The sequence below is a fragment of the Euwallacea fornicatus genome, chromosome 5 (assembly GCF_040115645.1).
Source record: "Euwallacea fornicatus isolate EFF26 chromosome 5, ASM4011564v1, whole genome shotgun sequence".
NCBI classification, from domain to species: Eukaryota; Metazoa; Arthropoda; class Insecta; order Coleoptera; family Curculionidae; genus Euwallacea; species Euwallacea fornicatus.
This window is the reverse complement of record NC_089545.1, coordinates 2,471,321-2,529,397: the sequence shown is the minus strand read 5'-3', so window position 1 is coordinate 2,529,397 and position 58,077 is coordinate 2,471,321. Positions and strand designations below refer to the sequence as shown.

At 36.5% G+C, this 58,077-nt stretch overlaps 3 protein-coding genes and 1 long non-coding RNA gene across 18 annotated transcripts; 3 read left to right on the top strand and 1 right to left on the bottom strand.

Annotated features, from left to right (window-relative positions):
* Window positions 1-613: 613 nt before the first annotated feature.
* cib (thymosin beta cib) lies at window positions 614-10,727 on the top strand. Of its 6 annotated transcripts, none has more exons than XM_066281977.1 (6): window positions 614-820; window positions 7,698-7,854; window positions 8,196-8,309; window positions 9,624-9,737; window positions 9,972-10,085; window positions 10,180-10,727. In XM_066281977.1, exons 1-6 carry the CDS (start codon window positions 629-631, stop codon window positions 10,317-10,319), a joined length of 831 nt encoding a protein of 276 aa, XP_066138074.1. In that variant the 5' UTR covers window positions 614-628; the 3' UTR covers window positions 10,320-10,727. The 6 variants fall into 6 exon arrangements, with proteins under 6 accessions (XP_066138074.1, XP_066138075.1, XP_066138076.1 ...); XM_066281982.1 differs by having other exon boundaries at window positions 643-791; XM_066281978.1 differs by lacking the exon at window positions 8,196-8,309.
* Window positions 10,728-11,093: 366 nt separating this feature from the next.
* LOC136339037 (angiotensin-converting enzyme-like) lies at window positions 11,094-17,398 on the bottom strand. Of its 3 annotated transcripts, none has more exons than XM_066281968.1 (12): window positions 17,129-17,398; window positions 14,310-14,550; window positions 13,514-13,781; window positions 13,351-13,454; window positions 13,065-13,293; window positions 12,851-12,948; window positions 12,611-12,780; window positions 12,270-12,519; window positions 11,997-12,214; window positions 11,797-11,937; window positions 11,567-11,742; window positions 11,094-11,250 (listed from the first exon to the last, which is right to left on the bottom strand). In XM_066281968.1, exons 2-12 carry the CDS (start codon window positions 14,526-14,528, stop codon window positions 11,162-11,164), a joined length of 1,962 nt encoding a protein of 653 aa, XP_066138065.1. In that variant the 5' UTR covers window positions 14,529-14,550; window positions 17,129-17,398; the 3' UTR covers window positions 11,094-11,161. The 3 variants fall into 3 exon arrangements, with proteins under 3 accessions (XP_066138065.1, XP_066138063.1, XP_066138064.1); XM_066281966.1 differs by lacking the exon at window positions 17,129-17,398 and adding an exon at window positions 16,830-16,882; XM_066281967.1 differs by lacking the exon at window positions 17,129-17,398 and adding an exon at window positions 16,703-16,830.
* Window positions 17,399-19,286: 1,888 nt separating this feature from the next.
* Window positions 19,287-57,029, top strand: CenG1A (Centaurin-gamma-1A). 8 transcript variants are annotated; one of them, XM_066281960.1, is made up of 16 exons: window positions 19,287-19,465; window positions 20,636-20,832; window positions 48,290-48,522; window positions 51,261-51,402; window positions 51,471-51,605; window positions 53,080-53,273; window positions 53,329-53,547; window positions 53,598-53,961; window positions 54,096-54,185; window positions 54,242-54,463; window positions 54,518-54,754; window positions 54,809-54,926; window positions 54,986-55,100; window positions 55,160-55,402; window positions 55,583-55,759; window positions 55,819-57,029. In XM_066281960.1, exons 2-16 carry the CDS (start codon window positions 20,655-20,657, stop codon window positions 55,906-55,908), a joined length of 2,757 nt encoding a protein of 918 aa, XP_066138057.1. In that variant the 5' UTR covers window positions 19,287-19,465; window positions 20,636-20,654; the 3' UTR covers window positions 55,909-57,029. The 8 variants fall into 8 exon arrangements, with proteins under 8 accessions (XP_066138057.1, XP_066138056.1, XP_066138054.1 ...); XM_066281959.1 differs by having other exon boundaries at window positions 20,604-20,832; XM_066281957.1 differs by having other exon boundaries at window positions 20,561-20,832.
* Window positions 42,516-45,530, top strand: LOC136339044 (uncharacterized). Its single transcript, XR_010732061.1, has 3 exons — window positions 42,516-42,655; window positions 42,765-43,048; window positions 44,013-45,530. It is a non-coding gene; the product is annotated as an uncharacterized lncRNA (long non-coding RNA).
* Window positions 57,030-58,077: the final 1,048 nt, after the last annotated feature.

Here is a 58,077-nt window from a genome sequence, read left to right as displayed (position 1 = left end):
CGCACTACTCTTAATTGCAACATTTTACTGTTAACTCGAAGTACTGTTCTATTTGAATGGTAATTTTTACTGCAAATGCAATTAGGTATGTTAAAGGGTCTCGTTCATCGGAGCATATATTTATTTTTTGAGAGGTTAATTATGTACTATACGAAGTAAATACATCGTCGGCTAATACTTTTTTAACGAGTAGCACTATAGGATTTAACGGTTCGTTAAATCAATCAAACTGGTAGTGTAATTGAATGTGAATAATAATTTTAATGAATAATTGTTTATTAATTCAGTTATTTTTAGTCACCCATATGCAATATTATTGCTAAACATTACGTTTGTAATATGTCACAACATTGTTATAAACTATAATGTCTATTAAAGGTCTGGAACAAATCTTAAGGATGTTGTGGAACTAGAAAATGTCAAGTTCGACCCATTAGGTGGGGATCTCTCCATTAAGATTGACAGTTTCACGGTATTTTTGACGTTTTTTGTTTTAACACTATGTTTGTGAAATCCGACAAAATATGTGATGGTGTCATTGATAGCCATTCATCTTATTTTTGTTCTTTCACAACCAACTGTGCTTGATTATTGTTCTTCGATTTCAATCTTGGTAAAATGTCACAGCATGCGCATTGCCCACTCCCCCATTTCGTCCCAATCAAACGCGTCACTGCCAAAGTGCCGTTCGGGTGCGCAAGCCGTCGATTCTAGTCGACCAAGTGCAAGTCAGCTGTTAGCCGGTTTTACAGAGAGATCCATCCTCGTAGTTTTTATATCCGTTTTTTACCGTAAGTTCTTCCTAAATAACATATCTAAGGTAAGAAAATATGTTTTTGTGAGTTTATATATTTAAGTTATTTTACCATGATGGGTAGATCGAGTTAGTCGTCTGGCAATGCATCGATAAAGACCGGTTCATATTAACCGTTTAAGGTACCCAGATAGGGTGGGGTTTCCAATATTAATTAATAATATCCTTAAGTAGGCTTTTAAGTTTTCTGAAAGCTTGAGAAATATATAAAAGAAAAATTCTGTAGGTGTTTATAATTAATTTTCTGCTATTTGGAGGCGGTTTTTGTGAATTTATATCAATATTTTTCGGCCCTCATAGTTTTTTAGGAATTTTCGTTTCGAGTCCTACAAATTCTGGCTCTAAAATTTCTGTTTTAGGTATGTTCGACTTTTATTAATATAAGTAAACATTATTTCGTGTTTGTTTCATACGTTTATCTACATCGATATGTGTAGGTAAGTACTAAAAATTTAAGCTAAAGGATGTAAATATTTCAGAAAGTTCCTTACTAATAGGGAAAAAACTAAATTCGTTAAAATTTGCAAATATTTAATTCCGCCAGACAGATCGATGAAATATATGTGCCCTCTGTCTTTGATGAGTCATCAGGGTCATGTGGTCAGCTTGGCATTTAGTCATAACGCTTTGGGTGTACACCATAAATAAAAGAGTTACAACCTCCTCGCTCACTTATTGTTTTTAAAATTTTGAAAACGAATTTTGGAAATAAGTACGTAAATAAAACGCTAGATTTAATGTCTTATAAATTATAAAAATGTAGGCATGTATGTAGAATTTATCCTAAATTACTTGCAACTCAAAGAAATTATGTGAGTTGGCATACGTGGCGCATTTTATAAACAGTGCAAACTTTTAGTGTTTTTAATGGAAACTGTTTACTTTTTTAAAATATGTAGTAACAGGAAAAATGTCTCCATCGCATTGTCAAACCGTTTTCATTTTCCAACTTAATCCTCTATCAATTTTCACATACTTAGGTACCTCAATCCGTTGATTAGGTATCAAAAATTGCATACAATCGAAAAACAACTAATCTAAAGAATAATTAAGCGAAACCGTGACCGATAGGCACAGGCACCGGAAAGTACTTATCAAAGTCGTTCAAACACGCAGCAAAACAATGCTATAAAACTTCAAGATTTGAAAATATATATTTTCTTTTAGAGAAAGCAGAAGCTATGAATAAGTGGAGAACTTTTTAAAACAATAATATATCAGTTTTGTATTCAATGTAACTCCGTGTCACATAAAAATAATGACGATGGACAAAATTATTGTTCATGTTTCGGCTTACAACGAATACTCACTCGTAGTAAACTTGTTCACATGTATAATGTTTCTTTGTTGTATTCGCAATAGCAACACTAGTAATGTTTTGATAAGAGTGCAATACCTTAATGTTTATTTCACACTTATCTTGCAAGCCAGTATGAAAATCCACTTTGTAATTTGTTCTCATGTTCTTACAAATAACATTATCTTTGTTTTGTTTACCGAAACCTATTTTAAGAAATTATTAAGTCATTTATTGTTGCCCACTGATGATATACCGATGATCCTCTTAGTATAGATTTAATTAGAAATTACTAATTACGTGAACCTAGAGTTTGAACTCATTGGTTTAACCCATTAGGAATTATCTCTGACTAACTTAAAATTGGGCGAAAAATTATGAGTATTTGTGGATGCTTCCATACATGTAGGTACGACATAAACTGAGGTATTTCGGCACTTTAAAAGTATTTTGAGAAACGTTATCGGCTTCAGGTATTTGTAAACATCCGAATAATGGCTGTTTATTATCAAGGAAAGTACACGCTCTAGCAAGGGAATTTTCCGGTGCACTGTGATGCTGAAGTACCGTCGAACTGTGCAGTGAATCATTTTCCTGCTAAATACTAAAATTTGTAGATAGACACCTATCCCTTTTACGAATTAAAAATGAAAGTGTCCTTAATCTACTTAAATGCAGAAATTCTCGGTCTTCTATACACTCATCTTATATTTATGAGAACCATTTGTGTCTTTGTCTTGCCATCTGTGGGAGGAGTGTGTGGGTTTTGCATCTACCGAAACTAATCCACTAATAAATTAAAGAGAACAAACAAGTGCTTTTCCCTTTTTTCACTGACAATTAATCCGTTTAAACCGTCATGTAAATATTATCTGACGATAAGAATCCAGACAAAAACTGTTATAAAAGTGAACATATCGACTTGGAACACATAGCAGGAATAAATTATTAATTCGCGCCATATAAGGCTCTGCCAGGTTGCAAATTAACCTACATTTTTACTTTTTCTGCCTCGTGAGCAACCTTGTGTCGCAAACTTGCGGTTCATGCTAAGATCATACACCAAGTACCATCACTCCATTACTCTTTAGCTGCAGCTGTTCTTTATATTACAAAGAAATTTGGCCAACAAGTTTTACCATATGCATGGCGTATCGTGTAACAAAAAGACAAGAGGATGTAAGAATTTTTGTATCGCCGGAAGTCGATAACGTATAGTTGTGCCGTGTTCAGGCTTTGAGGAGACGACTACTTTTGCATTATTCACAAGAAGTTGATTAGCCTCTTTAGTAGATGTCAAATACATAAGTATTACTGTGACTTGTTGCAGGCAATAATTTGCCAACGTTCTGGAGAAATCGTCTCTAATAGTCGCATTGATAGTTTTAGTTATACAGGGCGTTTTATAGTACTATGTCAAAAATTCAGACGTGCGCGCTGCTAAATGTGCGCGGATGATTTTAAGGAAAAAAAGTTCATGTGAAAATCGGTCAGTTGTTGCGTATTCTCGGAAATACACGACGTGATAAAAAAAAATTGCTGCGGGAACGGACTCATTAAGAAAAAAAAAAAATTTCTTGTAACCTGAATTTAGGAGAGGAACCAGAAACGGATCTGCGTTCATATAAACTTTTTTCTTCTATTTATCCGCAAATTCCCAACTAGAATTTTTGACATATCGTAATGAAACATCCTGTATAATGGGAATAAACCAACGAATTCATCAACTAAAACCATTCAAGAATAATTTGGAAAAAAACTTGCAATTATTTAGGAATCTAAGTACCCTGAAAACCATGAAATATAGGCTCTTTTTGACGTAACGCAGTGCGAAACTCCCCAGTAACCATCGTATTTAATTAGGTCGTGCACGTCCGATATCGTTGTGGTTGATAAGTTACAAAGTTTATATTATTCATTATTTAAAGTATAAATACCTACGCTATAAATCATTCAGCACATTTTTGCAGTTTAATGGATTGTTAATCTTCACGCATTTCCCACACTTTCTTTTCTAATTTATAGTACCATCCTCTCACAAAATTGGCAAATACAAACAACATGTTAATTTCTCACATTTCGACAATGTTATCAAAATGACTAAGTTCTCATTTAAATTAAGTGAAATTAGTAATTCTTTGTGGTAGTAGTATAGCACGCAATTAAAGGTAGTTGGTACAAAAGAGGTTTGCAGAGGATAACGGTTTTGGTTTTATTTGCCGTATCGCTGGGTTTATGAAATTGGGTCAGCGGAAAAAAAATTGATGTGTAGGTATTCGAGTTATTTGATAAACAGAGAATGTCATTGAGTGCAATTTCAATGACATGTTATTCATTAAGTACTGCGTATTACTAGGTGTTCAGATGAACGCAGTAATTTTTGTTGGGTTCAAATTAAAAAGTTTCTACGATGTCTCTTCATTACACACACATCCAAACTAGCCCCTCGGAAAGAATTAGTTTTTCATCAGTAAAAAGTATTGCTTAATATATGGTAAAATTGCGCCAGTTGTTGTTCTGCAAAAGTTGAAATTATTATATAAAAATTTGAATTATTTCCGGTTTCCAAAGCTCGAAAAGTCGTTATCGAGTTCAATTTTTAGGGTCGACGTAGTACAAAATTGCTTTTATCCGATTTCTCCTTTATTTAAAAATATATATTTTGAAGTTTCAGTCTTCTGGATAACTCTTTGGACACTAGTCTTAACGTTATGTTCAATAAAATTCATTTTCAAAACAAAAAATCACTGCTTGCAGCAAAAATAATTCAACTTTTTTTTTGCTAATATACTGAAATTATTGAAAAATTATGCAAAAACTAAAAGGGGAAACAAGTCTTCACATAAAATTTTCAAACTGCATTATCTCGAAACGACGAAACAAAATAAACTATTTTGTATTTTAATCACAATTAAAGTTTGCCAGAAATGAGCCCAGAACTCTTCTTGTAGACAACAGGCTATGATTTTGAAAAATTATATCATGCAAAATTAATTTAATATATTACCATTTTTCTTCATAATTTGCATTACGCATGAACCCTATCCTGAGCTTTTGATCAATTGGGAGGTTTTTTTGGTATTCATGGGCTTAGGAGAGGCGCCAGTTAAATATTAAAAAAAAATTACCAATAAAATCTTTATGACAACCATATAGTATATTTATATTCAGTATAATATAGTATAGTATACAAATCGATCTGTTTTTTGCCACCCTGTATATCGAAAATGATTCGTTTTTGACCAGGGATCTATAAGCATTTCTTCATAATTTTGCAGAGTACTGTCACTTCCTGAAAATCGCCATTATACTGGGTGGTCCCTATGGGTGTTCCGATATTTAAGGAACTGGTACTTTAAGTGTATGTTTTAAAATGGAGGGAACGCCACTGGTAGTTTTCAAATTGGGTAAATTATAACATGTGTTGAAAATGGCCACCATTTGCTATAATAAGTGCGTCTATCCTTTTTCCGATGGACTCTCGAACACGGTCAAAAATACCAAGAACACTGCGAATTTCCTCACACGACTTCACTATTCGATGTTTTACTATAGATGATCCATGGTATTGACTGGCGGAGAGTAAACTAACGTTTCTAAATACCCCCATAGAAAATAATCTGAAGGATTCAATTCCGGGGATCTGGGTGGCCACAAATGTTTTTGTTCTACTCTTTCCCGACCTATTCACTAAGCTGCATATTCACGATGTAGGTTTTCAACGAGGCATATATATTTTCCCAAAAAGGGCTTATTGTCTCAAAAAACGTAAGAGACATTTTTGTGTATTTTGAATCGGTTATTTAAAGAAAATTATCCAATTGGGAAAATACCACTGGCGTTCTCCCCATTCCCTTATAAGAATTAATGTGGTGACCCCTACGCACGTCTGCGGTTATAGCATTTTTCTTTAGATGGAAGAGCAATGTGATGTTTGGACTACCGTGTATAGGTACGCCGAGATTCAATAAAATATCTTGTACCATTTCGAAAATACGAAAAAAAATATCTTATTTTTCTGAATATTTAACACCCCGGAAAGGACTCATTTTAGAGTATAAGTTTATATAACCCTTTCGTCTTATGATAATCCAGAGAATTAGTTCCTTAAATATCGGAAGGCTTTAGGGACCACCTTGTATGTTATACCCTGTATATACATTAAATTTTGTCTTATTTTTCTTAATGTTGAATTATTTTTCTAACTAATTTGTCATGTAGACTATTTTTAAAGTGGTTTCTAGGGGGTTGCATCATACGGAAAAAATATTGTGCAATATTTTCGTCAGGGAAACATTAATTTTTATCGACAGTTACTGTGAATAATCGTCTTAACTTTAATATGAAATTTGTACGGTGAAAAAATGTGTTGTAAATACGACATCGTTAATAATGGTGCATAAATGAGTCAAGCTAACATATCGCACAAGGCCATAATCCTCTTATTAAAGAAAGGACTTTCCTCGATTATATTCATGTCAATAATGTTTTAGTGTCAGTCCATTTTTGGTCTAAACAGTGGTTTGAGGTCAGACTTCTATTCGTCATTCCCACTAAGGAGTCCCACTTTGAAATACTGCGCAGTGGCGTGTTATCTTACAGGCAAATTTTCAAGTTTAATATATTAGAATGTGGATGCATAACCACTGTATAAGAATTGAAAATATGCGAAAAATTTGCAATAAAACCGTATGTCTGGATTTGGTAACGGGTTTTGTTTACTGGCTTGAAGTTGATTTAAAATTCAAAAAGCCTGTTTGGTTCCCAAAATACAACTTCAGCAATATAATCGAGTTTTTATGGCGTGCAGTGAACCACCGTTGGTGTCCTCGATATTCAATGGCGTTGCATGGTAATTTAACGTCTGCATTGTCTCAGGGATATGGTGTTTTAGGTGGTGAATTTCCGTGAAAAGCATAGACCCTTCAATTTTAATTACTGCTCCCCAAACGTTGCCAGAAATTCATGACACTGAAGAGTTTGTAGTGGAAACGTGACTTTAAATCGAAACATTTCTGCGACCTGTACCTAAAGAAAAGCAATGTTTACCAGGTCAGACATTCCAATATATGAGATTTGCTAACGCTGCGCTGCCACGGCAGAATACCATATGGTTGTCAGACATCAGCAAATATGATAATCTTTTAAGTACGTGGCTTCTTGCAAATAAATGTGAATTCAGTAGCGTACCTCTTAGAACCTCTTAGCGTTAGCTTGAGAGTACCCAATGGATGCACGTTAGAAGTGTTGAATTATTAAAAACTGGAATTAAATAATTGTTCTTTCCTCGGTGTGCCAAAAAATTAAAAATTCAATGTAAATAATGGAGTCTATATTTGCTGAGTATAAGAGTAATTACCTCGCATCAATTATGTGGAGGAACAAACCTATTCAGCCGCTCGACTAAACAGTTTTAACAAGAAGATGGGGCTCATTAAAACTAATTAAAAAGCCTTTCAGAAATCTAATTTAGCTTTTGAAGGTTAAAAACCTTCAAATCGAATGTGTATGTACGATATATGCCTTTTTATTGCCCACCGTATCACGGATATAAAATCACATCTTACGCCAACCTATTTCTTCTAGATGTCTTCTTGCACCGTGCCAGTCGCTCCAGCCCCTCCAGCGCTCAAGGATTTGCCAAAAGTAGCAGGGGATTTGAAGACCGAATTAGAAGGATTCAGCTCTAGCAAACTGAAGAATGCTGAAACTCAGGAAAAAATCATCCTTCCCTCTGCGGAAGGTAATTTCTAATTTTAAACAAGAATTTAGATAAGACCTTAAACCGTCGTCAAGAAGATCCTTCACCTCGCAATGTGATACATCTGCAACGTATTTATCTCGCTTGTCAGATGAGTGTTCCGAGATCGAAATAGCTCCCTGAACAAGGGCGGTTGCAGTTAAATGACGAGAAAAAGAGCAATATGAGATTTGTCTTTCGAGACCGCCACGGCTTAAATAAACGAACAATTTTTTCTTTATTTTTATCAATTTTATTATTTCCGGACGCTCTAAGTTTACGGAATGGTTGAACCGTTAATACGTATAAAAAAAAAAACTAAACATTATCTTATTGGTTCTTAGATGTGGCTCAAGAAAAGACACATAACGCCTTAATAGCAGGAGTAGAAAATTTCAATTGTTCCTTGCTGAAACGAACAGATACCAAAGAGAAGATTGTCCTGCCAAATGCGCAAGGTAAAAGCTTATATCTGGTATGTTCCTATAACATTGGAGATGGAGGTATCCAGGTTTTCAGCAAATGGAGTGGTTTTAATTTAATTTGCTGATGAGCTCAATCATTAATTCAGCGTGTTTTGCTTTTTTTAATGCTTGAAACATACGTATACAGGGCGTTTCAAAAAAAATTGTACCAATCTTGAGGGGGTTATGGAGGATATTGCGGCAGAAAATTTTTGCGCATAAACCCCTAATCGACAACGAGCTGTTTTGCCTCTGGAGCAATTTTTGTCGAAAAATGTAGTGCGCCTGCAAAGCTTTTCCGTCATGCAGGATCACCTAAACCTACAATTTCTTGGGCGATAAATCGGAAGAAAAGGACCTATCAGTTAGCCAGCGCGAAGTGCCGATTTAACTCTGTTGGATTTTTTCTTCTAAAGGTACGTTTTTTAATCTATCAAGCCCATATAGCCACCCACAAGAAACTTAAGGAGAGTGATGGTAACCGCACTTTTCGTGTAGTAAGATTCGCATAAGCAGCAAAGCGTGGGCGATTCCGTAATTTGATGGACCAATTTGTGTAACGAAGTTGAGGGGCGTCATTTTGAACCATTATTATAAATTTAATATTTTTTTGTTGTTTAATAAAAACTACTGAAATATCGTGCCCTTTAGGGTCAACCAAAAAAACGTATTTTTCGAAAAAAAAATGTCCAAAACCTAAACGTGTCATTTTCAACTAGGGGTTTATATGCAAAAATTTTCTACCGCATTCCCCTCTATAACCGGAAATTTGGCACTATATTTTTGAAACATCCTGCATATACATTAACCCCCGTACTAAATACTAATATTACTGTGAGCAGTCTGGCTGTTTATACTTTCTTTGGCAGCTCTAACAAATATTATTATGTATCGTGCGATTCGATCAGTCATCAATGGAGTGTCTTATTTACAGAGATAAGGTGGAAAATTAGGTCTCTATAAAGCGCTCCTTCGCCCCCTGAAAATTATGCTACACAAGTATATGAATTTCGATGTTCCTGAACGCATCATTAGTACCCAGCTCTAGGGCATTTTCTACCTAAAAATAAATAGTTAAGCACTATCTATCCAAACCGTTCTAATATCAAAATACAAGTATCAGAAATTCATGGTTTCAAAAAAAAAACATATTATTTTTCACATTTCACTTAACCCGACACTGTTAGCATTCATTCAATCCAGTAACAATCCTATTACTCATGTTTATATTTGTCCATAATCGTCCTTGTGCATCATTCACCTCCAACTCTCTATTCCGACAATCACACCTTTCTACCAAACTTCCAGATGTAGCCGCAGAGAAGACGGAAAAAGCTTTAATCGAGGGAATCGCCAAATTTGACCAGGCCAAGTTGAAACACACAGAAACTCAAGAAAAAAACCCACTGCCTGACAAAGATGGTAAGAGCCATAACTAAGGCGTTGTTCATTGGAACGTTTTCATAAGAGATAGTTCAGTTTGAGATAAATTTGAGCAAATTTGTTGTGAAATATGGCCTACCTGAGTGAAAACGTACCAACAGATTTGCTTTCCCACCACTGGCTGTTTATTCAATATTGTATTGTTGTAAATAACGCATTTGCATGAACTGTATGTTGATTACCTGACAAAATGCTTTGCATGGTTTGCTACAGTCGTGCAGCAAGAGAAAACTCACCAAAACCTTTTGAGCGGGGTTGAACATTTTGACAAAAGTACCATGAAGCATACTGAAACCTCAGAGAAAGTAATTCTTCCCAACACCGACGGTAGGTATATTTTGCTGCGATGCATATTGCTAGTTCTTTGCGAATAGCTTTGTGACTCAACTTCAAGGGTAAAGAAAATTTTCTATGCTTTCAGTGATCGAGCAAGAAAAAACCCAAAACAATTTGCTCTCTGGTATTGAAAACTTCGACAGTACCAAGCTAAAACATGCCGAAACCCGAGAGAAGAACCCGCTTCCCACCAAGGAAACAATAGAGCAAGAAAAGAGCGCCTAAGAGGCCACTCTTACTCCTCAGGCTCAACTTTACTAAGCCACGACTTTTGTAATTTTTTACTTTTATATATTTGATCATATTTAATGATAACTACTACTTACTATATTTATTATATAGGAATGTCTCTGACGAGTAATATATTTGTGGCCAATTTAGACATTAGAAGCTAAATTTGCGATTCTTGAGTTCTCAATCGAAAAATTCGGGCCGTCTACGTTTAATTCTGAGAAGCTGTGAAAGATCAAGTCCTGCCAAATATTGTGGGTTTTTCTAGGTTGTTTAATGACGATTATCATGCAGATATATCTGTATTAATATTTTTGGCCATTTATTTAGGGTTTATATCTTTAGAAATTACTATTCTTTTTGCGTAAATTTATGGTGCTTAATAAATTTGTTATGAAGTGATTTTGTGATTTGTGCAGGGTCGGCCTTAGCAAGTTGACGCCCTGGACGAAATTTTTAATGATCATCCTCCTACTCCCAAGAAAAATCACTGGTCAGGAAAGTGCGTCGTCCCTCCCCAGGTGGGTATTGGAATTATGATGATAATAAGAAATTCCTTTCGTTTCACATTCAGTGATAATGTGGCGGTACATTACACTTGCAGTAGGTTTGGTCTAGCCAAAGGCTATTGCACTGAAATCATACAGTGCATTAGGTAAATATAAATAATTATACTCTTTAAGTGTTTGATAAAGGAAAGAAACAAAAAAAAAACGCAAATAACGAGAATGGGGGAAGAGAATAATAACCGAATTAAATGTCGTCAGATTACTTGAATTAAAAAAATCTTTTATTCTTGAAAAAATATAAGTACTTATTGTGATCAAAAGCTCAGTTTAAGTTGATTGTTGAGTAGACAGTACTTCTGGCACTGAAGTAGTGGTTGATGAGCTTCCTATTAATTCTTGACGAGTTCTGGCACATACTGAAAAAAAATCCAGATTAAATCAATTTTATTCGGTTGATTACCAACACATCAAAATATTGACAATATTAGCTATAAAAACCAAAAAACTAATGACTCATATGATGCTCTGAATTGTGCTTTTAAGAAATGGTTAAATCCAAAAAAAATTATATGGTCAAATGAAATTCATTGTGTTCTTGGTACGGTAAGTAATTCCAGATTTTTTGTGCCTTTTCCTTGATTTTTTGATACTGAATGCTCAAGTGTTCGTGGCAAGAGTGTGTAGCTTACTTTAGACAAAAAACCTTTATTTCCCTTCATATCACAAACATACCTTTTTTTGAAGGCTCCCAGCCAATTAAAACATTATTTTTCTTATTTTCGTTTTCTAACCACTTCTGCAGAGGCCTGAAAAAGTCCAGAATTCCAGTTGCGTCCATCGTTCGTTGCCCTGTGATCACTTCCAGTGCGTCTGGCCAAGGTCTCGAAGAACCCATCGCCAGCATTTGCCTAAAATTCTCATGCTTTTAACGTTCATAAATTATGAGAAAAATAACATCGTACTTCAACACATTGCCAGCGACCGTATTTTCATAAATGTCGCATTCGTGCAACGGTTTCTCTGCATTATTAGGATCGTACTGCCCGGCTTTCTCACAAAGGGCTCGATGGAACTGATATTGGATTACGAAGCTTATGAAGTACCTTGGAGTCGCATCATATTCGATTAAAACACGTTTTAAAGTATTTAAGAGTTGACTTACCGTAAGTAAGGCACGTCTGCAATAATATGGTACTTCCCCGCAGGGTCGAAGTCCTCTTCACTCCTATCTTCAGGAGGCTCCAGACCTTGGAACTTCTCTCGCAGCTCCCACCATTTACAGTTGTAATCCTCAGGTTTGGTTTTCTCAGAAAATACGTCCCATCTCCAGAGGTCCATCAGGTAACCGAAGGGAAGGAAGGTTATTTTGCTCAGCCCCAGCTGAAAATTTTCGCTGTTAACCTTTATAATCTTGTCGAAATCCTCACGAACGTACCTTGAACAGGTTGTTCAGTACTTGCTTCTGGTCGTCGGGTTCGTCGGGCAACAAACCAATTTTCTTCAAATGCTTGGTGCTCCTAACAGATAAAGCTATCAAATCTCCGATGGCCTCGTGGAAACCATCATTTGCACCTTCCCGGAACTTGAAAGGCTGATCTTTGTACTGCAGGAAGTACTCCACGTGTCCCATTTCATGGTGGGCTACCAGGAATTGCTCATCTGTCACCTCGGTGCACTGTTTGATCCTGTAATATTGGGGTGCGGTTTTTGAGAGTTATCTAGTTGTTATGATATAAAGAGTACTGAAAATCCGAGAATTTAACAGTTGCTACTAACCGAACATCTTTTCCATCGTAGAAGTCCCAGGCAGATGCATGACATATTAGTTCTCGATCCGTGGGTTTTTCCAATATGGACTTTGTCCAGAATGTTTCAGGCATTTCAGTGAGGTTGATGGATTTGAAGAATGCCTCTGATGTCCGGAATATTTTGCTCACTGTGTAGTTCTGCCGAAAGTAAAATCAAAATGAGGAAATTGCGATAACGGAATAGGAGGAACATCCACCGATTTCTAACCTGTAGTTGAAGCTCCGTGGTAAGGTTTTCGTCTTTGGCATCGGGGTATGGCAATATAAACTCAGCGATGTTGTTCCAGCTCTGGCCCCACATGTTGCCTACAATGAGCCTGTTGTTAAATTTCATATGAGTCCCAATTTGATAAATCATGTAACAATTCCTCATGTGAGATACAGAATTTTAGGTGATTGTGTGGTGTGTCACTCATTCTTACCGAGCAAATGAGCCGGTATGGGCCCCCTTTCACTAACAATATCTCCATATTTTTCTCGAAGTTTAAACCTGACATAAGAGTGTATCTGAAGATACAGAGGTTTTAACTGTTCCCATAAACTCTGGACGACGTTTTTGATATTTGGTTCCTCGTAGCCATCGAGCCAATACAGAGAGGTGTCCGAGAAGTTGTTTAGTTTTGCTGCTTCGTTGGACAGATTAACATATTCCTAAAAATATATTTTTTTGTGAAGTAACAGCATGCAACACACAATAATTTCTAATACTTCGTACAATCCCCGACATTTAGGTCCTACCGCATTCCTCCATTCAAGCCACACATGCTTGAGTTCCTCTGGATCTCTGGATGTCGCCAGTATGTTCGTTAATTCTGCAATGGATATGTGTAAATTAAATTATCAGTGTGAGTGAATTAGAAAAAAGTTGTACCGGGCTCAAAACTTAGTGTACACTCCTGAGTATCATCTGGTTTTTTGTCTTTAGGGCAAATTTTAGCCTTCGAATAAATAGCTTCCATATCGCTTACAACTTTATTCAGCCTTTTAAGTTTGTCCTCGGGTAAGGCTGCTACACCTAATATTGAGTACTTTTGGAACTGCCTCTTCAAACTGTAATCTGAGAATCCTTGCCAGTTGAATTGGGTGACCCGCTGCCAGGCTTCTTTCTCATTCTTTGCCACTTCAACTGCCACTGCTAACTACAGAATCGATTATTAGTATGGTTTTTAATGAAAACATTGACCTTCATTCCCATAATAAAAGAGAAGTAGGTTTTTACTTAGGACCTGTATTCTTAGTTAATTTATTGACTGGAAAAAACTGTTTCACGGAGAATATTTGACCATATTCAAAATCTTGACGAACCAGCCCTCAATCTAACTTGGTTCGATTAATGTCTCAAAGACACTAGCATTTTGTGGCGTCCATTCTTAAAGACATTTTTTCTTTTTAATTTAGAGAAAAAATCAGAAAATCCACAAAAACCCTTGACAAATTTTAAAAAATCTGCGTAAATCTCGCACTCAGAAATGTTGAAGAGTCTTGTAACATCGAGAAGCGATCTAGTCCTTCAGAATGGCCCCAATGTGTCCATCTGTGTACGCCGTGAATTTAAAATTTGATTTGTACCAATTTTGATGTGAATTTGATTAGTCCGGTCATTTTATTGGCCAGAATGTTTAATTAGATTTTATTTGGTTACTAGTAAATTTGATAACGTTTCTTACCTGATTTTTTAAATTTTCGTCGGTTAAATTGGAAGCATAAGCCCATTGGGCAAGAGCCATTCTATTAGCATCCCGTTCGCTTTGCCTATTAAGGAGAATCAGAAAGTTTCTAGCCTCATATTCCTCCTCCTCGATACTGGCATCTTTAGCGCATATTTTATCACAGATTATAACCAAAAGACATAGGACAATAGTGGAATGGAGAAAACCTACCGTCATGATTTCATTTAGTTGGTGCTTCCTGGAAAAAAAATTATGTAGGTTCCCGACATCTTCAATTGTCCATACTGTAAATAGTGACATGATCATTGATTACTGAGACATTAACGTCGCATTTGAAAACTCACGTTTACACCTTCAATTAACTACTCACTTAAAAAAATTTGTTAACTTCCAAATTAGAAATTCGTCAAAACAGATTGATAAAAATATGTAGTGTGACAAGCGACCATACCCTCAGTAGATATTGCTAAATAATATGACTTTAATGCACCGTTAATTATACTGCAATGTCATACTATCACCGATTTTACAGTAATGATCTCTTTGAATGTTACATAGAAAGCGATTTTTAAGTAGTTTTTTATGGAATACCTTACCTATCACGTGGGTTAATATTTAAATGCTGGCAAAGAACTTACGATGTGCAAAGTTCAATAAACGTCACGTCAGGTAGAGTACAAAATTTCTAAATAATCGTTATCATACAGAATAGTTCAAATTAGACGTTTTTGTATGTTATGCAACTGCTGAATCACGAGCTACCCTTGAATGCGGCCCAGTAGGAATTATTATAAACAATAAAAACATAATTTTTTAATGGGAGCCTTGCTCGGAATCAAAATTTTTCAGATTTGCTATCTGCTCCCAATTTTCGTGCAACGATGCAAAACAAAATTACGGATCATCTATTTCTTAATTTTTAACCTTAAGCTCAATCACTCGTATTTTTTTTGCTTTATTGCCGACCATTTTAGAGGTCACTGAACGTAAGTCAAATACACTGATTTTAGGAACATACGTTGAAAAATAATCTCAGGAAGAATTAATGGGAGCTAAGAAAGGAACTGAGGGCAATCGTTTATTGGATTCCTGAAATGTGGCTCTGCGCCAAATTTTCCCTTTAATGTTTTTTATTTCAGAATTAGAAAACATATGAAGAAAGTAGTCATTTATATGACCAATTAGGTAGATATCTAGGTAAGTACAAAACAATAAAAAAAAAACAAGATAAGTTAGAATTTATTGCGCTTCGCATCGACATGTGCAAATTAGTTCGGAAACATATCTACAGCGAAATATAAAAAAGCAGCAAGTAACTCAAAATTATTTTCTACTTCTTTATTGAAATTTAGCTGAGTTTAGTGCCTTTTCTCAGTTTTAAAGCTTTGGCCAGCTCGTTCGCCATATCTGGCCCCATTAGATTACCATCTATGAGTAGCTGTGAAATACTTCATTTGTAAGTCTCTACCCAGCGATATTAACGAACTGCGAAAAGAAAACTATCAAAATGTCTTAAATCTAAAAACGGTTTTTCGACGTTTCAGGTTTTTTTTAAGTACATTCGAAAATCATCGTGATTTGTCAATTTTCTAAACTTAAAACGGCATATTCTTAAACTGCAAATTGATCGACTTTGCCCTAATTCACATAAGAAATAAGTTTGAAACACAAATAAGTATAAATGGGATTTTATCGTAGAATTTGAAAAGATAATAAACAGTTTCCATATAGCATTCCGGTGAGTTCGAGTATTTTTTTTATAAGAACAATGCACAAATTGTAATAATTATTTATGCCAACAATTGTAAAATGAATTGTTTTGTCTAACAAGTACGAATTGTACGAATTGTACTTTTTTCTATGATGAAAAGGTCACAAGAAAATGGCATAAGTATTCGAGCTGCGCTTTATAGAACTGCTGCAGCCATTGTTGTTATTGGTCCCATTTACTAAGTTACCAAATGAAGGTGTCTGATTTTGTTCTGTAACTAGTTCCGAAATGAAATCCGTTTTGTGAGCTGTTTCCGTTACGAAAACTGTCGCTTTAGAAAATTTGAAAAACTAATTACGGGGCAGCTGAAAATGAGCAATTTTTGAATTTGATACTGATACCGGAGTAATTTCGTTTCAACTGGTATGACTATCAATAAGCCATTATTTGTTATTTAATTTTTCTAGAAATTTAAGAAAATAATAAATTAGTTCGGTCATCAGGTCACAGTGCTTGGAACAATCTGGTTATACAATAATTATCTATTTTAAAACATGATTCCCTCTTATAGCTAAGAATGAAAAAGATAAAATGGTTTGTTTATATAGGGTGATCGGCAAACGACCTCAAGTAAGCGTTGAAACATCAGGGGCATGTCTTGGATATATTCGTCTCTTACCTATTACCCATTCAGGGGTGTGATGGTAAACAGCAAACGACTTAACGTCCTACTTTTACGGCCCACCGGCTGCTTTTTGTTGATCAACCGTTATAAACAATATTACGTACGTCATGAACGTACTTACATTGAGTGGAAGAAATCCACATTATGAACTCTTTTCATTCCAAACAACATACATGCGCAACATTTTGCGTAAGTATCCGCATTGCAAGGCTATTTGTTGTTACTAGCAATTTTCCATCAACTTACTACAATAATAATTAGTAGCTCAATTAAATTTTCATTTGTGTGTAAGGTGCACATTAAAATAAGAATTGCAGGTGCATAAATAACAATTTCCTGAAACCTCTTCTAGCTTTGGGCATTTGCGTAAAGGAAAATGGTGTCTACCTACTTAAAACACTTAAATGAAATTTATCTTACCAATCTATTATGGGCGTCAAAACAGCGTTGAACAACGCGAACAAATTAATAGTAAATTAAGCAATTGTTTATAAATTACGACAATAATTAGCAGTTTCGCATATAAACGTGTCGTTTCTGCTGTAACATGATTTTGAATGAGGCTAGCCGGACACAGTACTCAAATCAAAGACTAACCGAGTGTTGCCGCGTATACCGAGTGTATCGACCGCAACGGCTTTTAGTTTAATCCTTTTTAATTTATTTTATGTTTTTTAACTGTCGCCGAACGTTTCCACTAACTGCCTCGTCTTTTTATGTCGCTGGTATGTGGTGGACCAAAACAAGCGACTAAAGGCCATTGGTGTTACCATGAGTTTTTTTAATTGTAGTAATAACCTACTTTTAACCGTTTTAAATTAAAATTTGAAGAGTAATTGTTTAATTTTGCATATCGGTAATCTAAGAAAACAGAATATAATATGGGATTGTAACGCAAAGTATCTGAATGTCTAATCGCATTTTTTCATATTACCCTTGTTAGAGATCTCACCACGTTTTAGAATTAGTTGGATAGCGGGTAGGTATACAAGGTGTCTGTTTTTGGGGTTTAAATATAGGAAGGTCGGTAACCATAAAAGATATGAGATCGATTAAATTGGAGAAAACTTGCGCAAATTGAAGTTCTTGTAGACATTGAACTGCAAGACTGAATCTGACCACAAAAAAGGCTGAATTCAAAATGTACCATCCAAGATGTCGCTCGTTAGAAATAATAAAGTTGAAGATGGAAAAGCGAAACATAAAATTTCAGATATAACATCGCTACATCGTAGAAGAACATGGTGGCAATAATGAAGCAATAGTCATTTTGAATTGCCTTAAAAAATAAATTTAAAAAAATAGTAGAATTTAAAAAAATTCTATTTTGTTCAAATACCTTCAAAAGGGATATATTTTTTTATTTTAAAATGGCATATTCCCGAACTATCAATTGCACAACTTTCAACCTATTTGAGAGAATTATTAAGAGAATAGTATGCTCGTTATAAGGGGGACGGGAGGCTGCGATCAAGCCACAAGCGAGGTCAGTAAGCAAAGAAACATGGGCTACTTTTGGCGAACGAACAGACAATAGTTTCGAGTTAAATTGGGTGTCTTAAATTTGATAGTATTGTGGAGTATCTCAGTTATAGTTGAAATTTAAGGCCTAAGGTTTCGCAATTTTGTGCTCAATTTTTATAAAAAGATATTTTACAATAATAAAAAGATCGTCGCTCTCTTTGTTGGTTGTTGAGTCTTTAAGACTAAAGGAGTATTGGAGACAGATTTTTTCATTTTTTTTAAAGATTTTTGCGCGTCAGATAAAAGTAGGGGTTTTTGTTGTTATTTAAGAATTTTTTTTTAACGTTAACAATGCGTCTCACGCATATAAGCTATATTTCCAGAATTTGGTTCCCAACTCTAAAGTTCTAAATTAATGATCAATAAAATAAAACCATAGAATTTCGGACTTAAAACATATTTAATATTCAAGATAAATTATTTGCCGCCCATTCTTAGAAAATTCCCCGTGACAGATCGCGCCCCCTGCTAAAGTCTGAAGAAGGAAAATAGAAGACTGCATGAATTCCAGGGTTTGATGTGTCGAAGCTGAAGGAATCTGTAAGTTGGTAACGGAAGTTCACATTATCTCCGTCAGACACTTCGATGGAATTTGTCGCCACTATCGGAATGTTTGTTCAGGCAAGTATTTTGCAGTGGGTTCATGATAGTTTGACAATTCTTGCAGACTTTTTACGAAATGCATGTGTGGACGATGGCTTCCAAACCGTTGGAATTGAAAATGTTGCAAAAACTTTTATTTTGAACGGAAAATAATTTAGGAACAACTGAAAAATGAAGCAAAGTCACAGACAATAAGGCACGAGCCCAATTACGATAGTTGGAGATACCAGTCATTATAAATATTTAAAGCGCATATTTCCCAAATTGCAAGCAGTTCTCAAATCGCTCTGGCAATCATAAAACTATATACAATTTAACAAATCACTTGCTTAAACAGCGAATCAAATTATAAGGACTAGTACGCGTTTGGGATATTCGCTTGTATGACAAATACGTAATGCGCAGGTTTCTGACCGGCAATCAGCGTTGTCTGTCGTTGCTGAAACATAGGTATTAAATGGAGGATAGTGAGTGGGAGTGTTCGTGCTTATCTCTCCTAACCTATTAATTTCAAATGGTTTTTTTCTTCAAATACGTCGCGTAAAAAACCTTCTTTCCGTCGCGATCGTTTTGCGCGAAAATGACCCGTGGTCAGTGATAGTTTTTTCAACGAAAACCTCAAAGGAACAGGTGCCTCACTAAAGTGCCCTATTTGTTTTTTTTTCTATTATAAACAAACCATCGATTGACAAAACCTACCTACACAGTATCTTGTTTTGTTTTGGGATGGACAACACTTATGTGTATTGTTGTTTGTATTTTATTATGTTCGTTTAAATATTCCGAAACTTGTTTTATTCCCATAAATAAAAGAATCCTACTAATTTGGTCAAGTGACATGGGTTGTGATGTTTTGATGGTTTTGTTTATTCATTTATTTATCACATCCCAAATTACAAGCACCTAGGACAGTCACTTGTGATCTAGTTTTAATTATTAGGTAATTTGTGTGGCATTTGTTTTCAAAATATAGATCTTTTAACTCAAGGCAGATGGGCATATAGGCAGGTAGTTCAATTCTGTCCCCAGGGATCCACTGGCCACTGACATACCTGCTAACTGGTAGTTCCATTCATTTGTGCTAGTGGCATTGTGATATAACCATATATCTTTGGTAAAATGAAATCATGTCACTTAGCAATGGTAATTTGGTGCTGTCCCCAAGGCCTTATTGCCCCCCCCATCTTCTTTTAGCTGTAGGGTTCTCTCTAACTTGAAAACCGTACATTTAAAGCCAGTAAAGGCAAAGGCGTGTATATTACAATTGTTCTCAAGAAGCAATCAACAAACGAACTGAAGAAAAAATGAAAGGATTACAAAAATTGCCTCAATCTCAATCGCTGAGTGATGTAGAAATGGCAAATAGTTGCAAATAAAAGAAGCAAGTTTGAAAAATTGCTAATACCATTCCAAAACGAAACAAGAAATTATTATAAAAATCTAAGCTATACCCCCCTATATATTAAACTGCATAACATGGTACCCTACATTTCAACATAAAGCTCAATATCAAAAAAGGACAAATGACAACTGGGTGTTAAGTTGAACAAAGTTTTAAATGGAATCATCTATATTAAAATTTTGGTCTCACCTGAAAATTTGAGGTTTTACCAAGTTTGAACTTCCTGTTACAAAATTAACTAAATAAAAACAGGAGGCTTTCATTTGCAACCTCCCTGTATATTTTACCAGGGTATGATTTACCTTCAACACAATAACCTCCAGTTGTAGCTATCCCACATTAAATGTCAATATATCCTAATAAAAGTAACCCCAACTCAATCAAAAACTCAATCTAAGTCCCAGTCAGCTTGGAAACATGAACTCAAGAATGCACTTTGCGGGTTCTTATTTGAACAATTCCCTGGCAATCCGACAAGAAATCCAGAGATTTGAAAGTGTCCACCCATCCATTTATGCAATCTACGATTTGATCGACCTGATACCTGATGGAATAATTGCTCAACAAATTAGGGACCATGTTGTGTGCATCGAAGGTGAGTCCATTAAAATATTGTTGCATTTCATTTGAATATTAGATGGTTCAGGTTAGCTGCTGATTGCTTCCTGTATTTAACAATAATTTTAACCTTAGCACCAGCAAAGGCTGGTCTAGTGTCGGATATAGTGAATTGATATGATCAATTCTTATTGCTATTTAATGAATATGAGTGTGATTATCTGGTAAATCACGCCAAATCTGACGGATAAAATTTATCGGCGATTTTTCCTCTTTCGAAGGAGGAAATTGGTCGATTTAGAGCTGAATTGATAGGAATTCGCGCAGGAATTTCACGTCATTGTTTCCATAAAAAAACATCGTCTAAAACATTTTATTGATGCCGAGCTTCTTTTGTAATTCCCCGTCTACTTACGACGGTTATTTTGCTAGTAATTCCGTTACAACTAAATAATTTCGTTGGAAAGAAATTTCTCAATTTACAGTGTCGGAATTTTATCGTCAAGTTATTTAGGGTTAAAGGTTATAAAAATCTATGCAGATTTTTTATGACAAAGCTTGAAGGTCTCGGGATATAACCTATGAGAAATATATGGCGCCTTATTGATATTTCGGAAAAATGCGTTTTGTCACGATTTCGAATGCAAGCATGAACTTGTGATAGTTGATTGTAATGGAGATTTAATTTCTTTCGCATACTGGAAATATGCGAAACCTCCTATTTAAAATAGTGAAGTTGGCGTGAGTTCCGATTAAAAAGGAAGTCACCAACCACAACATATGCCAAAAACCTTAAGAAAATATTTTTTATCGTTTTTAAAATAATGGAAATATAAGGGGAAAACCTTAGGAGAACCGCCGCATTTCAAAAATAGTATTCGTGTGTAAACTCCGAGATGCAATTAAGCCGCTGTAATCGTTCTTGAAATCTGGTAAAAATCTCATAATTTCAGCGATAATCGTTTACTTATCTTCTTGGCATTTTCTTAAATGTTATGATAATATTTAAATTTGTATGTATTACAAGCAAAATATATCACCTCGAATATAAAATACTCTGGTAATGTGGACAGAGCTAAGACCTAAATTCCTGAGCAAATGGCGGTAAATGTCTTTAGCTTTCACTACATTTTTCTTCAAAACACACATACTTATATGTAAGTAGGTACCTCCTAACTATATGCATGAACTTTACCGAGTATTTGCTTTGCCACCAGCCATGTTAGAATGATACTTATTCACCCGAGCTTTTTCCAAATTTTATCAGTACTTAGTTAGAAAAATGTATTTTCGTATTATATACAGGGTGTAATATATCATCATGGAGATGTGTCGTGGTCAAAAACGCACAATTTTCGACGTACCTTGTATATTTATTACCTAAAGTATTTACATGCTGAGGAGCTCAATTTATTTATATTAATCGTAGTTATTTACGCAAGGCAGTGGGACCTGTAGAGGTTTCAACTCAAATCAGTGTTCTTACAATGTTCAATATTGAATATTTTGTAAACTAATTTCAATATCGCGGTGGTGTTTGAATTAACCCATTCCGCATCCTGGTTGGTGGTTCATCGAATATTTCTCGAATAATTCAGACCTGGACACACGAAGGAACTTCTTAAGAGTTATTTTGTAATATTTTCTATTTTTCTATACTTAATAAATTACCTAATAATTGAATATTTGCTACCAAAAGGAAATAATGAAGTTATTCAAAGGAATCTGGAACTGCTTTACAAGAGACATGGCTACTCCCTTTGTACCGTTGATTTTTAAACGTGGGATGTGCATTTTCCTCTATGTATCTCGCTAAACACGCAAGTTCTAATTTAAGCATCTAGTGAAAGTCATTGGTTTTTCACACTTTTTTTTTATTGTCTACTTGGTCATCTTTGACTGCCATTTTCTGTATATTTTCTCATGGGTTTTATTCGTGCCGTGTTGTCATGTCGGAAACGAGGTTACACATCGAATGCTCTTATTTATAGCAAACTGGCCTACGGACATGCTTCTGCTCTTTCAGAACGGTTCTTTCCGTATCTGCGGTTCATTACTTATTGTGCCTGGCCAGCCGGAAAATTGTTCGATTGGGCTTCGTTCTTACCGGGTCATCGGGCCATAACAAGAAAATGTGAAAATTCGCCTTAATTTTGAACATTTATTTCGGCAGAACACGCCGTAGCTCTGTCCGTTTCATAGTTAGGGCAACATTCTTCAATCATAAAACCTGGTCACGTATTTTGCTCGTACTGTAAATTGCAGGATTACGTGTGGAGTGGTGGACTGCCATATTTAGCAAAACACCCACTTGCGATATGGATGGAACTGTGAGTCATGTTTTTTAATGCGTTTCAAGCTCCTCTTCCTGTAGGTACTTTAAAGCTAACTTATTGTTCAGCTTTATTATTTTAAATGGGTCGACTTTCACTTCGGGTCAGATATTGTCTAAGTCAGTAATCCTTTAAACTTCATGTTTAAGTCGCATTAATCTCAACTTGTCAGCTCAATTTCGCATCTAATGCATTTGAATAAAGCATAATGCTGCCATTATTTAGTTACCTTCTATGTAGCAAATTGAAATCGTTGAAGCAGTTTTTGCAATAAAGATTAATAATTAACGAGATAATGTTTATGGAAGTGTCTAAGCCTTGCGTAACAGTAGTCAGGTAACGCCAGCCGATTTAATTCAAATAAGACGACAATGTAACTTTCCTTCTTTTTGCAATTCCGGCATTCTCGAGCGGAAACCTATAAATATCTCTTAGGAAATCGATTGAATGATCGATTGTACAGATGGTTTTTATACTCTCCTTTTAGATCGGTGTTATGAAACGGAAATTTCTATAAATATCAAATACTGATCTCTAGGACACGCTAGGAATTGTTATCACGATTTTGGATTAAGGCTAAACAAATGCCGTGATGGTGATTAAAATTCATATTATGTGAATTGCATGTTCAACAGTTTATAATCGTGAATTACTGGTATTTTATCACTCAACTGAGATGGTATTGCTATAAACCGGTCGGTCTGTGGCCGGCGTTATCATTAGTGGCAGTTTGGATGACTTTCTTGCAACCTTGCACTACTGTCGCGTTTCCAATACATTAATAGGATAACGGTCATATTTACATTAAAAGAATGCCGTTAAACAAGAAGTCTCATGATTAATTTTATATTTGTGTTTCGAGTTCATGTTTAAAATTTAAATTCTATTGCAAATACTTTCGTACCAAACCGGTTGTCATGAGTTTTGATGCCTAAAATGCAGGAATTAGTTATTATCACTTGAAAATATATTGGCAGGATGAAGAATAAAAATTGTTTCCGGTTTTTTTTTGAGGGGGGGGGATAGTGATTAAGGAACTAACGCATTCTCAAGGCCCCTCGATGCACCGACATGTACATAATGCACCTCTGCGACAAAATTGCTCATTAGTAGAGACACTAGCGCATGGTAGCATTCTACCCCAAAAAAACGGACCACTTTTACTAAAACGCCGGCGAATGGCCTGGTAGAACTAGATGTCGTAAACAATTGCCGACATCTCACTAGAACTGAGGAGATATTTTAACCCGATTGCTATCATGTATTAGTATCCCTCCAGTGTCTCTATGAAGCGCCAGGAATGCATCGTGTCATGCGCCAACACAATCGGCACATATAATACGTAAAGGGTCATGATGACGTAACTTCCTCCTATTTTGCCGTCATTGATTAGGGTCTCATTTCCTAAAACGGACTTCAAAACTACAAAAACGTTGCTGCATCCGGTTCTTCTTCTACAGATTATTGGCAACCGCGTAGCAACTAGTAGGAACGAAAATTGAAAAGGTAATTATTTGAGTGCGGTGTTGAAGCAAAGAGAATAATAGAAAAAAAAATCATATCCTTCTCTTTAAAACACGTAAATTTGGAACTTCCTTATTAAACTGCGCTTTCGCAGAAATTAGATTCAATTAAAAACTCTATCTTTTTTAAGGTGTCAATTGCACTATTTCAATCAAAACTTATTCGCTTTTTGCAATATATTAAATTAAAAAAAAAAAACCAATAGATTTTCCTGAATTTGCCCGACTATTTTTCTCCAAACATGTTGAAATATTTTTAATGCCGTTATTCAGAAAGGTAGAAAAAGGTTTACTCAATAAAAATGTAACCCGAGATACTGTAACAGTTCTGTAACATTCGACTTGACTTTCGATTATTCTCAGTGAATTCAAAGACAAGAACAATTAGCTACTTGGTATTATTAAGTAAAATTTGTGCTAGTTCTGTTAATAAAAATATTTAGCGTCTGTAGATGGTATACAACCGGAGAATGTTTCTTTCATGACATAAATAAGATATTCCTTTGAACAAGAATTGTCCTCTCTTTTCTATAAACGATATTTTCCGACTTTTGCTTTGATGTTTTTCAATAGGTTATTTCTATTTCTCGATTATTTTTAAAGAGAAAACAAGACTGAGCTGGTATTCCCATGGGACCTTTCCAAGAATTAAAATATGATGTTGTTTTTAAAATGTGATGTTTTGATTTTGGAAAACCATATCTAACTTAACAATTTAAAATATAGATCAAAATACGTTTTGAGTTGTTACTTTGAAACTTTATTCTCTCCGATATTTCTTAAATCAATAGGGATTTGTGGAATATTGGCCGCCACTGAAAAACGCAACTTAGTCGCCATTTAACCAACGCTCGCTCTCTCTGTTACGGTTACCGAGATCTCCATTTTGGAAGTTGAATTCGCGATGCCCTGCAGATATAAATATTGCTGCCCCATCTATCGGAGCTGCTCAACAATTGCAATAATCTCAAAGTGCACTCACTTGCAACCAGGTGGCAACGCCATGATACAGTGAAACGTTATATAGCAGTAGACTGTGAAGACAATATTGTAATGATCGTCGTTGCTGGTAGATGTAGACACTTAAACGTTATGGGATTTTTATTGCTTTCTTTTATGTATATCGCTTTTGCATGTTTTTAAGAAAATTATGATTGTTTCTAATCATAAAATTTTTAGCTATGTGATGAAACTGTTGAAAAAAGTGAGTTGTTCTATAAATAATATAGATATAAGAGAGACAAAATTGCAATGAGAGACATTAAAATTTTTGGTGGTGAAATTTTAATTCCCTCAAAGTGGTAACGATACGATTTTTTTTCTTGGGAATTCGCTATAGGTGGGCATGTCTTAGGCCCAGGATTTTCGGAGCTGCCTTTTTCCTTCAGGAGGAAAATTGAATTTTAAATGGAGTAGGATACCCCTCTTCAGAGGACGGATAATTTTCCGGAGAGAAAGGAGGGGCATAAGATAAAAAACAAAGCTTTTTCCGCTTTTTAAGGCCCCCGGAAACTTTTCAAATATGATCATTTTCATGAAAATTGAGAACTTCAGCAATGCTTTCCTCTAATTCCACCGTTCCTATGGAAATTATCTTGCTGGCGAAGTTACCAGAAGCTTGAAAAACCGAGAACAAATAAGCCACGAGGCGTTTAGAATCGGGACATCCAATATAAAGTAAAATTAAAATATTTTTGTGTCAAATCAAGTTTTCCATTGTGGTTTACATAATAATTAATGCATTATAATGACATTGGGAGGAGTATAAAGTTCCAGCAATGTATTTTCGTCAGCAGAGATGAAAGTTAAAACGGTTTATAATGCTCTATCCAACCGTATTCACTTGTGATGAAGTGACTAATATTTCCGTGAAAACTAAAGAATGATAAAATTTACCCTTCTTCACAATGTTATAGTACAACCAATTTTCGTTTAGTCATTGACGTTGAACCCAAGGTTAAGCTTTTTTACACTAATATATATGTTAAGTACTTTATACTTGCTTATAATAGAATCATAGGACTAGAAATATTTAACATTTAACGAATTGTATACACATATGTGCGTATTATTGTAAATAAAACGTAAAATCATTCATTTCGTCTATTTTAATAGGATTAGCTTCCCTTAGGAATATCCCCTTTTTTAATTGTTTTCAAGCTACTTCCTCTTCCTTGAATCTTTGGGGTGATCTTACGACCGTGTGCCGTCTTTTATTAAGGACACTACCCTAGCCAATCATCAGCTGAGATTCGTCCGCAAAAATAGGGTGAAATCCCTTCCTCAGTTTTGCACTATTATATACTTATTGCAAGTGGTCTATAAAAAGTTGTAGAGCATTCGGTGGTTACAGTCTCATAGACGCAAGAAGTCGGGTTTTTGATTGACATGGTTCCTAGGGTGAATCGTGCGAAACTGTGACTTTTTTGGAAGCTTTTTTTAAGGGTATTGTGTTTGATTTGATAAGGGTTTTTAATGTTTGTTTAGTGGTATTTTTTAGGAAAAGAACAACTTGTTTTTAACGTACTTCTTCCTCTAAATACATTAAATTTTGTTTATAACAAACCTTAAGGGACATTCGAAAGCGGTTTGCTGTTAACATCAGTAATGATGATAAATATCGCAGATTTATTACAAGCAGGCTTTTACTAATATTCATATGCATGTTCGTTTACGGATATGTCCTATTAAGACAGTGTTTATGAATCTTATTTCATATGAGCGACTATCGTGGTTTGTTATGTGTACCTGGGAAATATACAAAAGAAGATTTGCTTTATTGATGCCGTTAATCTGCAGCATCTACTCCTTTCAATAACTATCAAAGGGGGATGGATATTCATTAAAGCCACCCTTCTCATATTTGCGAACACAGCTCTTATCGTAAAAAACCCGTTCAATATGATCTCCTAATGGGGATGATCCGTTTTCAGTGGCATGCTGCAAACGGCATTGTTTCTTGTTCGAAACAAATCAAACTGGTCCCAAAAAATTCAGCTGATGGTAGTGAGCACTGCCCAGCTCTGGTCAGCCTAAGAATATCGCGATATTCATTCAAACATCACCAATGCGAATCAATTGTGTTACGGACCACCGTAACAACCGCTTTTTTCATTGGTTTCCGTGGAGGAAAAGAACACATTGTGGACACGGTTAGGGTAATTACCGTCCAGAGGTCATAAATCAGGAGAGACAAAGGACTGGTATGATTTAAGTGCGTCCAGATTCGACCGCAGGGCCAGAGGGACACTGCATGTTATGCATACATCAGACCAGATTGGCCAGTTTTCTCAAAGGAAACCACTTGAGATGTTTGGCGGTTATTTAACAATTAGACCAGAAAATTACTTATCATATTACAATTATGCTCAGGTTGGCGGGAATGTTTTGATAAATAAATAACCGGCGGTTGTCAAGGGCTTTTTTGCCACAGGGATGCTTGCGATGATAAATTAACTGAATAAAGCGGATATATACACGCTAGAAAAGCCAGTTGAAAAGCAAAAGGATTAAATAAACCTATCATAACAAATTGGAGGGGATAAACGGGCAAACACCAGGACGAATATAATAAAGGATTCGCATTTCATCAGGTCGACTGAATTAGACTTATTGGCCCCGTTTTCTTTCATGGTCAGTGACTAAAAAACGCCAAATAATATGGCAAAGGATTTAATTCTTGGGCAAATATTTGCACCAAAAATTATAACGTTGTAAGCCGCAGGAGGGTCACCAATGAGTTCGAAGGGATGACTGGTTTGAAAAAAGTCTATATAACTAAAGATTTTTCTGTAAGTATCTAACAATGATTAAGAGCTTTATTTACGAACGGTTTTGCATATATGTCTAGCCGCGATGTAGGTACCGATGTTGTAGTTACGTTATGCTTAATATATCATGTCCGATACTGAATCTCTGACTATAAGAACTCATTGGCCCAAAAATCCATCTCAGTCCCCCTTTTTTCCAAATCAAAAGAAGTTGAGACAAGTCACCAAACTGATTTGTAAGGACGATTTATATTACTCCAGGTGAATTAGAGCAACGATTGTGGGCATGCGAACACACCTGGTGTTGGATTTCTTGGAAACTACCTTAGAAGGAGCAGTAAAGTTGGAGGCTTACGTCCCTAACAAGGTTTACAACAAACAGGCAAATTTTGTGTCGAGTTTTGTAAGCAAATGAATTGGTCTTCAAGGATAAAGGATAGAGAACTTGTATATAAAAAATAACATCAGCCCAAGCTCGGACCAAGCATTCTTTCCTCCCTCGTTGCTCCCTCTCGCTGGGACACCCTAGAGTTTCAGCTAGATTTAGACCTTGCTCATCGCTAGTCCTGTATATGAAAAAGAGCAAAGTTTGTGAATTTGTTAACTATATTTAATCTTAACTATAGAATAACCCAGGTAAAAAAAATAAAAAAAAAAAACAGGTCTCGAATAACATTAATTACTTTCAGTAGTGTAGGTTGTGCTTGAAAATGATTACCTTTATATTATTTTTTAATATGTAGGCATATTGATGAAGAAAATAAATACAGCAACGGCTTTAAATACTGACAATTTGTGCGAAGAACGAGGAAAGCAACCCACATACCTAGTTCATTGGTAAACTAAAGCAGGATCTATTATTGAGGTTGTTTCTAACATACGATATTATACGAATTCTGAGTGGAAAGTGTTTCGCAAATGCAAAAAAAAATACAAATTAATATTTGCTCAAAGCGAAGCAAGAAAGTAAAATTTAATCTATGAGCAAAACTAAATTTATTAATCATTAACCGAGCAAAATTAAAATAAAAAAAATATATCTCAATTAATTTACTGTTTTTATTTTGTTCCCAAGCCCATGTCTTTCAAGTCCTTGGCGCTCACCCTCTTGCAAGTCGACTTTGCGTCAGCGCTTAAGAACTTGGCCCTCCGAACGTACAGGGTTGCACAATAACCCTTAATTACGATACATAATTGAACGTAAATTACCTATTCCTTAAGTGGTTTTGAGTCTCAGGTCGTTGTTTGCATCAATATTTATTACAACTGGATTTATTGCATATTTACCACAATAAATTTAATGCGTGCTTGTATAACCAGACGGGAGAAAGTGGTTACTACTTAGACTCATACTTCTTAGGGTATTGGGTTTTCTTGTTTTTTTAGAGCTTTGCATGTGCTTGAATATAACTCACAGCTGTACAGGACCAGTCTTGGGTGTATACACATGGTCAAATCTGTGCGCGATTATTATCCATCATGCTGTCACTGCCTCCCATCCCTGGATCATCATTAGCACCCTTTTTCACTATTATTCATGACCCACCTACTATTCCATTATATTCACAAAAAACTTTACAATCAAAACTGGTCTGGTCATTGTGCCTTAAATATGCTTGGACACGCATCTTTATTTATTCCAACTACGTGACGAGATTTGCATACACCCCCCATATAGATATAACCCTTTTATGGATCTAGCCCTTATTTATTTATAAGTCTATTGTGATGTCAAACTAAGGATTAATTTAGTTCCGTTTCAGGTTGGGTTATCGTTGGTCAGCAGTTTGTTGTCCATCATATGGTATCAATTTAGATAGTTTTCATTTTAGAATAATCCGGCTCGTGCTGTCGTTTTTTAGTGAAGAGTTTTTATTGCGTCTTTGAGCCGCATTTAATCCAATTAATTTCGGCCAAATAGGCTGATTCAAGTCTGTGAAAAGGGCACATCACGAAGTGTCAAAATGATACGCCTATTTCTGATCGGCTTTTTGAACTCGGGACTGGTTTGAAAACCAAAAAAATCATTTGATACATTAAATTTAAACAGTGGAAGAATTGAGTATGCGGGCAATTTCGTTGTTAGGTTCAAATATAGAATGCCAAGTATTCAAATGTGGGTACCAACATTTTTATTAAAGACCGAGCGATGAACCAGGGATTTTACGCAAACCCGTATAGGGTCTAAGAATTCTTCGCGCATTTGCTATTTTAGCAGTCATTTGCTTTCCTGTATTCTACCATTAAAATCGATAATTTAACTGCCATAACCGTTTTGCACACACTGTCTTGTGTCTGTAGGCCAATGCCTAAAACCAGCTTAAACTTCTTTTTGCCAAACTTTATAATTATTCATTGACCAGTTTGGCAATGGAACATTTCTTAATCCGCTCTGAAAGCGCACTCTAAATTCCCCAAAAACTGTCGATAGTAATAAAAGTTGCCAGGCCGAAGTTAATGGAGTTTTAATGAAGTTTCACATTGCCGGGTCCAATGATTCGAATTATTAGAATGTTCACACCTCGAAGTTAAGGTATGGAGCAGCTGGTGGTAAAACTTACTTTCGGGATTTAATGGCTTTTGACCGCAAATGACACCGGTGGTCACAGCTACTGAACAGTGAACAATGAATGTTAATGATCTAAAAAGACGATTAGTGGCGTCGAGGATTACATTCCGATAGACATTTTTATTAAAGCGTTGAAAGCAAATATGCGAGTAATTTTACAAAAATTCCACTCTCTAAAAGAGGAATTGAAACGTTGGAAAACGGTGAATGTTATGAAAAATATTCAAGAGACTTATTTGCGCGGAATTACGGAGCTTTCAGAAAACTATTTTTCCGTAAAAAAAACAGTGGCGGATCATATTTTTCGTTTAAAGTGTTCAGGATCACATCGATGGGGACGCCACAGGTGAAATCGAAAACATTGTTGTCACCTCAAAAGATGTGTGCGTGCAGCCAGCTCATCCTTCGCAATTGTCATAACAATGTTTGACGCCGGAACGTACTTACTAGGAAAAACCTAAAAAAATAATACGTTTTTGTCACCCAGTATCTCAGACAGGGAACGAAAACGAACCCATCTTCATATAAACTATTTTTCTTGAAGTAATCCACGGATTCACCCCTGGAAATTTCGATGTGCTATTATGAAACTTCCTGTATATTGCTTAGGCCGAATAGGGAGGGTTGGGTTAGATCGACGACGTTTTAATCGAACGGAGTCAAAAATACCAAAACTCCGATTTTACACCCCCGAAGGGTCATCATCTGTTACTGCGCCGTCGGACTAAGAGGAAAACGGCAAGAACAATGAAAGTCTTGTTAGATCATTGTGATGATGCAGAAATAAATTGTGGAACGTCGATGATGCAAAAAACTAGACATAGAAGACTCGTCGTTAACCAAGTTCAAAGACAATTAAATTTGCATCTGGATGTTTTACAATCTAAAAATCAGGACTTTCACTTCATACCACCTCATTTTTCACTGACGTGAACCCTTATTCAAGTACCGTTTTAAACTCCTCTCATTATTAACATCGCCTTATATTGTGCACCGTACATTCTCCAGGCGGCAGATGTCCCTTTCATGAAATAAGTTATAGAGCTTTTTATAGTTAATGGTCACTCGGAACGGATTTTGATGGTCCTCTGACACGTGCAAGTCATTCCGAATTGAACTCTGGCAGTTTATAAAATATTCATTAAGTCCAGCCACTTTGTCATTGCCTTTTATACCTGTTCCTTCGCCATCTTCAGACTCGCAGTTTTATGAGTCACATTACGCGTCAGTTTTAACATCGTAATTTATGTATCAATGGCCAGGCCTAAAATGGAGTTAGTTATTAGTGACTGCAACGACCCATGCATTATTAATTAATTTTTCGGAACGGGCAACGGACGCACGGTGTAATAAACCGTTCAATTTCTTCCCAGAGTGTTAATGTTTATATTTTCCCATTGCAATTATCGTTTTTATTTGAGATCGGACCGCGTTTAAGCATCTGTCCGGCAACATTCATAACGTTCACTTTTCGCCTTCATTATTGAGGGCCTAAATCAAAGATCCAATAAATAAGAACCCGAATGCGTTCCTCCTCTTTCGTGAAGGGAAAATACGGATTAAGAAGCAAACAATCGTTCCAATTACCCCATTTGAAGTGTAAAATTTGGGGTGTCATCTTTGAATGAGAAAGGTTCGATTTTGCTGCACGTTGAAAAGGGCCATAGACGATTTGCAAATATTTATGAGACGTTTTTCGTAGGTTCGAACCGAGGTTCAAACAGGGGCAAAGGTTAATCCTTCTACGGTCCGTCTAGCTAGAGCTGTGGCAGTGAGTCATGCAGTTTCAAGGCTGGTGATTGGAAAAGGGTCAACCGATGTTATGTGCAATATGGTGGAATGAGCACGCCTAATTTAATGACATTTTAATTAGTACTATTGGACACAGTCTCGCAATGATCACCCACGGTACTCATCGGTGCGCAAGGTCTCGGCGGAGGAAGTGCAGTCGCCCTATGACTGATGACATGATTACGTAACCGCGAACAATAAAATATGCCATCTCGATTGCTATCTGCAACACCATACGGTTGTACTTATCTCTGCCTGTCATCTTTGAGAACCATTATGGTACTAGTGTCGGTATTAATTTGTCATGGTTTTAAAATTGGTTTCTGGTCGATCTATCGTGAGTGGTCCGTCTTAAAAACGTGGGTCTGGCAAGTGATGGATCAATTCAGTGAACGTATGATTGAGTTATTAACGATGTTGCCTATAGTCGCATACATAGCATGTCCGAATAATATTGAGAACATTCTCCATAGTTAATAAATGTTGATTTGTTAGCAAAGAAATAGGAACCTCGAATTTACTTCTACTTGACCGCACCTCCACCCTTCTCTATCTCGACTTTTCCCCCTTTGGCTTCCGCTTTTTGTGCTAGGAAAGTGCCCCCGTTAAAAGGGGAATTCCCCAACACTTGACCATCTAGTAACAGTACGACAGTGCTTCGTCGCAAAAGTGGCTCTATCACTTTGCTTTTCACTATCTAAGTGCTAACTTAAATACCATAATATTAAAACATATGGACTGTTAAATTTCCTATATATACATAATATATTAGTGAAACGGAACATTTAATTCTAACGTGTAACTTAATCAAGCATTGCTGAGTTGAAGTATGTTAACTGGGAAATATAATTGTAAAATATATATACATTTTTCAATTTTAATTTATTATATAAATTATAATTATCTTGCTTATATCGTTACTCAATTATTCCGCACGTGCCGTATGCATATTTAAAGCACACGATACGATCTAGATTCAAATAAAAATAAAATACTACCGGTACGTCCAGCTGTCGCTGAGTACACTTGGTATAGACAAGCAATTAGACTTTGTATATTTACTGAATAGTACCAATTATAGCTCAACTCAATTAAGTTCCAAATTACAATGTGGCATTTTGCATATTGGGTATCTGCTTACATTATAAGTACCACTTTATTACGTTCTACCATAAGTTTTGCTTAGTTTTCCTTTAATGGTTGGTTTTTAAATTCAAGTAAAAACTTTCTAATCAAATTTCATGAAAGATGTACGGAGGTCTCCCCTCGGAGATATCTCGGTAAGTGTGAGAGGTAGTGAAAAGCGATCACATCGCACTTTCGATGTGTTTTTTGTCCATAAGTCCAATGAGTAATTCAGGCTTTAAATCATTTTTTGCTTTCCCGCTAGGAGCAAAAGCCCTATTTTGGCCATTTTTGATAAACCCTCGTCATTTAGTTATTAAATTAGTTATGTGAATATGCATAATTGCTACGTTATCAGATCACTTTTGAGTGGAATGCGATGGCGTTAAAGACTTTTTTTTGTTATTCGATTATTTACATTCATGTCTTTTTGTTCCTCAAAATAAGGGATGAAAATGATCTGTGAAGGGTATTTCCAATCCAACCTCGGGTTTTGTGTCAAGAAATAGAACGTTAAATTTGATTTCCGGATTTCAAAGAAGGGCCACTAAGCTCCATTTTTATCGTAAAACGGTTTTCTTTACTTTTCAGTATTTGAAAAGTTGATTTTTCTGATTAACTTTTGTTAAGAAAGTCGTTTTCTATTTAGGGCTATTCCAAAATTATAATCATAACAACAGTAAAGTGCACCTAAATAATTGATATAAATGAATGCTCGGATTAACTAGAGTTTCCTTGAAACGGAATTGGCACCGGCCACGTTCGCTTTTATTCATTAGCGGTTTTTCTGAGAGAAACTTCCAGTTATTTTCAAAAGATTTAAGTTGTTTTTGCAACGAAACTCTAATGCCAGATTTACTTGAAACTGGTTAATTACATTGTTTCCTTTTTTTTAAACATTTTTTTAAATATGAACAAATCCTTTTCACATCTACTCACAACCCGTGAAATAAGGATTAATGAATTTGTATCCCAAAATATTAAGCACGCAAATATGGGCACCGACAATTCATTTGGGAAGTAATACGATTAAGGTGCCGATCCGCCACAACAAAATATTATAACGATAAATATATGGCGTTTAAATTGGCCCTTCAGAGCACGTCAAAAATATGATAATGCACCCCGCGTCAAGGGGAGATTATTTTGGCCCTGCATGAGAATTCGGGTAATCATCGGTGACAGTGAGGCGTACTGGTACGACCCCCTTAAAAAATCTCGTTTCTTTTTTCTTTTTTTTTTTTTTTAGTCAAATACTACCAGTGGCGTAACAGACACTTGAAATTTTATTTTCATATTAACATTCAATAATCCAGGGAAAATGGCGTAGGTCGGTCAAGGATGTCAAACTGGAAACGCTCTTTAGAGGGCAAGGATTAAATGGGTAGTAAAAATAAATTTTTGCACAGGTGATGAACTAGCATTTCTGGTACGTCACTGTCTTCAATACTATATCTCCTCATAATTTGGGGTGCATGCCCGTGGCCGAATTGTTGCTTTCCGAAAGCGAAGAAAAACGTAAAGGGGGCAAGAAGCTTGTAACAATGGGGGAGCTAAACAACAAAAGGGGTATTTGTAGCGTTTAGAAAAATATTGTCTCAAATCCCAGCTGTCAAAATCAAGAGGTCTTCTTGGTTAGTTGATAAACTTGAACTTTGGGTGAATTAATAAGCCAGTTTTTGGGGCTTAATATTCTAAATGTTTTGACGAAAATTGCCATCGCGTATCTCGGAACACGGGAACTACTAATGTCTTCACGTAGGGTCAGAGTTAATGACCGTGTTACCCACCAGAACCTTAAAATTGATGAATTCCTACTACAATGGGAATTGTGTAACACAGATATTAATGACGTTTAACTCAGGCTTAACGCTTGTAGTGTGGAAATGTGTCGGCAATGATAAGATTAATGACGAATGACGATTTAAAAACACAATTATTATAGTTTTCGTTATACCAATCGTGACGATTGAAATGGAACGGTATTTTTTCCTAATGGGTTGACAACATCAATAGGTACAGACCATTTTTATTGGCAGAGGTGATTTATGATTTATCTTCGAATCAGTCGATGCAGGTAGTGCACGCGATTCAGTGCAAATGCCGTGTGCGTATAAGTCGATAAGACAATGCGATAGCATGATTGGCATGCCACGTTGGCATTTATGGAACGATACCGTTAGCAATATTGTACACAACTGAAGTTGACTGCGACTCAAACTCACGAATGGTTATTTGTATCACGGAGAGGAAATGGCAGATTTGCTCCCCTGTGTCGTTCCAAGGGAGGAAAAGTGCCATTTCTTCCCTTAGACTTTTTAAATTTAAAGGAAGAAAAGATGCTTTTCTCCAAAGCAATACACTTCTATGCGATTTTTTCCGATGCGTTCAAAACGGCAAAATTTTCCGTTTAGGTTAAGAGAAGAGACAAACTTCGTCCTGGATAACTTGAGCGCGAAAGACGAATGATTTCGTGGAACGCGGGACGCAGCAAGGACAATAAAAAAACTTTTAATAATTAAATCGAGGACTTCTCCGGGCAAAAACATAATTGTCCATTATACATAATCAACTAAATCATTTGGCATTTCAACCACGAAATTTACCAACCTAACAGCTGTCCGGCGTGCATATAAAATACGTGCATATACGTTCGCGTGCATAAACATCCGGATAATGACGGCAGAAACTCGGATTGGTCACGTGTCATGCGAGATTTTTCGACCAGGACGGTTTAATACCGAATTACATATGCGAAAATTACGTGGGTCTAATTGAGAACGGGTGTACAGGGTTGGGTTTTATCACTGGCCTTTGACTTATGTTACGCTACCCCTTTGCACACTTCCGTTCGTGACCTACTTCGTTGGTCGGGGCTTAAGTAGAATCCGACTTGCTAATTAAGGAAACATTTCGTAACAAAATTTGTGATCTGCAAACGCATTGAAAGTATAACTTTTCACATAAAGTATTAATAATTTTTTTTTCAAGTGCAGCGCGCGGTAAAATTAGTTTTTGTCGGTCGATCAGCGTTGAAAGTAAACGTGGCACGGTGTTAAAATCGTGAGCGCAGGCTGATTTTCATCTGTTCAACTATATGATATTTAAATTTTCGGTCATTCTCATTGTAGAACGTTTTTAGGAAAAAACGCGTATGTCACTTGCCGTGTGTTAAAAGTGTACCTTCAATGCAAGAGAACATTTTTTGGGTGTACGTTAAATGTTCAGTTTTAACATTCATCATATTGTCGAACTCTTTGAGTCGACTTTGCACCATCAAAATTGTGAGAAAAATTCGCGTTCCCTGTGCCATTTTGTAAGTGGATATTGGTTTCAGCGTCGAATTTCAGAAAAGACAGCAGATGTGTGTGTTTTTGGATTAACCTGCACTAAACAAAATACCTACAGGGTTAGAGATGGTTATCGGAAAAGGCAGGGTAAATTTAAAAGCATTTAGCAATGTATCAAATACCATCTTGATACGTCGTTGGGTATCGGTTTACTTACGCCTTTATGTTGTCTGACATCTTGCCTTATGTGAATAACCATCTTGTTAAGTAATCGATCGCCACTCCCAAGCTAAGATTTGACTGTAAGATTCAATACAGGGTGTGTTAATTTCGAAGCTGGCCGCTCTGCTCACGGAAATCGTGATAGATCTCATTTAAACGGACAAAAGTCGCTTGTTTGTGTCGATTTTCGATTTTAAAAATTCGGAAAATCCGTATCGGCTTGGAATGGGCTGGAAAAACCGTATGTTAGATGTAATCCTCTTTTTTTCTCTATGTGTTGTATATGTTACTACCTCCATCTACAGAGCCCACCGAAATTATTAGCATAGATACATATAATGATCTAGCGGGACACGGTTAATAAGACAGCTAAGAATCTAATTTCAAGGTTTATGCCGATCTCTTAAAAGGAACCCAATAAGAGCGGGTAGTGAAATAGAACCATATGATTTTGGCTTTTTTGTATTTTTTAGCAAGGTTCGCGCGATGAAGAAGGCGGGAGTACTGTTAGTTTAACTTGTAGTTCAACGGCTTGGTCATGTACAGAACAGCTTTAATGCAGTAAGAACGAACTTCCGAATAAATTGTCGTTCTCCTGAAAGTTCGAGAAAGGCTTGAATATTCGTTGACTATACAGGGTGTAACGTATCATCATGCAGCTACTTCAGGGAGCGACATTAATCGTCAAAATAATAAAAAAATGCTGACAGGACCATGGTCAAAAACGCGTCGATTCTGATGTACGGGGTGGTAAAGCTTCGCATTTTTTTTCTCATATTTTGCATTTTTCGCCTTGAATTCAATTTTTTAAATTTTGTGTTCTTATTTTTCTTAGGAACCTCTACAACAAAACGTCAAGCTCTTCTGTAGCCGTATACAGCGCGCTGCTTTTCTGGGACATGTATTATTTTATGCTTTGTATCTCTTTTTTGAAATATCCTGTATAAAGTCTGATACTAAATTTTAACTCCTTCAATTATTTTGCTATTTGGTATTTTCGTATCTTGTAGCGTTTTTCTAGAATTTGCAAAAATATCTATCGTTGCAAATTAGAAAAGTCGAGTTCACGTATCCCGGTTTGCGATCTAAGATGTCATGGCTGAGATTCAGCAGTATATTATTTTTATTTTGATTATTGATATTTTACATTTTCAAAATTTTAATTCAGGGCATACGTGAGAAAACGCAAAACATGGGTAAAAATGTTAAACTTTGCCACCCTGTATATCGAAAACGACAGTTTTTCGATCGTAAATCTATTAGCATTTTTTTTTATTTTCCAGAGTACTCTTGCTCCCTGAAATATTTCCGTGATGACATGTTACAGCTCGTACTACTCCAGAGTACTATATCATAGAATCAAAATTGCTATGTTTTAAAGTTATAGTTTAAAGGTCGAATTGACATTACCCCACTGAATGTATTTTTCCTCCCTTGTCAGAAAACATTTAATATACATGTCTTTCTCTGATTTTTACGACGCCGAGCTGTCGATAAATACAAAAGATTCTTATAGAATCCCTTGGAGCCACCCTAGGTGTCCCGAGGTACGTAATATTACATTCATAATATGTGTACCCCTCCGCATTTTCTGTTATTTACTATAAGTCCCTCGTCTTCCTATTGAAATCCGTATATTCGAATGGCAAAGTTACGATGACGTCTGTTTTTGTGACATGATAGGGAGGTCGTTTCGACGTTATTTATTCGCGGGCTCGACTAAAAGTTGGTTTTTAATTGGAAGGAAGGTTTTATTGCCTCTTTTCAGGACGTGTCGCCCATGACTGTGTGTTGAATAAGAAAATAATCATTCAGTCAATTTTCACCAAGGTAAATGAATTACTATGGTAAAAAGGCGTAGTATATTTTTTATTGTTCCACATAACAAAATTGAAATGCTCCCGCAAAAACATTTGTCTTATGTAATTGGTAAACAAGCCAAAAACTACTTTTAGTAATTGTTCCGCTTTCGGACTTGATCTCATAGCAAATTGTTATAAAACAACTCCAGTATTTCCATAACAATGATTTGTTGAAATTAGTAGAGCATGTAATGAAGCGATTTAGGAATCGTGCATGGAGAAATGTTCAGCTTTAAAGAATTCCGGCTCTAATTAAGTCCACCCCTAAAAAAATCCCCGTTCTTTTACAGAATAAATTTTCATAATTTTCTAATCAAATCGCGGTTTTTTACTTTTTTGGGTGTGGGGGGTGATTTTAACGGTTGAATTTTATAAAAGGGGAGTGGTTACTTTAAGTCTTCCTTTCGGCATCAAAAAAAGTCGACTTAGATGGATACAAGATACTCTTGGCTGCAAACCGACGGGCTAGCTTTCAAAATTTTAATTTGAATTTTCCAAATTTTTATATAAAAAAACATGTTTAAAGCTGATCAGGATATCCCGTTTTATAATATGTCGGTTGTGTCATATTGCTAGATTTCACTTCACTGGTCTCGTAGAATCTCGTTCGTTACGCAAAACTCTAGTTTTTTAACTGCTTATATAAATAGCTATATATTGTTCCAACTTGTTAATAATCTTGGATCGCGATGGACTGCATATGTGTTGTTTCCTGTATAAACAATTAAAAACGACAGCAGCTCAATTTGAAAAATTGGCGAGGTCAGAATTTCAGTAAATGTCAAATTTGGCCGCTGTTACTATTACCCATATAAATTTTAAAAATCATCGGCATGCCCTAATGGCCCAAGATGTTTAATACGTTAGAAAACACACATATATTTCGTAAGCGTATATATTTGCCGTACAATTTTCCCCCGTAAGCACAAATGGCCCTGTACATGCTCTTCCTTCATTGCATGATTCATTCCTAGATTATAAATGACTAATGTTGTTTCACTGTAAGTGCAAGGGGAAAATGTCCCCTTAAAGCCTAAGGGATTTTTTCTGAGAGGGCGAGGCAAGTGGAGTGTGTAATGGGACGGATGATAATCTCTCGAGATTATTAAGAAAACGCCCTGCAAAGATTGAGGGGAAAGTGTTTTTTGATTTCATATGGCGTGACGTTACGCCTCGTGCCCTTATGACGGTCCCCAATATTCGAACCGTAACAAATAAACTTCTTCAATTTTCAATTTATATCAACGAATTTTGAAGGTAGTATGGGAAATCTGCTTGATGACGCCCTTCGAAAGCACTTTTTTCAATGTCCTATTTTTGACAATATAATGATGTGTTTCCGAACAAAACTAACGAGCCGAGGCCATACACTTTCAAACGGATTTTTCTCTACAAACCCGATCGCGTGTGCATAATACGAATTACCAACAAGAAAAAGGAATTTGGGCCCATGGGCAAATTTCAATAGGTGCTTAGTGGTTAAGAACTCGCATCTGTCTTATTAGGAGCCTCCCAGGGTTATTAGCAAAAAAATTATCTCTACTACTTATGCGTTATAGTTTTGTGCTCGTCCGAATGTTTTAATTAGTAATTCGTCATTCTAGGTCCCACGTTAACTGACAAAAAGAACCGGAACTGTATGGTTACAGAAAAATGTCACGTCAGTCAAAGATCAAGTATAAGCGTTACATAACCTTTGTGAACTCTGACTTGTTTCCGGTTCGCTACACAAAACGGTCGCATTTCCGGATTTTTAGCCTTTGTAATACTTAATTTTTCTACCCCTGTTTCAGCTGGACCAGTTCGGTTTTTTCCTGATGGGAATCTGTCCCATTAGGAGGACGCTGCGAAAAGATGCAATGAAGTTTTTTGGCGTAGCCTATCCGAAACCTTGGTGCCTGCGTGACCTTCGTTAAGATATTGACCCATAACAAAGGTCACATGGGACGGTTCAGTATTAGGAGGAAAAAAGAGGTGCAAGAAATATTTCGCTTCTTCAGTTTATTTAAATAAGGTTCCCTTGTTACTAGCTCCGCAACTGTGCCACTAGAGCCACCAAATTCTGTACTTACTACGATACAAGTATGATAACCTTTAGAGAATTCGCTCATTCAGCTAATCTGGCAAACGTACTGAGCGAACTATAATGTGAACCAATTTCTACCTTCAGTTGGTGCGAAATCGATTTTTTCTTCTTTAAAAATTTGCGATAATGTAACTTTACTGCACGTATTTCCAAGCACATGAGTAATGAAAAGTTTTACCACATGCAAAATAGAGTAGCATCAGGTATATTTATGGGTAGGCGATAATATTACGATAAAACTTTTCCGCACCTGTGTGTGTAAAAGTACTACCTCAAGCTACTATTTAATTGAGCTCCGAGAAGGCAGTCCAAAGGTGCAAGGAAGGACCAAGCTCGGCACGTTTTGAATACAGAGTTTTAAGAGCCGTACTTCTCAACATACTATGTATAAGGAACTTCTAGTTAACAGGTTCATCTCCGTTTCGCAGGTACCCCGTACGTAGGTGATAACAGAACAATACGTTATTTAGGGATAAGCACGTACGAAAGTATCTCGCCAACTGGTAAAGCAAAGATACTTAGAGCGAAGTCGTTTTTGTTTTTTATTTCTGGATTTAAAATTTTGTCTCAGGAAGTTGCTTAAGTGTTTTTTTAACAGAATATTTCAGCATTATTAACGCATCAATATGTAGAGTACGCAGAAAGGCACTACCCATACGAAAGTTCCTCTTTTTGGGCGTGCGCATCCGCTCCACACGCGGCTTTCGGAAGTAAACCTGCCGAACGTCGACCGTTTCGCATTTGTTCGCGCGGCGCCAAAGTCAGAACGTTCGGAACGCAGTCCGAAAACGTCGCGAACGCGCATCCGTCATAAATTTCGATAAACAAAATGCCACAAAGTCGTGCCAAAATGTAGTTAAGTGAATACTGTGTACCCTCATAATTTTTGGATAACAGCACTGAAGCTACGCAAAAATGGTGGATATACGCAACAACGAGCCTCCTCCGACACCAAAGAAATCCCGCGGGATTTCCATGACAACGGTAAAAAACTGGCTGATGATGTCGGATACGAAGAAACAGGCAGAACCTCAGAAGTTCCAGAAGATGCCTGAGAATTTTTTGCGGAGTTTGAGGAGGCGCTCCTTGAGGGTGAAACGCAGCAAGAGTTTCGTTTTGCCCGAAAAAAGAAAGAGCGGTGAGATAGTACAAAACAATTTACAATTTAATGTATCGCTTATTTGCCAATTTAGAATAACGTAAATATATCAAACAAGAATTTTAATCTATCGCACCCATAGAACTGGATCTAACTTGAAAATGAAACAAGTGTAAAATCGTATGTTCAGGTAAAAAAAAAAATTCTCACTACGTATACGTGTGAGTTTAATGAACGTAGCCAGAGTAATGTTTGCCAAAATATATGTTTTTGAAGTCACATGAGTCATTTATTTGTAGCCGGAATTCGAATTTTTGAATTGAATTCTTCAATTCAAAAAGGTAAGACGAAGCGAAAATTTGAATGCAGAAGAAATTAAGCGAAAGAGAAAGAGAGAGAGAGAAGCGGAGAACGAAGAAAAAAATTAAAAGTGTTCCACTACTAGGGGGAGAAAAACGTACCACCAGAATACGTAAAAAATTATAAAAAATATTAGAGAAAGAGATCTGGAAATTAAAGAATATGAAAATGGCGAAAATATGTAACAGTAAACATACAATTTAAATACCGGAAAATTGTGAAGGTAAGGCTAATAATAATGGAAAACGGAGGAAAAGTTTTGAGCTTGGAACAAAAGTTGCCTTTAAGTTTCTGCACAAATGCAAAAAAATCAATTTGTATTATGTTGCAGAAAATATGCTTAGAACCTGAATATATATGCAAGGTAGTTCATACGAAGTTTCCACGTTGTCCTTAACGTTCAACGGGACTGTTAATACTTCTTCTTATTATATACTAGTTCGGGAACTTCTTTTTTTGCGGTTCTAAGAAAGACCTAGCGTTAGCAATTTAGCCAATTTATTTCTCCATTTGCATCACCAGAACATGCACACTTATATGAAAATTACACTCGTATTAGATCATGAAAGTTCATTAAATCATCAAGGCTAAAATATACACACATACACCAATTTTTCTTGTATTTACGAATTTAAATTTTACCAGAAGTGATTAATTTTGTATTGGAATAATATTTGATCATTTATACAAACACGGTATTTCCTAGCGTTCATATACAACAATTTATAAACTTAATATTATTTTAAAAGTTCAAAGCATGAACGTTTTCGTTCGAATCCGGCTTGGACTACCAGCTTTCTGTGTCAGCGGTTAAATCTAACTCAAAAAGTAGTCCTTTTCGAAACCAGTAACGCGATCACTATAGCACTCGAATCCTAATTACCTCACCTCATTAAAACCCCCCTTAAAAATATTGGGCTCCAAAAATGAAGTATACAATAACAAGAAGCGTTCATTTCATTAAAATTCTGTCAAGATAAAGCATTTAAGTAGCATTTGCAGAACACATTTTTCAACGTTTACATTTTACGAGCTTCACGTTTTGTGTGGGTCATTCGACATATGGCCAGTCTTGGCAACAATAAAAAAAAAATAAAAAAAGCAAACACTTCTGAGATACTTATACGCGGAGCTTTGAATTTAGTGCCTTATATGGGAAGACGCACTAAATTTTGTCCCGTTTGCAGATGCCAGGAGAGACCTTGCTGCCTTATGATGCAAAGGTTGGCTCATTAGAGTTCGAGATTGGGGAATAGACTAAACTTTTACTGTAAAAAATGCTTGCGCATTTCACCGTAGTCTAATTAAGCGCTATTGTGATTTAGTGATAACGCGGCATCATTTGTTGCCACAATAATAACTAAATTGACATACCTAAGGGGAAATTTTGCTCAGAGAGTCGCAGTTCACATTACGTACGCAACAATAATTATTGCTGAGCAGGCTGCAAAATTGACGATGGTGTAACACGTAATGATTGTATCATGATGGTATAGTGACATTATGTAATGAGAATAATATTTGAATTGTCCATGGTTTCATTGTAGGCGCATATTGTGTTTTATTGACCAGTTTGAAAATTGATAAATAATGCAAATGCTTCAATCGAAAATATAACGAAGGTAGAGAGAAATATTACTCATTTTTATTCTACTTTTCTTCTTTGTTATTGCCAAATTATTTGAGTGGAAGCTTAGTCATTGTATATCCAAAAACCCAAATAAACTGCCACGCGTATTTTCGTCTGTCTAATCTATTTATATCACAGATTTAGTTGTTTTGACCACAAAAGAACGAATAAACTATTTTAAAAGAATATTTTTAATATCATTTTTTATGGAATTGGGATGCTATAAAATGTTTATAACGAGTTTAAAGTAGTTCTAGTGTGCCCTCGCAATTTTTTCCATACATTTTCAAAATGAAAATTCTACTGAACTTTTTATTTTCTTACATATCGAAGCGGTGTATCTACGAATGAAACATGTACAAACCACTATTCTCCAACCCACATAGTCTTCACACTCTATCCCCTACACTATGCCTAATAGAAGACTTTATATGTACTTCGTTATTTCAAAAACTGTCGAATGCAGTATATGTATATATATATATGCATTATGACTCATGAGCTTTGTACAGAACCACCTCTGGAAGAAAAGTAGGTCAAAATATTGTAGACTTCTTATTAAAAAAATAACATAATTTAGAAACGTTTCAATTTTCCTAAACAACCTGCATATTGTGCTATAATTCTAAATTCCCTTCTCCTGACAATTTGAATGAAGATTGGAATCCGCGTCCTCAAGACCGGTCAAAATGACTCAATCATAGACAAGTTCGTACCGTCACTGAAAACGCTCTTACAAGCAATCTTAGCCTGAAACCATATTACAAGTAATTGGATACGACTTCGGATTGCCTCAAAAATTCCTAAAATCAGAAGTAACGCCCTACACCGAAAAGTACTTAGACTTATAAGTCCAACATCATTTTTGCTCAAGAATTTGAAAAAGTTGCTGGAGCAGCACCCGAAGGAGAACTCTCTTAGACCCATTCTTGGGGCCAACGGGGTACGGCTACCAAACCAGTAAATCCTTTCTCATCAATTAAGCATAAATGTAATCGAGTCTTGCCAGGGAAAGTCCTTCATTCTCCTGACACAAAGGAGTGTTCCACTACATGTTGAATGCTGAGTTCTATAGATTGGGCGAGCTGAAGTTCCAGGAGTACTGGAGTAAGCTAGTGCTACGGCACACTTCAAGAGGTTACTGGCTAAATTATAAAATCAGCCACATATGTCTTTAGGATGAGTAGACCGTGAAACACGTTATGTGCGAATCTGTAGTTAGTGCTAAGTGCAGGTTTGATCTGGTTGCACTGGATTACTAACCACGTGTTTTTGGCCCATTTGCACAAAATGGGCATCTCTGAAGAGCAGGATGCCGGCTGTGTCTTCAGGAGAGGGAGATCCGACAATTGACACACAAAAGTTTTTTCGGCACAGATGTAATGGGATCGGCAAATCTCAAGATGTGAAGCTAGAGAGGTGGCCAGATTCGCGAAGAGCCTGAATATTCCAGAGGGAACCACAGACTTCCAGCGCTAGCGAAGGACCGAAACCCGTGCTTCTAGTTCAATATACTATTTTTATTTTTATTTTGTTATTATTTTTTTTTATTAATTAATTTATAATACATATAATATAGTTAATCTTCTATTGCTATTTCCAAAATAAGCTTGAAGTTATAAGAAGCGTGGCGAATATTGCCGTTTGTGGAGTTCATTTCAAAAACCTACACAGTCATACTAAGTGTTGTGTGATGTACTAAGAGATTCTAAGATATTTGGGAAAGTATGAGAAATGCCAGAAAATGCAATTTTCCCATTGAAACCTACATATTTTACCAGAAAGTGAAACAGATGGGTGAGAACCTCATAATCAGCCGACTAAGGCAGCTGATAGAGATTACTCTGAGTGAAAAAATTCTATCCATCTCTTTGGCTAATTGGGACAATTTTCATTGTGATCCTTCAATCCTTTTGCAAATAAAATTTTTTCAAATGTGTTTGCACAGGACAAGAATTTATTGCTGAAAATATTTGGTGAGTTGCCTAAGTTTTAAGGCAGGTGTGAGTATCACGTAGACTGGCAGCAATCTTGAATTCATAATTATTGATTCTTGTATAGTATAATTTTTATGTAGGTCATACTTGTACCCCTTGTATGGTAGATAATTTTTGGCCCGTTTTTTATTGCCCCAACTGATATTGGAAACCGTTATTGTTACTTTAATGATAATCTACCGACGTACAGCGGTATTGGATTCGGTACGTGGAGTATTGCACAATAGATCTACAAGCTCCTTTCGTACCGCTTATCTCCTAACAGTAAAACGTGTACCACTGCGTATTTCTCTTACCAACATTTCATATCAAAATAAGTTTGTTTTGCATATTGCCACGGAATTCGCTTGAATGTAGGTAATTTATTAATAATCTTGGCATCAGTTTAGTCGGCGACAAATATTCATTTCAAAGGGCAAGTACATTGTAGGCAACAAGAGTATTCGTATACACATTAGGTGTCATGGTTTCGTGGGTTCACCTACAGCGTCCCTCCACATTGCCCGACATATAATTGGCTCATGCCATTTCGCAAGCGACTTAGAAACGGAAATCAAACTGAACCGTGTTGCGGTTTTTAATAACGAAATTGTTTTTTTTTTTTTTTTTTTTTTTTTCATTTCCTGAGGTATTCTTGCGGAACCCTTAGGCCCGGTTTTATAAAGGAATGTTACGTTTTAACTCTGAGAGTTTAAATAGTCATTTGTTTTGGGAACGGAGAAGGACAGATGTCGACGACCTGTCAATTTTAAAATACGGTCATTTTATTTCGAGTGTTAACCTTCCAAAAACGGACCCTTGACCCGGCGTGACAAAACTCTTAACACTCGCGCATCTTAAGTTAACATACAGGACGCAGTTAACTCCTGGTTACGAAAGCGGAGTTTAGGTATGTTGATGCGCCAAATTATACCATACACTAGCAAATTTCACTATTTCTTCAATTTAATTTTAATTGTTCTTCACGCTCCGATCAGCGGTGCGACGTACCCCCCGATATGAGGGTTTCCACCGCCTTTCAATAAATGTCTATACGATCAATAAGTAAATCTATTAATCTAAATCTTGATGACGTTGAGTAATGCAACGATAAAATCGTGTAAACAGCATCCTATTATCGACCAAAAAAGGTGAGTACCATATAAATACAGAACACCAGCTGAGGTACGCGAGAGCGTCTCGTTGTCGGTATCTCAAATAACAGATGATGGCGCAGCTGCCCCGCTGGGCAAAGAATCAAAATTCCACCACAATAGATGACGGATGCTTCGAGAAGACCCATCTATTTCAGAGCAAATATTTTTCGACAAACGTGTGATATAGGTGCATTAGATAGCGAAGTTGCAGATTGCCAGCAGTACCCCAACGGCTTAGCTTACAATATTATTGTTTAAGCATTAAGAGCTCGAGAAATATGATTCTGGCTAGATATTAACTTTCATAGAACGGTGTGCGCAACATTAGAAGTCATTTTATATCCCACCGTTTAGGAAATTTGATATATTGAAAATCCACCGGCCGAACGTAGACTCTATTCCAACTTATTTCAAATCTTGGGTCGCCATGAAATACGGACATTTTTCTTCTGTATTAATTTCGGACAGCGGCAGTTGACAAATGGGTGAAGTTAAAAGGTCGGGAGATGCCAAATTTTATTAAATATGTGCCAAGTTTTTAATCTTCATGACACCCAGAAATTTCGCACATCATACTCAATAAAATTTTCCATCCCTAATAAGCCACCAGCAATACACCGAGAGCAACCAAGACTCTTGTAATTTGAATTTGAATTGAAAAAAAATTTAAACAAGTAATAACTAATATTACATCTTTACAGATTCCTTCGTGAACTCCCAAGAATGGACCCTGTCCAGAGCAGTGCCGGACTTGCGTTTGGGTATTGTGGGCTCGTTAAATTCCGGCAAATCAGCTTTGGTGCATCGGTACTTAACCGGGTCCTACATGCAAGAGGAGTCACCAGAGGGCGGTCGTTTTAAAAAGGAAATACTGGTGGACAACCAGAGCTATTTGCTTCTAATAAGGGATGAAGGCGGCGCCCCTGAGTTGCAGGTGAGTCTTCAACGCCCTGTGTAACTAGTTTGCGTAATTTAAACCTCTAATTTAAAATAACTTTGTCCCTCCCCCTGTACAAACGTGTTCAGTTTAACGGCAACTTATGTAGGACCATATATATGCACCTTGTATACAGGTAGAAAACCCTGTATGGCATTTTTTATGTACTTTTTTTACGGCGGAATTACCCGCGTAGAAACTAGTTCGCCATGTGAAAAGTCCCACAATGAGGTAGGTGATTTATTTTGCAGGGGGGTTGGTTAACTATATCTAATGGCAGGGATTGAGTACGTTTAAAGGTAAAATAGTCCTAGGCTAATTAGCAGCGTGTTATTGAAATCACCGTTTTCGGCTGAATTCGTGTTTATAGTAGGATTTTAATTATTATCAATTTTCAATAATGTCATTGGGAGTGCTACCGAGTGGGTTCAATTTCAGTCAAGACAAAGGACCTCTTAATTGCACACCTACAAAGTGTCTTCCTGTTTCTAAAATTTTGGATTCAATTTAGCTCGTTTTCCCACACAAAGCCGAAGCAAAGGACAAGGTCGCTGTATTTTTGAGGTTTATACAGGGTGTAGCATATTTTCATATGGATGTTTCAGGAGATGATGGTACTGTGCAAAATAATTTTAAAAAATGCTAACGAGTCCATGGCCAAAAACGCATTATTTTCGACATACAGGATGGCAAAGTTTTCTCACATATGCCTTGAGTTAAAATTTTTTAGTTTCGCATAACTATTTCCTTTGAAATACTCTACAACAAAATGTTAAAATCGTCGGTGGCTTTATATAGGGTGTCATATTTTTTGGGTCATTTACTACGTTATGTATCTTTTTTTGACCACTCTGGACGAACGCTCATACGAAGTTAAAATTCCTTCTTCGATTTTTTAGTTTCTTGGTCTCTTCGAGTTCTTGATAGCTAGATGACCCGCGATTAATCAAATCTCATGTGTAGTCTAGAAAATAATGTTGGACAATGACGTAACAGATTGCATCAAATCGCAGTGCACTAACCTGAACTAACCTGTGACATCATGGCCGCTGTTTATTTGCAAGACCATATGCCATGTTCCTACATCTATAACAAAACTCCATTAACAAATACTGCCACCCAAAGCAGCGAGATCATTAAATAGACGCAACGCAATCTCAAGAACCTGCACATTTATTATTTAATGACATAACTGTAGTCCGCATCATTAATCCTATCCGTTCGTGCACTCAAAATGACATCTACAAGTTACAGTTTTTGTTCCCTTTTTTCGACAACCCATGCAATCTCGTGTTTCAAAGATTTGCGTATCACGAGATCTAGTAATTGCGTTAGTAATCCGCGCCAGAAATCTCAGCTACGCCACTGCCCCAACAACCCTTCCATGCAAATATGCAGTTCAGTGCAACCTCTATCGATCTCCTGGGATAGAGATACAGTCATAGGGAATTCCGCGCATTAAACAAGGGCCTGAATAAACCACCCTGAGCCAGAGGGACAGATTTATCGTTGGGGTGTACGAGGAAGTGGGAAAGACTTGGTCCATTGAACCGCTGCTATTGCAATCGAATGGCGTTTAAGTTATTCAGGAGAACGATAGAGACGCACGAAGTAGTAAGTTATAGGGGATGAAACGAGAAGGATAGACTAAGGGTGACAAAGGTGCACTCGATAGGCCGTTGGCGCCATGAGGCTTTTGTGTTTGGCCCTTGCACAGTTTTCTGATTTCGGTCAGAGAGATTGCCATTAGCAGTTCATATGAAGTTTAGTTTTATGTGATTTGTTTGTATACATGAAGAAATGATGTTTCAAGGGTGAGTCTCGTGATTTTTTAATCGATACAGCTCTTGAATAATTTAGTCAAATTGATAATAGCAAATGCCGATGACGGGAGAATATTCTGAATATGTATTACCAAAGTTCGTAATTAAAAACCTTCCCGTCTCGGTCTACGGCCATTAATCAATGTTTCACTGGCAATTTCTCCTCTCCTTATTTGCCCAAATTAAAAAAATAATTATTTTACGACCTAAACACTAGCGAAAAAAGTGCGCGATTTGACGATATGTTATTGCCCCACGTACTAACCACTTTCTCCTTATTACTTTTGGTTTTTTGAAATTATACATGTATATACTCGTCATTTAAAGGTTCAGAATTAAGAACCCATGAGAAATTGCTCTCTTGACTTTGACAAATCTGTTAGTAATCTTGGCGGCTTAATCGGAAACGAAGAATGGTGGGTGATTAAGATTTAATTAGAAAAAGGTGAATTGTTTTTAATTGACCTTTCCATGTATTATGGGATGTGAGAGATAATTTGTAGTGAGTTTTGTTAAACTTTGATTGAGGAACATATTCTTATTAGCTGGACAAAATGGCGACTGACCATTTTAACCACTTTCCGCGAATTATTATCTAAGAACGTTTAAACTACGACTGTTCAAAATAAAGACATTAACTACTCTCACAACCCCCAATTTATTATGCCTTCGATAAAACCCAACATTGATCAGCTGCAAAAATCCTAACTCTCCAGTAAATAATGGGTCAGTAGGTCGATCCAGTGAACGAGACACAATCGGGATGTTCACGCCTAATTTCTGCAAAGTCGGTGACCTGATGAGCAAAATTGGGTCAGCCGTTTTCATTGCAATTTGAGCTTAGAGTAAAGCGTTTTGTGCACTTAACTTCAAAGATAATGTAGAGCTATTAAACGTGTCTTCCCGTTACAGTTTACCGCATGGGTGGACGCTGTCATCTTCGTGTTCAGCCTCGAAAACGAGTCCTCGTTTAACGCAATCTACAACTACTATACGAAAATGTCGCACTATCGCAATTCCGCTGAAATACCATTGATCCTCGTAGGAACTCAAGGTAACATCTTGTCTATTGAATTATTCATTCGGCATGTGGGTGATGATTTTTAAATTTCTCCGTTTTAGATGCAATCAGCGAAAACAATCCTAGAGTAATCGACGACTCTAGGGCGAGAAAATTGGCCAACGACCTGAAGAGGTGCTCCTACTACGAGACTTGTGCTACTTACGGATTAAACGTTGAACGAGTCTTTCAAGACGGTGAGTAATTTATCAATACAAAAAAAAATGGGCAAAAAAATTTTAGCGTAAATTTACTAGAAAGAAACTGAGGAATCTCGAATTATGGAAAAAAGAGCGCTAAAACCGCAGGATTTTGCTTCATTATAGGTTTGTTCCAACTGGTCAAAAAATCACCTCAAAACGAGTCGAGTCTCCTCCTGGACATCTCACATTACAGACCTGAGCTCTAAATGAGTAATGCGGTTGCTCAGAGAGGTTCTTGAAACGTTTCCTGGATGGTTGCATCCCGCCTTATGTTTTGACAAACCCTTGTCAGTAAGCCTCTGGTACTTTGCAGAGGAACTTGTGAATTTTCATATTTGTTATCCGATACCCCAAGAACGTGAAGAAATCGTTTGTAAAAAGACTTAATTTATTAAATAAGATAGAAATCACGAGTAGGCCTAATATTCTACCATTAAAATGCTCTGAATATGAAAGCAATAAATTGCACTAATCTTTGCTAAACAGACTTCCGCGATGTTTATAGCTATGTTTGCTTGCCCACTTAAACTGGTTAAAGGATATTGACGAGATATAAATCAGGTGTTAAGCTGTTTATGAATGCGTTATTCAGGCAGGTTCAGCATATCCACCTCATTAATCAGGTGGAGATTGTCCTCAATTGTAAAAAAGATGGTGCTTTAACAGTTATTTGAATTGAAACCCATCTAGCTGCAAATCACTGTATTGATAGGTTGCTATTTTTAAATTTTGATTAGCTCGTAGAAAACGCAGCTTTCACTCTTCACGTATTTATTCTGAAATATTAGCCAAAATAGTATATTCTTCCATGGTTTGATAAATACAATCTTCAAGTTGTTGATGCCAAGTAAGATTTAGTCTGGGCAATTGACCTAATGACTTCGAAACTACTTGATTTGAGCCTTCAGGCTAGATGCAGTAAATATAGCTGACAACATTTGAGAAAAAAATAAAATTAGCATGACCGAGAGCTATATTTTCAAGGCATGTTTGGTTCGTCTTCTATCGGTGCAGACACCGTACTGGTCTTATGAAGGCGCGGGTTTGGAGGCAGTCCAGGAAGGGCGGTGAACCTTTCTGGTGGCTGTTTTTTTGGCTTGGATTAAAAATTTCTCCCAGGGCGCCAAACTTGCAAAGGCTATGTGTAGGTATAAGAATTTATTCAAAGTAATAGAACTGAATTTTATGATGAAATTTCTATTTGTATTGCTCCCTGTCGTATTGTACTGGGAGTATAATTTCATATTTATTGCACTAGGACCATAATGAATCAATTTATGGCCGTAAAGCAACGCTTATAATCAAGTTGGATATAAACCAATTTTTTGCTCGCCAAAGTTTGACTTATAGACTTTCTATCTATTAGTTTTAGTCAGTAATGATTTATCTTAAAATTTTCGAATTAACTAAACTATGGACATTCGTGTCTAGTTATCCAATGAATAACGCTATGGAAATTAATTTTCAGCATGCCAGAAGATTGTCCAACAACGTTTAAGCCAATCAACAGTGTGTCTCACCCCTACCAATTCCAGACCGTCTACCCCCAATAGCCATTATCACCCCTCTGCCGTACAGCGCCACCTTCAGGCCAACAACGGGTTCGTGCAAATGGATCGGCCACATTTGTCCCCCGGACATCACACATTGCCTCACAACAAAGTAAGCTTCATATAGATCTCCCTCGTTTTATGGCCTCATTATGGGATTTTCTCAGGAGTTGCGGCAGCATATAGTACAAAAACCTGCCCATCAGACCAGCTCGCAGTCTGACAGGGATAGTAATAGCTATAAATCGGGGGAGGAGGAGAAGAAATGGAATTCATCATCTTCCACTTTGGCCAGTATAACGTCATCGCAGGGAGTCATCTCGGTTCCCACTGAAAATAATAATGTGGCCAAGTTCGCTGCACCTCATTCGCTCGATAATCTTCAAGTCAGTTATTTTGTACCGTTCTTGGGACAAGATTAATAAAAACATTTCAGGCTGCTCAAAACCAACAGCAAAATAATGCAAAAGATCTGAAGGAACTACCCACACCCAACTCCACTCCGACTACTTCTAGGAAGAACAGGCGGAGGTCGAACTTGTTCACTCCTTCGAAAAACGACAAGTTAAAAAATGGGGGTGATTTTGGGAGCGGTCGGGCAATACCCCTGAAACAGGGTTATCTATATAAAAAATCCAATAAACCGCTCAATAAAGAGTGGAAGAAAAAGTACGTGACTTTATGTGACGATGGAAGGTTGACGTATCACCCAAGTTTACATGATTACATGGATGATGTCCATGGAAAGGAAATTTCTCTGCAATACGTAACCGTTAAAGTGCCTGGGCAAAAACCAAGAGGTAAGTTTCACTTAATTTTTAATCGCTTCCAAGTTGCCTCCAAAAAAGACGTCGAGAATGCGCTCTATTAATTTTTCTCTGCTTCCTATAGTTACCGAAATAATCTACTATACTATATTATTTTCTTTTTATAGGTTCCAAGTCCATTGCAACCGTGTCTGGTCAAGGATACGCAGGCAGCGGATCTCATTTACACGAAAATCTCGGGAGTTTGTCACTTATGAGTGAGCCAATTCATATTAATAATTGCTTCATCCCTAAAATCGGGTAATCTTTTTAGGCAAAGACAAACGCCCTACTGAAAAAGTGTTGATGTCCGCCTTCGAAGCAGTGAAGGATCCCAGCTCAAAATACTATTGTCAGCAGAGCGGTGACGAAGGGATGACGCTATCAAGCAGCAATTCGTTCTTAAACGGGGAAATTAGTAAAACTGAAACTCCCAATGTTAAAAAGAGGCACAGAAGAGTGAAAAGTAGTGGCGTAAAAAATGCAGAATATGATGGTAATTACTATATGTGTATTAGTATGGTATAGTTTTGACACTCTAATCATATAGATGCAGACGGATACGAGTTCTACATAGTTTCCTTAGAGGGCAAGCAATGGAACTTCGACGCCACTTCGGTGGAGGAGAGAGATGAGTGGGTTGCGGCTATTGAGCAACAGATCTTAAACTCTCTGCAATTAAATGAGTCCTCGAAGGCGAAAAGCAATCCCAACGAGGCCGCGTCAATTCAAGCAATCAAGAACAGGGTACCTGGAAATGGATTTTGTGTGGATTGTGATGCCCCAAGTAAGATTTTTCCATGCCCTGTTTAAAGTCCTTTAATAGTGTCGAAAATTTCAGATCCTGACTGGGCTAGTTTAAATTTAGGCGTATTAATGTGTATAGAATGTTCAGGTATACATAGGAATTTAGGCTCACACATATCGAGGGTTCGCTCGTTGGATTTGGATGAATGGCCGTAAGTTTTCTGCAATATTTCGACAATATTTAATTTTAATAATTTGTGAATTCTTGAAGGCCGGGCAATCAAAGCGTTATGTTAACGATAGGCAACGTCTTAGCGAATTCCGTTTGGGAATGCCAAACCCACAATCGCATCAAGCCTGGTCCTACTTCTAGTCGGGAAGAAAAGGTTGGTTAAATAGCAATATCTGTTTAGGATCACTTTAGATCAGTTCATAAATATTGCAGGAACGATGGATACGTTCAAAATACGAACACAAAGAGTTTTTGCCTTCTCCCAACAACACGATGCAGTTGGGACAACAGCTGATTGACGCAGTATGCAGCTCGAATGTGAAGGCAATAATTCACGTATTAGCGTTAGCAAATACTCAACAAGTTAATACGACAGTGAGCCCCAGGGATCTGAGGACGCCGTTACACTTGGCCTGTGCCATGGGGAATTTGGCTGTCGCGCAGCTACTCATCTGGGTAAGAAAAAATTGAGTGAAAAAACATGACATCACACCCTTGATGAGCACGCTCGAAAAATTACGTTTTTCCGATTTCGGACTGTGAATCGAGAGATATTTGAATTGTTTCCCATTTTTAATGTGTTTGGCTAATGATGTTGTGACTTCACAAACTAAACTAAAGTTTTCGACATTTCAGCACCATGCAGACGTCAAAGCCGTCGACCAAGACGGACGAACTTGTCTGGCCTATGCCAGAGCTGCTGCCAGTATAGCTATAGCCAAATGCACGGCATCAAAAGGTGGCACCTTGGATACGTCTGCAGCAAATTGCAAGCATCTGGTCGATTTGCTAATCAGTTATGGATGTCCAGAGGTATGTATATTTTTAGCATTCACCAAGTCAATTATTTATCTTATAATACATATTATCAGATGGCCACGGTGGCAATTAGCGGCACTATCCCCAGGCGAAGAGGCAGTACTCAGCAACAGTACGAAAAGTTACCTTCGAGCGTTATTTAGCAGTTAGATCAGTTCAATATAGATCAGTTTTAAATGTCGCTGAATGTGGAAGTTGGACGTGGTCGGAATGTCTGCAGTTTCGATGTTAGGATGTTTGAATCCTAATCTTATCATTCTTGACTGAATAGTTTTAAATGTGTAGTTGTATTTTTTTAAGGCATGGCACATTTCTCTCTATTTTTCAGCCACGTGTCTTCAAAATTGGGTAACCTAAGTAAAATTCCACTCTTTCAATTATAAAAGTGATTATCATTACCATTCATAAGAAATGTTGTATACATATTTCCGTCCCGAGCAACTTTTCCTTAATTTAGCATTAGAGCAATGCTGCTACTCTTTCATGTGTCGTACTGACTCAAATGCATATGTACAATCATTCAAGACTTTTTCCTACTATTCACGAATAGTTAACTAATACTTAAATGTGTTTTGCGGCACTTTTGTACTTAAAGAAATGTTGACAATTTGTGATATCGCTCCTTAAGGCGTCCCTTAGTCAAGCGTCATTTTAAAAAATAAGTGTTCAAATGAGGGATGTTGCACCTTTCCATTGATATTTAGCCAATGCTTAATAATAATAATGTTTTCGATGGTATTAGGATCAGCCTGAAGCAATGGTAGCCTAAGCTTAAAGGAATAAAGGCGTCGTAGATGTATAAGAGTTATCGTTTAGCAGTGGTCGTTTACTTATTTGAACAGCTTCTGTTGAGAAATAATTGCAGTTTGATTCAAAAGGAATTTTGTATAATTTACGCAAAAATCTATGTAGGTGAGCTTCTTTATGCAGGTACCTGAATTATATTGACAATTTCAAATATTTGAAGAATATTACAGTTTAACAATAAGTCTTGTTATTATCGTAAGACGTCGATTTCAAACTGCAATGAAAGTGGTGTTTGATATTTGTACTTACGACAGCTTGCCTATAGGTTCTCCCGGCAGCCTGGTATTTTAAGTACAATCTACGGAAAAATGTTTGTTATGTTTTATCAGTTACTTTTATTTTTTGTATATATTTTCGCCAAAGAGTTTTGTACGGTATTTGTTTTGTATATAGCGCTAAACTGTGTACAGAAATTTATATATGTTGTTTTTCCTCGAAAGAAAGCAATTTGAAAATATATTTAGAGTGTTATTGATTGTTACGTTCTCTTCAAAACGCGACAATTAAAACAGTATTATTAGGCCAGTTCGAGGCCCAAAACAGAATTAGATTCACTAATGGAATTTCAAGGAAAAAGCCATAACAGTTTTTACCAGTTTTTCAATAAACAAAAAAACTGCATGGTGACAATCAGAATTAAAAATACTTTTAAATAAAGTACTATTTGAGATTCCAAAGTTAAATGCACCTCTAGCGAATGGGGTTGTTTTGGTGAATGTGCATTTAAGACCAAAATGTTGCCCCGTTAAAAACCCAGTCGATGTGTCGTGGCAATTTTCAATATATTGATCGTAGTTCAAAATAAGCCGGGTGCAATGTTTTCAACGGTACATCTTGTATGTATATTTGCTTTAAATATGTGCCGTTATTTCCATTTCCATCATCAGAAATGAAAGGAAACAATTTTGAATAAAAATTCTAAATAAGTACATCAATATGTGGTCGTGAAGTCATTTAGTTTTCTCCTGACTGATAGTGCCGCCTAAATGTCACTCAGAGCATAATCTACTAGACAAAGACGGATTCTTTCTATTCAACAATACTCGGTTTGGCTACTCACCTTTATATGGTGCCACAGATAACTACAGAGGAATAATTGAAATGGTGGAGATAGATAACACTACGTCAATTTCAGGCAACCTACAATACAAATAACTCACGTGACCGTCCATAGGTGGTTTTTTTTTTTAATTGTAACGATAACTTTTGTCACGCACGAGCAAAAAATTGTTGTTTTATGCATCTCATAGTCCTGAGCGTCAAAAAGGAAGTAATTACCCTGGCTACTGCTGCACGACAACATTTACATTTCGATTTTGGAACCCAAATAATTTTGAAATCGAAAGAACTGTAATTTTTTGGGCGAAAACTATTATACTTTTTACTACAAAATGGAGACACACAAACAACATACACGACTAATTTTGTCTTTTGCAAACCAGTGGCGTAAATCACAATTTTGCCTGCAACGTATCAAACCTATGTCTTTCAGCTGCTGCGGAATC

What these genes read in the sequence shown, in the direction of transcription:
- cib (XM_066281977.1), top strand. Translation starts at nt 629, where the DNA reads ATGCGCATTGCCCACTCCCCCATTTCGTCCCAATCAAACGCGTCACTG. An exon ending in CATCCTTCCCTCTGCGGAAG is followed by an intron (nt 7,855 to 8,195) that starts GTAATTTCTAAT and finishes ATTGGTTCTTAG; the next exon opens with ATGTGGCTCAAGAAAAGACA. An exon ending in CCCACTGCCTGACAAAGATG is followed by an intron (nt 9,738 to 9,971) that starts GTAAGAGCCATA and finishes GGTTTGCTACAG; the next exon opens with TCGTGCAGCAAGAGAAAACT.
- LOC136339037 (XM_066281966.1), bottom strand. Translation starts at nt 16,879, where the DNA reads ATGTTGTTTGGAATGAAAAGAGTTCATAATGTGGATTTCTTCCACTCA. An exon ending in TACGATGGAAAAGATGTTCG is followed by an intron (nt 12,520 to 12,610) that starts GTTAGTAGCAAC and finishes CCAATATTACAG; the next exon opens with GATCAAACAGTGCACCGAGG. An exon ending in GCAGACGTGCCTTACTTACG is followed by an intron (nt 11,938 to 11,996) that starts GTAAGTCAACTC and finishes TGCGACTCCAAG; the next exon opens with GTACTTCATAAGCTTCGTAA.
- CenG1A (XM_066281955.1), top strand. Translation starts at nt 42,282, where the DNA reads ATGGTGGATATACGCAACAACGAGCCTCCTCCGACACCAAAGAAATCC. An exon ending in GATCCTCGTAGGAACTCAAG is followed by an intron (nt 51,403 to 51,470) that starts GTAACATCTTGT and finishes TCTCCGTTTTAG; the next exon opens with ATGCAATCAGCGAAAACAAT. An exon ending in TTGGATTTGGATGAATGGCC is followed by an intron (nt 54,927 to 54,985) that starts GTAAGTTTTCTG and finishes GAATTCTTGAAG; the next exon opens with GCCGGGCAATCAAAGCGTTA.